This window comes from Urocitellus parryii, chromosome 7, assembly GCF_045843805.1.
Source record: "Urocitellus parryii isolate mUroPar1 chromosome 7, mUroPar1.hap1, whole genome shotgun sequence".
Lineage (NCBI taxonomy): Eukaryota > Metazoa > Chordata > Mammalia > Rodentia > Sciuridae > Urocitellus > Urocitellus parryii.
Genome location: NC_135537.1, coordinates 68396373 through 68468461, shown reverse-complemented (window position 1 = coordinate 68468461; position 72089 = coordinate 68396373). Strand labels below are relative to the sequence as shown.

Genomic DNA, 72089 nt, shown 5'->3' with positions numbered 1-72089 from the left:
GACACAAGCCCTCTACTACTGAGCTACATCCCCAGTCCTAAGTAATGTTAATTTCATTCTTAACTTCCTTAAGCATGAAAGAGGGTTTTGTTACTGTATGTTCACTTATCCAATAAATTTACATTCATGTACAATGTAAGAAGCATTCTTTGCTGGCACTAGGTGGGGCACAATTTTTTTAATATATATATTTTTAGTTGTTGATGGACCTTTATTTTATTTACTTATTTATATGTGATATTGTGAATCGAATCCAGTGCCTCACATGTTGAGGTAAGTGCTCTACTGCTGAGCTAAAACCCCAGCCCCCACATTTTTAGGAATCATCATTCATAAAACTACAATAGTGTTGCAAGAAATGGTAATAATAAATCCATGCAACCTAGTGGTTGAAGAATGTGGAAAATCAAATTCATTATGTGGAGAAGTTGGGTTTACTCTTTGGGAAGAGTAGTAGTAGTAGTAGTAGATATTGTTTCAAATTTATGATGCCTTTGGCCAGATAAAAACAGGTGGGTCAAATATCTTAAGAGAGGTAAAATCATGATATTTACAATATCATCAAAAGTTGGCATGGCAGGAATTTTTTCTCTACTTTTATTAAACTTAGATTAAACTTCTTTTCCTTCTTTTCCTCCTTCTTCTTTTGTACCTGGGATAGAATTCAGGGGCACTTAACCACTGAGCTGTATCACCAGCCCTTTTTATTTTATTTTTTTATGTTGAGACAGAGTCTCACTAAAATGCTTAGGGCCTCACTAAATTGCCAAGGCTGACCTTGAACTTGCAATTCTCCTGCCTTAGACTCCCGAGTCACTGAGATTATAGGCATGTGCCACCAGGTCCAGCAACTTAACCTAAAATTTGAGGTCAATTCTAACACAGAATGGACAATTACTAGACACTTACTTTGAGTATTTAAGGAAATTTGCTTATGTGTATTCAGTTCTCGCCAAGTATTTGAAACATACAGTATACTCTTTTGTTTTTTTATGAGAAAAAGAAAACTAAGCTGGGGTGAACGTCTGTAATCCCAGTGACTCAGGAGAATGAGGCAGGAGGATTATGAGTTCAAAACCAGCCTCAGCAATGGCAAGGCTTGTTAAGCAAACTCTGTGAGACCTTGTCTCTAAATAAAATACAAAATAGTGTTGAGAATGGGGCTCAGTAGTGGAGTGCCTCTGAGTTCAATCCTTGGTACCAAAAAGAAACAAACAACAACAACAACAACAAAAAACCTAAAGATTCAGAGAAATCATGGGAAGTAATTATGATACATTACTACAGTTTAAAATTAGTTAACTAATAACTTGCTCGCTCTCTCAGTCACTCCAATGTTGTATATGGCACATTTTCCTGTTCTGTCACCGCAAATCTGCTTATGAGATGATGCCCAACCTCCGCTTTGGGATCATCTTTCTTATTTACCTTGTAGTTCTCCTCCTCCATTTCTTGCATTGTTTTTATTCATCATCATCATCATCATCATCATCATCACCACCACCATCATCATCATCATCATTATTTTGTGGTACTGGGAATTGAACACAGGGTCTCATATATGCTAGGCAAGCACTCTACCACTGATCTACATCCCCAGACCTTTTTATTGTTATTTTTAAAATTTTGAGGCCAAGACTCTGAGTTGCCCAGGCTGGTCTTGAATTTGCAATTCTCCTGCCTCAGTCTCCAAAGTAACCTGGATTACAAGCAAGTGTCACTTTGCGCAGCTCCTTCTTCCATTATTATGAGGCTAAGACAGGAGGATTGTGGGTTCAAAGCCACCCTCAGCAATGGCAAGGTGCTTAACAATTCAGTGAGACCCTGTCTCTAAATAAAGTACAAAATAGGGCTGGGGATGTGGCTCAGTGGTTGAATGCCCCTGAGTTCAATCTCCAGTACAAAAAAAAAAAAAATCATCAAAATGAGGTAACTTTTTTTTCATAGCCTTATTTTATTTATTTATTTTTTATGTGGTGCTGAGGATTGAACCCAGGGCCTCACATGTGCTAGGCAAGTGCTAGGCAAGTGCCCTACCACTGAGCCACAACCCCAGCCCAAAGTGAGGTAACTTTAAGCTGAGGTTGAAGTCATTTTAACTGCTGAAGTGTTCCCTGCCTCCCCACCTCCAAAAATAAGGCAGGAGTAAAACCAAGGTTCCTTGTTTAAATGGAATAAGACAACCTGGCACAAATCTCTTGTTGGGACATTAGTATCTTTTATAAGCTTGCATATTATTTTTCAGAGTATTAGATATCAAGTAAAATGTAGCCATACAAATGGTCCTTGATGGATCTATTTGTAAATTGTGGAACAGATGATTTAAGAACAATTTTTAGTGGTTACTTTCAGAATTTTTCTAGCTTTTTAGAAAAGTCACCGCACAAAAGATTGTCTTTCTTAGTGAGGGAGCAGTAATAGGAAATGGTTAATAGAAACCTTTGTGGGTTCTTTTAAGATTAAAGGACAGTAGTAGTGTCCCTGTGGCATGAAGGAAAATGTTTATACATTGCCTAAGTGGATTTCCCTGTAATGATTTGTAAAAGCCAAATTATTGAGGGTGGGCAGTCCCTCTGATGATTGTGGGCCACCAGAGAGGCCACCCCAGGGCATGTGCACCTCCAGTGGGGCGTGAAATGCACATCTACAGGCTTTTGTTCCTTGTGCAGACCAGCTTGGGCAGGAAATTCATCAGAGACTGCCGTGAATTAGAAACTAAGAAGTTATGAATGGCCCGTCTGCTCACAGGCCATAACCGTTGAATCTCTTGAGTCCTCTAACCTCTTTTCTAATTGCTTCAATGCATCCACGGACAAAAAATAATAATAATAATAAAATCAGATTTTATTAGGCATGGCATTGTTTTCAGAAGAAATAATCAAATGGAAAAATATGTTGCTCTACTTAACTCTTACTTTGGTCATGAATTGTTAGAGAAAGATTTACAAAAACATACAAAATCTGCTAGTCTACATATTCATTAAATGTGACATAAGAAGAGAAGACATAGATTGTTTGCTGAAAAGTGACGATAATATAATGGAAAGGAAGTGGTCTCTCTAAGGAGCCAGAACACTGCACAACTTTTGCCTCCTGAGCACAGGCATTAGGGGAACAAGAACGGATCTGGGATGCTCTGGGCTTTATAACATTGGTTTCTGCGTGGTTCCCTGTGGTCCTAACTGGAACCTCTCTAGGTGGATGGAATGATTCCATTTTATAGACAAGCAAACTGAAAACCAGAAAAATGATTTGACCTGCCCAAGATCCTACTGGCAGAGGTGAATTTATTATGAAGCAAAATGAACCAGGCATGGTGGTACATACCTGTAATTCCAGGAACTCAGGAGGCTAAAGCAGGAGGAGTACAAATTGGAGGCCATCCTAAGCAATATAAGTGAGGCTCTGTCTCAAAAACTGAAAAGGGCTATAGCTGTAGCTCAGTGGTAGAGTGCCTGGGGTTCAATCCTCAGTAATAAACACACACAAAAAAAAAAAAAAAAAAGAAAGAAAGAAAGAAAAAAAGGAGTGAAGCTTAAGTGTCAGGGCCGCCACTTGCATGGGTCCCTGTGAGTATAAGGAGTCTCACAGTGTAGCATGTAGGAGAAGAAACAAGATTGCAATCAGCAAGAAATATATAAGCATTTCTGGTAAGCTGACTTTCAGAAGATCAAAATCTCAAAATCTCCACAAAAGAGTTGTGATTTGCTTTTTCATTTCAAAACAATATTCAATTCTTCTCTTAATTTTGTGTGTATATATATATATATATATATATATATACATATAAACACACACATATTTAGCATACAACTAAATATATATTTTTAGTTGTATGTGGACCCAATACCTTTATTTTATTTGTTTTTATTTTTATGTGGTACTGGGGATCAAACCCAGTGTCTCACACATACTAGGCAAGTACTCTACCACTAAGTCACAATCCCAGCCCCTTAATTTTGTATTTTTAAATATAAAATTTTCCCCAAATTGTAAAAGCTCTGGGTCCCATTAAGCCTGAATCTTTCTTTGCATAAGTCGTAGAGCTGGGTTTTAAATATGAATTTTCTGATTCCAAGACCTGTTCTATTTTCAGATTATATAGAAACACAGAAAAATATTAACAGGATATCAAATGAAAAAATAAAACCAGGGTATGAGAATATAATTACAATAATGTAAATCTTTATATCTGATAAATGACAGAAGGGAAATGCTTTCAAGGTAAGAGGAGTATGTTAAGATTTGTGGATTAGTGATTTTTTTCTTCCTCTTCTTCCCTTCCAATATTTTCTGAAATGCTGAGTTACTTTGATAGTGTAGACACAACTGGAAATATAGAATAGTTGCCTGATTTAAATATTTTACTGGCTTAACAAATTAGAATACTAATTTTAAGTGTTTCATAAAACAAGAATTAAATTCCCCAAAATTGAACTTACAAATTCAAATAAACTTGTTAAATAATATTTTTTTTTCTCAAGGTATTGATATTTGATTGATATTATTTGGTGGAAGAAGGAAGATAGAACTTTATTTCCAAGTACCACTGGTTGCATTTATTTTGCAACAAGTCTTTGACATTGACTGTGCTTAAACGTGCACGCGCACACGTACACCCTTCTTTTAGAATAGAGGTAATAATGCTCCACATCAAGTTTTACTTGTAAGTTAAATAATTTTTTCTTTTGAAGAAGTGGAAATTGAACCTAAGACCTCACTCATGCTAGGCAAGCACTATACCACTGAGCTATAGCCCAGCCCTTTTAATTTTATTTTGAACACAGTCTCACTAAATTGCAGAGCTTAGCCTCAAATTTACAATCTTGCCTCACCCTCCTTAGAGGCTGGAATTACAAACATGTGCCACCACACCTGGCATTAAAAAAAAAAAAAACAAAACCAAACTTTTAACTAATACATGAAAACCTAAAAGTGGTACTTATTATGGGGTGCCATGCAAGGTTTGATGCCTGTATACATTGCCTAATATTTAAATCAGGTTAAACATATTTATCTCCTCAAACACTTCTCACTTCTTCAAGTTGAAGCATTAAAAATTCTTATAATTTTTGAAATGTACAGTACATTATCATTTTCTGTAAGGTTATATTTGTATATAAAGGAGGTGGTAAAATTAGGTGGGGGCTCAGAAAGGCCAGGTTCCTCATCTTCAATCTGACTCTAGTAAAAATCTATCTTAACCTCTCTGAATTTTTATGAGATGAGAATAGCATCTCTTTACTAACCTCTTAGTTAAAATAAAATGAGTTGATTGTGTATGGGTCCATCAACTACTGAATCATCTACAAAGGTGAAGCATTCTTTTTGGCTGAATGACTGACCATTGTATTATTACATCAAGAAAATGAACCATTGTAAATAGAAATCCTGATTTAAATTCTCAGAATATAGGGCCCAAATAACAGAGGCAAGGATGATTAAGAGGACAAGAAACCATCGTGTATACATTGCCACAGTTCAAGCATGTAGTACAGTGCCTGATGTATAGTTGGTGCTCAATAAATGTTCGTAGAAAAAAACGTATAGATGTATATATGCAAAAACTATTGAATTTTTGTTGGGTGTGGTAGTGTACACCTGTAATAGCAAAGACTCAGGAGGCTGAGACAGGAGGATCACAAGTTCAAAGCCAGCCTCAGTAACTTATCAAGGACCTGTCTCAAAAAAAACAAAAAAATGGTGGGAGTGCTGAGGATGTGGTTCAGTGGCTAAGCACCCCTGGGTTCAAGCCGTGGTACAAAAACAAAAAAACTATTGAATTGTTGCCCTACTTCAATATTGTCCTCCAACATAAGTCTAATTTTGATTAATGGAGAAGAAGGAATTGCATTTTAGGTGCAGAGAATAAGAATGACTAAAGGCTGAAGAGTAAAAAATTGACATATTCAGAGAAGGACAAGTAATGCACTTTGGTTATAAAAACAATACTGTGAAGGGCACACTGGGGCCAAGATGCTACAGGACCTTTAAAATCCTGGTAGAAGATTGAACTTTAATCCTGAAGGCAATTGGGAGCGTATATGCCTCTAAGCATTATCGAAGAATTATTTTTACAAACTAGAGCATAAATGTGAATGTAATACAAATAGGTACTATTCCCACTGAAGAACTAGAGAGTTTGTCCCAACAACAGATGAGGCAGTCCACTGAGGCTATTTACCCCACATTGCAATGAAACTAGTGGTTTAAAGCTTATTCTCATTCAGTCAATCAACAAATATTCACTGGGTTCCTCCTGTGTACAGACCATGTGTAGCAATCACAGAAGCAGAGAATAAAGTGAAGATTCATATTGCCTAAGCTTCCTTAGGGAGATGGCCATACACATGTGAAAAATTAACCCAAAACATATGGTAGTTCCTGTGAGCAAAGGTAGGGATACAGAAAGTGCCTTTTTTTTTTCCAGTATTGGGGGTTGACCCAGGGCCTTACATGTGCTAGGCAAGTGCTCTACTACTGAACTACAACTCCAGACCTTTTTTTATTTTTTATTTTGAGACAGGGTCTGGCTTAGTTGCCCCCATAGTCTGCCCATAGTTCATAATAATTATTTGTTGATGGATTGAATGGAAATAAATCGTAACTACTGCTACTTGCATTGTAATTTGGGGCCAATGGCTTCAGTGGACTGTCTCATTTGTGGCTAGGACAAACTTTCTTGTTTTTATTGGTGGGAAAAATACATACTTGTATTATACTCACACTCATGCTCTAGTTTTACAAAATAAGTCTTTGAAAATGCTGAGAGATGTACAAGCTCCCGAATGCCATCAAGGCTGGTCTTGAATTTGTGCACCTCCTGTCTCAGCCTCCCAAGTAGCTGGGTCTACAGGTGTGTGCCACCACACTTGGCCTTGGATAGAATGTTTTAAAAGTCTGGTGAGGATTGGATTCTGGGCTGGCAGACAAAAAGTGCTATTAAAAACATTATTGGGATGTGGCTTAAGCCGTAACGTGCTCTCCTGGCATGTGTGGGGCGCTGGGTTTGATGCTCAACACCACATAAAAATAAAATAAAGATGTTGTGTCCACCGAAAACTAAAAAATAAATATTAAAAAATTCTCTCTCTCTAAAAAAAAGAAAACAAACAAACAAACAAAAAACATTATTGGGGCCATTAGTGTATTGGACTGCTTGGACTGCCTGAACAGAATACATGATTGGGTGGCTTAAACAACATATATTTCTCACAGTTCTGGAGCTGGAAAGATGAAGGAGCTGGCAACTTTGGTTTCTGGCAAGGGTTGTCTTCCTGGCTTATAAACAGTTATCTTCTTACTGTGTCCTCACTTGCTATTTCTTGTGTGCTGTACAGAAGCTGAAGAACTCTCTGGCATCTCTTCTTAAAAGGACACCTGCTCTATTGGATCAGTGCTCATAAACTCATTTATTCTTAATTACTTTTCTAGAGCCCCTATCTCCAAATACACCATGCTGGATTAGGGCATCAACATACAGATTTTGGAGAAACATATTCTGTCCATATATTTAACAACACTTAAGTAAAATTCATAGGTGAGATCATGGTATTGTATCCATGTTAAATTTATGATTTTGATAGTTGTATATATTCTGGTTACTTAAGTGAATTAACATCTTTGTCCTAGGAAATGCTCACTGAAGTGTTTAGAGATGAAGGAGTGTGTTAGCTTTCCCTTGCTGTGACAAAATACCTGATAAAAACAAAGGAGAAAAGATTTATTTTGGTTCATGGTTTCAGAAGTTTCAGTCCATGTTCAGCTGGCTTTATTGCTGAGGGTCTGTGGTAAGGCAGAACATCATGGTGGAGAATGTGTGGTGGAACAGACCTGCTCACTTCATGGCAACTGGGAAGCAGAGACTAAAGAAGGAAGGGACCAGGGAAAAGATATAATCCCCAAGGGAACACCCCAAGGACCCATTCCTTTCCACTAGGTCCCATCTCCTAAAGTTTCCATGATCTCCTAATAATACCATCAAGTTATGGATTCAGCAATGGATTAATCCACTAATGAAGTTAGAGCCCTTACTTCCCAAAATTCCCACCTTGAACATTATTGTATTGGGGACCAAAAAAAGCCTTCAACACATGGGTCTTTAGGAGAGATTCCAGATCTCGAACATAGAGCAAGAGAAGAAAAACTCTCTTGGATGGTTCAAGGAAGGTGTGTGTGTGTGTGTGTGTGTGTGTGTGTGTGTGTGTGTGTGGAGAAGGAAAAAGGATGCCAAAATGAATATGTCTAAAATGCTAGCAATGGTGAACCTGGATGAAAGGGCTGTTCAGAAATTTCTTGTACTACTCATTACATTTCTCTTAGGTGAAATTATGTCAAAATGAAAAGTTAAGCCAAAAGTATTTGAAGACATGAAAGGCTGCCTTTGTGAAAGAGATGGGAAGACACCCATCTCTTTGAGACTTATAAAAGTTGTGCCTCTGGCCCAGCCCAGCTCCACTTGGTTCTAAAGGCTGCTCTTTGTGTCATGTTTTACCTCCCTTCTTAGAGATCACAGGGCTTGTCTTGCTGATCACCTAGAGACAGCAGTAGACTAGCTGGTAGTTAATAGACCTCTGATGCATACAATCAATTTGAAGTAATAAGTGTAGTTTATATTCATTGTACATTTGGTTTACTGTTTACTTTCCAAAGGAAAAAAATATATATACGATGGCACCAAGGAGCCATAAGTAAATTTGGGGTGTCTAGGCCATGAGAGCATGTCCACTTGTACAGTTTCTGAGCACTTCTGATCTTATTTCTGATCTTATTTCTGTAGTTTGGATACTTTAATCAATTTTTCTCACTATAACTTTTTACACTGTGATTTTAAGGATGAATGTTTTCTCAGGTTTGCTGATATAGAAAGAATGACATAGGAAATTCTTTCCCTAAGTCATAATATAGATTAAGGTGTAAAAGGGGAACAGGAGAGAATGTCTACAATTCATTAGATCATTTAAAAAAATTTTTTTTAGTTGTTAATGGACCTTTATTTTAATCATTTATTTATATGTGGTGCTGAGAATTAACCCAGTGCCTCACACATGAGAGGCAAGCACTCTACCACTGAGCCACAACCCCAGCCTTCATTAGATCATTTTGATACCATGGTTATTGCCTGAATTCTGGAATTCAGTGTTTTTTTTTTTTAAATCAGTCCTTCAATTTGGGTAAAGAATTAGAAACAAATGTTTTTCTTTTTAAAAAAGTAACTTTATATGTCTATTTGAAGTTAAATATGATGGTATGGGATACATATAGATAGTAAAATGGTTAGTATAGTTAAATTTAACAGACCCAGGATCTCACATAATTTTTTTGTGTGTGAAAAGAACAACTTTACTTAACAAAAGTCTCTAACATAATACAATTTCATTAGCTACAATCCTCATGTTGTATTTAAGATCTTTGAACTTATTTGTTCTACATATCTGCTACTTTAAATTCTTGGGCCTACATTTCCCACTTCCCTTAGCCCTGCCCAGGTAATCACTGTTTTATTCTCTGTGTTTGACTTTTTTTAGGTTACAGACAAAGTGAGATTGTAATATTATTCTTTCTGTTTCTGTCTTGTTTTTCTTAGCATAATATTTTCCAGTTTATAAATGTCATCACAAGTGGTAGAAATTTCCTTCCTTTTTAAAAAAATTAAATACTGAATATAAATAAATATTTTTCTAATTTAATTGTTTAGAGTAAAGACAGTTCTGTTTTGGGTAAGGATATATTCTCATCAAGGAAAGTGGATGAGCTTAAGTAATACAAAATGTAATTAACTTGGGTGGAGTTTAAATAATAATATTTTCTTTTAAAGCAATGAGAATAGTTTCCATTTAGCAAAATAGGCCAGACTCTGAATCAATCTCTTCTCTAAACCCCCAGTATTTTTGAAATCATGAAATGAAATCTAAAATTTTGGGTGTTCCTTCTGAGTTTCTTAGATGAGAAAATCCATCCCTATTGCTTTTTATTAGAGGGTCCTAGAAAGATCTCCGACTTTTACTCTCTTCCAGGTTCTTTCTTGTAATGATGTTCTTGAATATTTTCTGTGGTCAGTGAACCAAGACATGAAACTTGGTGAGAAATGAGATTTAGCCCTTGTTACCATTAAGCTTTCTTGGAACATCAATATCAGAAACTCCACTTACATTAGTTAGCAAAGTCCTTGATTATATGATATTAAATACATAAGAACATGATAGTGATAAATTTCAGTTAAATTGGGCATTGTAGCCATGATGATGTTTCATTAAGTTCTGTGATGAAAGAGAAGTTGATCAGCGATTTTAAAACTGGGACCCTGGTACAGAATGTCAATCTGCGGTGAAGACCAAAGAGGCCCATAGGAAAACAAGCAGCTGCATGGATTTTCTTCTCTTATAATCCAGAGAAAATGGCTTTAAATGACAAAGCAGATGCCTACTTAGTTATAGCCACAAAGCACAGGTAGCTTGCTGGGGAGGTATAATGGGTGATAGTGAGGAGAGGAACCCTGGAGGCAGAATGTCTCTGGGCTATTAATTAAATCATCAGATGTCAGCTATCGACTTTCTCCTACATTGTAAGGAGAGAGCTATCTTCTCGTTCATGATTGTCCCCCCACCTTTTCATGAAAACATAAGATGGAGTGTGTTCCAGAAAAATCTTCTAAAGTAATATCATGTTCAATAGTATGTTTATTATTTTGTAATTCCCATTTATTTTTTTGAGGTTGAAGTCATTTCCTGAGACACATATAAGTTATTACAAAATCAAAGCATTGAGAGAAAAGAGAGAGGAGAGGTACAGAAAGAGAGAGTTAAGAAGTATATGTTTGTGAATGGGGTTATGTGTATTAAATAATTTTTAAAATAAAAAGCTTAAGATACACATGATTTCCATTTTATAAATAAAATTAATTCAATTACTGTGCTGTTTGTTGCACAACTCTGAATATTAAAATTTGTCATACATTTAAATGGGTGAATTTTATGGTGTGTAATAAAATATATCTTAATAAAGCTGTTACAAATTAATTATTTGGGGGTTGGGGATGTACCTCACAGGCAGAACAGTTGCTTAGCATGTGCAAGGCTCCAGCACTGCAAAGGGGGAAGAAATTGTTTTATTTGAGATACACACACACACACACACACACACACACACACACACACGTAAAACCAACAAAATTGTAGCAAAAGAAAATAGGAGCAAAAGGATATAATTGGGTTCACACTCGTGTATTATATTGTAGGGCTATAGTAGAATAGCTAAAAGTGAGAATATGATATGAAACAACATGAAAAATATAGAAAGGTTTTGAATTTTCGGTTTCTAGATTATTCTGAATGCTTGGACTCCTGTAATCACCCCACATCAGTTCAGTAGTTGGTGTGCACTGACAATTCCATCCACATACTGAGGCCCATGGGAACCACATTTTCAGTGAAGGGTGACACAAAGGGTCTCGGCTGACTTGAGAGCAGCTGTAACTGAAGTGACCATATAATTTATCATCTAAATTGGGGACAGTTTGGAGCTTGAAATATGGTGCAATAATAATTACCCTGGGACAAGAAACATAAAGCAATCATGTGCACAGTCTCTCTAGTTCTAATTATGTGTCTGTTGATAAAGCAAATAGTTATACAAAACTCTTGGTTGTATTTGTTTATTTTTGTAGTACTGGGAATCAAACTCAGGGGCTCTCTACCACTAAGCTACACCTTCAGCTCTTTTTATTTTTCATTTTGAGACAAGCTCTTGCAAAGTTGCTGGGCTGCCCTCAAACTTGTGATCCTCCTTCCTCAGCCTCCCAAACTGCTGGGATTACAGAAGTGTGCCATTGTACCTGGTTTCTTGGCTGTTTTTATAAGTAGGATTTAGAATCAGCAGCCATATTTACTGTTCTGTAGCTTTGATTTCTTTCCTCAATTCTTTTTTTTTAAAATTTTTAGTTGTAGATTGACAGACTATCTCTATTTTATTTACTTAATTTTGTGTGGTGTTAAGGTTTGAACCCAGTGCCTCTCACATGCTAGGCAAGCTCTCTGCCACTGAGCTACAACCCCAGCCAAGATTTCCTCAATTCTAAAGAAATTTATTCCCTTCTTACCTTCTTCCTTCTGTCCTGCTTTTCTTCCTTAACACATATTTATTGTGCCATATTTTAGGCAAGATCCTACTATTTTTAAAATTCTGTACTAGAAATCCAAAAGATAAAGGTAACCCATTCCTAGCCCTCAAGAAACTTCTGGTCTAATTTTAGAAACAGATTCACAGACATAATTATTCTTCATGTTTGTTGCAGTACTTTTCTTGGTTTTATTCAGGGTGTGATCACTAAATGAAGTTTTAAAGTCAGAATAGATTTCAGGCAGGGGTGAGAGAAGCTATTTCCAGCAAGATGCTGAAGAACATCAGGACCCAAACTTTTGATGCCAAAAAAAAAAAAATGCTCTGCTGGGATCTCCCCCTGACATTTTCGGCATCACCCTGGACAAGTCTGAAGCACCTGTTGCAAAAGGAAAGCACACAAGAAAGCCAACTGACCTGTGAAATGCATGATGCCCACAAATCTCAAGTAATCCCTTAAAGGATCTGGGGCTCAATTTTACCCTGTGCATCTGGGTGAGCAACTCTTCCCCTCTCTTGGGGATCTCTCTCACCTTCTTCACCATGGATCCCCATTCACTCTCAACTTGCACCATATTTTAGGCAAGATTGTGACAACCAGCCAGAAATACCTCACCTCCTCCCCCACCTACTAAGAGATAATGCCCACCCTTCCTCTGCTTTCTCTCCCTTGGCAGAGGATGGACTGCTGGGGTCTCTGTGGGCCACCTTCCCTGGGACCTGAACCCTATCCTTTCTCATCTATCCAACCTTGTTACCCTTGAAGTGTCTTCTCTCTCCAACATCCCTCAAGACCTGCTCGTTCTGCTCTCTGATCACTCTCATCATCTAAAACAGTGTGGAGTTGTTCCCCTCCTTGAAATCACCACCTTCTCTTGACCCACACCCTCTCCACACTTCCCACTTCTCTGCAGCTCTTCCTGTCAAACCTCTACTTCCTCACTTTCCCTCTCATTCTGATAAAATCCCCTCTGGCCAATCCAATGCTCATTTGCAGTCCATCCCTTAATATCTGACTTTTTCCTCTTAGGGCCGTTGACAGAATCCTTTCTCTCTTCTGCCTGGATCCGTTCCTTCACATGACCTCTGGGATCCTTTTGATTTTTCTCCTTTCCTCCTGTTTCCCCCTTCTTGATTTCCTTTCCTGTCTCCTTCTGTGTCCAACTTCTATATATCAGAGTTCCCGGGACTGTGGACAACGACTTGAATCGCTGATTGACAGCCATACACACTCTAGCACACATTGGCAACTCTGGATGGGGTCCTGGGCTCCTACATCGCCTTTCTCTTGCTGAAGTCCAGTCCACCGACATCAACTGTCAGTCCTTTGGCTGACCAGATAACTTCTGTGAAAGCCCAGGAGCGCAGAGGGGCGTCCCCCTGGGCCAACAGCCTTTGTGTGCCCCGGGACCCGAGAGCGCCCCGCAGAGTCGCAGCGGTCTGAGCCGGCCGCGTGTGGCCTCTTGGCCCAGTGCCTGCCCAAAGTGTGTCGCGTCGGGGGCCGGCCGCAGCCCGAGCTGCACAAATGCACAACCGACTGAGCGGATCGAGCGCCCCGACCGCGGCCCGGGCGGGCGCCGGGCTTTGTGCTTGCCAGACGCCAGATGGGGCGCAATTAGGGACGGCACCAGCAGGTCAGATGGCAGGTTCCCCGTGGACCTGCTGCTGTGGCTGTTGCGGCTGCTGCAGACATTTTGGCGGGAAGAGAAACCGAAAAATAAATAAATAAAAGAACTTTCTCTGTGATGGGCCCTTGGGACAAATGTCTTTTTGACTTTGGGTATGCGTAGGGGCGGGGTTGCCACTCGGAACTGGGCTCTTTCCTTGTAGGATAAAAGCCATTTATTTGCTCTGTCAGATCTGGGCCAACAAATGAGGGGGAGTTTCCATCTGGCTTTTGAGGGCAGAGACCAGAGCGATGTTTGCACTTGGGTGAGCACCGGCTGGCCATTGTTAGAAGGACTTTTTGAATGAAAAGAGTGTGGGGGGTGGGGTGGGGATGGATTATGGATTTGTGCTCTCTGCCGGGCCTGCCCCCAGGAGCGCCTAGCGGGTGGGCACGTGCAGACGGATTTCAGTGAGGAGTGAGGCTCCAGGATCCAAAGAGAGAATTCCCCCAATACATCTTGGCTCAGCGTTCTTGACCCGAGTGGAAGATGAGAGCAGAGCTCTTCCAGGTGTGGATTTATGGTCCCTGTAGGAGAGGCAGGGAGCATGGCAGAACCCTGCCCTACCTGTAGCCGCATGCCCTGACCTCTATCCTCTGGGCTGGCCCTTTCTCTGGATCCAGCAGAACACGTGCAGCTTGACCACTGTTTAGACAGAGTGGTAAATGCTGTTTGAATTTGAACAGAGTGTTCAGTTCTAGAACTTTACTGTCCTGGGCCAGCAGACCCAAGGAGAGAGTATATAAAAGCCCCCTCTGTCTTCTAAACGGGGGATCCACTGACTTGGTCTCCTGAGGTCTGGGTGTTCTCTCTAGAAGGTCCTCATCACCTCTACCATGGTGGCCTGAGTCTAACGCATGAGCACACTTCATCATGGATGCAGGGAGCATCGTGGGTAGGTCATACTCAAAAGTTCTCTGGGGCATGAGAGCTGGGAGAAGTCAGTATGAGAAAGAGGACATGCAGACCAAGATGGAAACACAGCAGAGGGTCTCTAGTGAGGGAATGTGGCAAAGAGAAGGGAACTCTAAAAGCTACCTCTGACATGTTTGACCATGGCCAGTCTGCTTGGCTCTCGCCTTCCCCTCTAACCCTGCAATTCTAAGACACCACCCAGGATATACATAGATGTCCATCTGCCTTTAGGTGGTATGCCATTGATCTTCTGAAAGGGTGAAATCTGTGTGGGTTGAGATAGAACAACACCACAGAGACACTTTTGGAGTTTCAGGGATCGTCTCCTGACATAACACAGACAGTGTGAGGAGTCAGGAGCTCTGGGCTCAAATCCTGCATTCACTTCTCCTTCATGGTGTGACCTTGGACAAGTGTTAATCAACTGACTCTGTTTCTTTATTTCTTTTTTTTAAAAAAATATTTATTTATTTATTTTTAGTTGTAATTAGACACAATACTTTTGTTTTATTTATTTTTATGTGGTGCTGAGAATTGAACCCAGGGCCTTGCACATGCTAGGCGAGCGCTCTACCTCTGAGCCACAACCTCAGCCCCTGTTTCTTTATTTTTAATCAAGAGAGACTAATATCCAGTCCATAGGGTCAGGGTAAAGATGGAATGAACTCTTTGAAGATCATGGTGGTGTTAGTTAGAATGATAATAATAAAGATGGTAATGAAGATGGTGACAATGAAGGATCTTTCAGTGCTTCTAGTGGCCTCTTCCTAGAGGGCTAGCCACTCGCCCCCCACTTACTTTACTATAATAGACAGGCATTTCCCCCCAGATTATTAGTATCCTTAGATTATCTTTTCCACTTTGTTTTCTTTTTTTGCTTCTCTAACTCTGAGAGATGCAATGCAATAACTATCAACAACACATTGCTATCTGTCCCTTGAAATGTGGCTCATTTGAATTGGGATGTACGCTAAGTATAGAATACACACCAGATTTCCAAGACTTAGTATGAAAAAGAATGTTTAAACAACTCACATATTGATTATATGTTGAAATGATCATAGTTTGTATACACTGGGCTAAATAAAAATGTTAAAATTATTTTCTCTTTTTCTTTTTAATGTGGCTTCCAAAAAAGTAAGAATTGTGTTTGTGGAATTCATCGCCATGGGAGGTCTGGGAGCAGAGTTTTCATCTTGGGGACCCTCCAGTCCTTTTACCAATGGCTGCTCTGAGGCTGGGGAAGGCAGGAGTCAGAAGCTGCATCTGTCTCACCATCTTGCCTTAGGCATCCAGAAGAACACACAGGCCCTGCAGCACATGCTGAAGCACCCCGTCCTCGGCCACCCCTCCAAGCCCAAGCTGGATACTATTCAGAAACACTATGTCCCCAAGGAGAAGCAAACATCCAGCCCACTGAATATGTGCATGACCCTGAAGGAGACCCACAGGCACAGATGTGGCTGTCACTTGGGATCCTCTGAGGCCCCAGGACCCCCTGCCTGGTGCTGTGATAGCTTGAGGTGAGGCTAGGAAAGCTTGCGCCTGAACCTGAGATAAGCTTCCTTCCTACCTTCTGGCAGGTTCCACCTTCACAGAAGACTCAAGCCCAGGTGCTGGATATTAATCTCTAGCGAGCACTGCCTACTGGGCACCCATCAAGAATGGGGCAACCCACAGGCTGCCTTGCCTTGCTTTACTTTACCAGGAGCCCAGGGATTACACAGCCCTGGGGTGTGTTTTGGAGCCATAGTTCCGTGTGTTTGCATTCATGCTTTCAACTGTGCCCTGGATTATAGAGCCTTGGGAAACTCCATGTAAACCCTCCCCTCGCTCATTCCACCTCTTCGAACCATGGCCATTTGATAAGGGAACACAATCTTTTCTACCCTGCCCCTGCACAATGGAAAAGGCTACCCAACAGAAAAAACACAGAACCTGGCTTTCGAGACTTGGTTTTGGTCCCTCTGCCTTGTACTGGCTATGGGCAGAAGAGTTAACTTCTGAGCCTTACGTTCTGTGTTGCTGTTCTATTCTAACACCTGCACATTCCATCCTAGCACCTGTCACAGTAGCTGTATGTATGTGACTCGGGTGGGTTTCCCAGAGGATCCTTGGGATGCATGCACCCATGGGGATTTCTTTCAGTGTGACCAGACTGTTGTGATCCTGGGCTGGCTTCCAAGGAAGAGTGCCTGGCACCCACTGGATTGCTCTCTGTCCCCACTCTTTATTGCTGCTGAGCTAGGCATCAGGTCCTGCCTGGCCCAAGGCAGAGAGGTTCTGATGAGCTCCCCACTCTGAGACGGGTGAGACCATCAAGGGCAAGTCAAGCTCTCAGACTTGCACCCTACCCAGCCATTTCACGGTGCAGTCAGGAGCACAGAGCCCTTGGACACTACTTTGTAAGTGTCGTAAGTGTAAGTGTCCTGTTTTTTTCCCAAAAAAAGACTACTTTCCTAATGTCCAGCCTTATGTGCTCTCAGAAGGCTTGTTTGGATTGGTGACAGAATCCTCTCATCTGTCTTTATCTTACCCTGGGGAAGCCCAATCCTGGCCTCATTGTTTTCTGACACAGGTGTGAGCCCTGCCTTGTTCTCATAGATGAAGAGCCAAAGCCAGGCTCTTCCCTCAGGTTGACCAAAACTGTTCTGAAAATGGAATTTCTGCCTCACCTCTTAGCGTAGGTGATTAGAGAAAGCCCAAGTCAAAAGGAATATCTGCCAATGACTTTTAATGTTTGAAAATGCTTTGACCCCTTCTTTAATAGGCATTCTCTTTTCTCCTTTATAAACTTGAATCAAAGCACAAGACAGTTAAAGCCTTAGAGGATATTTTGACCTGGGGAGAACTGTGGGCACCATTTGGAGAAGGAGGTGTCCTTATTTCTCTTTTTGAAAGGAGATAAGCCCTGCATACTTCCTTCAGGAAGGACCTTACCTCCTCCACACACTGATTCTCCACAGGGATTGCAAAAGAAAAAGAATAACTCCTTCTCACCTCCACTGGGAAGCAACTGAGCGTGCCTCACTTAGTTCCTTTTGAGGAAGTGATTTCACACCAGTCTCTGTACTTTGGTCTAGGCCAAGCAGGATAAGTTAGATTTTCTTGAATTAAAATTCTCTTCTAAACAGTTTAAGATCCTGTTGCATTTTTGTTTTTACAAGTAAAAACAGAACACTGAGATGGAGTGAGAGCACAGGTGGGTGTGTCCAGCTGGGTTGTGTAGGTGGGCTGCCCGGTTCTGTGGTCAAAGGTGCTATCCACGTTGGCATCCTGTGTGAGGGTTCTCATCAACTGGCCTCCACCCCAGGATGAGGCTAGAACTGACCCTTTCTGGAAACATAACCACCTTGTGGACATGGGTGACATAGAAGCCCCCACTTTCAAGGGTGGGAGCATGCCAGGGACCCTTCTCCAGCTTTATATTTGATATATTTTCACAAAGGCTGTATTCTAGGCCTGGCTGACGGCAGTTGGACAGGTATGTTCATCTTCTCCATGAACAGAGTTGAGAGAAGTGTCCTGTGGTTCTACCTAGTTCCAAAGTTCTTGACACTAATGTTAGAAAGAAGAAATAGCAGGATTAGGGGAATCAGATTTACAGAGAAGGGGACTGGAGGTTTCTTCTTAGAACCACAATACCCAGAAATGAGCACAGGTGAAAGGAGATTACTATCAAATGAGGTTTTCTTTTTTCTTTTTTTTTTTTTAATCTGATATTCCTCACCTTTTGGATGATGCAGCATGCCCAGTGGTAATCACAAAAACCCCGACTTTGATAAAGCGGTGTGGCTTTGATACTTACTGTCACAGCACCCCTTGCGTAGTAACTGTCTTCCTGGGAACAAGGCTCAGGCTACTTTCCAACCTCAGACAAGGCTTCAGTAGGGGCTGGATTCAACTTCAGATGCTGAGTGTCTATTGATTGCATAGTTGGCAGGAAGTGGGGGTGGATTGGTAGTGGGCTAGAAAGACATTATGGAAGAGAATAATAACTATGTCTTCTACTGGAAATTGAGGGAAGCTCTAGGAAGAGTCTCATAATTCTTACCCTTCCTCTTACTCCCTTTGCAGCCAAGCATACATTGTGTATGTATAAGAAAACTCCACAGCCCAGACATGATCATGTCATTCCTGAATTTAAAAATCTTTGGTGACCCACTGCGGCTCACATTTAGACATTTGGGACTACCTGAGACCTAATCTCAAGCATTCCCTTCCACTGTTCTCTCTCACACACCAAACAGATTCTCTCATCTCCTCTGAAAACCCTGTCATCTCCTCACCAGTGTTGTTTTTCAGGGCTAGAGGCCCTTTATACTTTCAATCTGTCTACCTATCTACCTATATTTATATATTTATTTTTGTGGAGTTTGGGATCAAACCCTGGGCCTTGAACATGCTAGGCAAGTGCTCTGCCACAGAGTTACTCCTCCAGCCTTTAATAAATGTTCTAGCCTCATCTCTACCACTTAAATTTCTCTTCATCTGTGGAAGGCCCAACTGCTTCTGCTACTTCATTCATGAAACTTACCTGGGTCTCCTGAGCCAGGAATTTTCTTTTCCTTAGCTGAACATTTAGTGTTTGGTTTGCATTTCTTTTTGATATCACTTGCTTTCTACCTGTTCCTATAATTATTTAGGTACATCTTTGACCATGTCTTTATGTACCTGATAGCATATAGCTCATGCAATGCACTTAGTAGGTGCTCAGATGTTTCTTGATTGACATGTGAAATAAAATTCACAAAACTGCATTCACCGGTGCTGATGTGGTGACACAGCAGGTCAGCTGCAAAGCAGGTGAAATGGAGATCTAAGAGCAAATGACTCCTGACCACCTCAAAGCACACAGGCTTTATTCCCTTGAATTGAATCTGCTGGTAGCTTGCCAGTCTGGTCTACTTTCCAATGAGGGCCTATTTTTTTTCCCCCTTCTCTTTTCATCTTTCAGTCCCACACACCTGCCTGCATCCCTCTCAGGAGGAATAATGAAAGAATTGGAAATACAAGATGCATTTAAGGAAAAGAAGTACTAATTTTGAAAGATTATGTTGTGGTTAGACTAATCTTAAAATACAGGGAGTTTAGTTTTGATCGCTATCTGCTTATTGCTTACTTTTTTTTAGACTATATTTAAAGCAAACTTTAGTATCTCAGGGGCTCTAAAGCAGTGCTTCTCAAGCTAGGATGGGCATACACGCAGCTAAAAGAACTTATTGAAATGCAGATCCTGATTCAAAAGGTCTAGGTAGAGGCTTTAATTCTGTATTTCTGATAAGCTCCCAGGTGGTGCTGCCTTTGCTCTGTTTCCATGGACCACACCTAAAGAAGCAAAGATTTATAGATAATTTTTTAATTGTTGGCACCACCTAAGTTTCTCAAATCACCTTTCTCATTTTGAATTTTCATAATATCTTGTTTAGCCTGTGCTTGAAGCCCATGTAGCAGATTTCATTTTGTTATAGGTATGCCATACAATGGAAGTAAAGTCCATGAGACCAAAGTCATCTCCTCCTTTTATTTCTCTTATAAACTTCATATTGCTAGGAGAGAATAGGTCTTCATAAATGTTTGGTAAAATTAATTAATGAATGAACAAGTGGGCAAGCATAATTTAAGACTATATTCCTGGGCATGACTGTGCCCTTCAGAGAAAACTTGAGTCCAGCAAAGGAAAGCAAGGTGGAAAAGAAAGGTGAGGGATGGAGCTGACCTCAGATCTAAAAGAGGCGCCATTTTGAATTGACTGGACCATATGTCCTTTTGGATGCTGTGGGTTCCCAATCACACTTTGGGATGTGTCACCGGAAAGGACAGGCTGCTTAGCATATGGCAATCACCATGTATAAAATTTTAGTATTATGCACCTCTGGGGGACTTTTCCCTGTAATCCCTGTGATGACTAAAATGCTAATTAGAGAAACCATGGAGTATCCAGGATATTAGCCTTTAATTCTTATTTTTTCATCCTTGTTTCTTTTTGCTCATTTTCTAACATTTTGGCACTACCCATCATCTCTCATTCATAGAACTGCCTGTCATCCAGAGAGCTTTCTATACGAGATCTCTTCAGAGCATTCCACTCTTCCTGTGAGCTTCCTATGACTCCCTACTGCTAACCAGAGTCACAAATAAATGCTTAGCATGACATTCTGGGTCCTTCCCCTCTTCTCAGTCTTGTCTTCCACTTCTCCTCTATACATTTTACTGCTGTTAAATTAACCATTTTCCAATCTTGCAGCACATCCTCTGTCCTCCCCAGTTTTTTTTGTTGCTTTGGCTAAAACCCTCTTTTGTTCACCTCTTGCTCCTGCTCCTGCACAATCCCAGTTTGCCCCAGTCCTTCTGATGCCCCAGTCAGAATGAGTATGTCAGACCCTCTCTGGGGCTTCTACCTCTGCAACCCCTGTGTTTCTGCATTTCTCACACTTCATCTCAGTTAGAGCTCTACCAAGATCTTACCTGCCTTCTTCCTTTTTTCTTCAGCACCCAGTGGGCACTCAAATCACAAGTACTTATTATCCACTATTCATCACAACACATTTTCCTTTCTTCTGACAATCCAGAAGGAATTTGCATCAATCCAGCACTCACTGTGTGCCAATCATCACCTCCCTATCTTATTTATGCTTTACAACTTCTCCATGCAGTAGGTTAGTTATCACATTCATCATATACATGAAAACATCAAAGACCAGGGTAGTTAAATCACTTGCTTCATGACCTTCTGTAGGTTTGGGGCCCAGGATGTAGCCATCAGCTGAAAGTTGGAGCTCTGAAAGCCTAAGTTCTGCTAAGCATGTGCTGACTGCATGAGTCTTCTTAATAAGGATGATAGGCTAGTCATGGAGGCTGTTAGCGGCATCTGAGTCACTCATTCCTGAGTCAAGACTTCAGATAGTTAGTGGATTTCCCCTTTTTCCTGTCCCTGTACACTGATATGACTCAACTGGAGGCTACAGCAAGTAAGGAGCTCACTGACTTAGTAGGTATGACATTGAGGGTGGGACAACATTTCTAAACCACAAGTAGCCAAATTATTTCCTTTTTCAAGAGGGGTTGCTGCTGGTCATGCTTATGCAGCCATCAAGTGAAAAACAATTTCAAAAGCTTTTTGTTTTTTCTTCTTTAATGACATCTAAAGATAAGTGATTTCATGCTTACTTGCCTAGTGTTTGAGATGCACTGCAGCTGTTGGGTAAGAGGCCAATCTAGGATCAGAGTGGACCCAAACACACTTAGTATCTCTGTGACCTTGAGGAAGTTATTGAACCTTTCTGAGCCTTTGATTTCTCATTTAGAGAATGTGGTTGCTGGGAGAATGACCTGAGAGTATTTGTGAAAACAAATGCTGAGCCCATAGCAGCCACTCACATGTTCGCTAAATGTGAGGTCCCAGATCTAGTCTTCCCTAACATTCATCTCTTTTGGCAATCCTGCTCAAGCATGGAAGTGCGTAAGCAATTCTAGAAATGGGTAGGCTATAAATTACAAGTAAATATTCAATGATGTATCTGAATACTTAAATAAGGGTGCCTTTTGGGATTCTATTTCTTCTTCTGAAAAACATGAACTGTGGGGGAAATGAAGTAAGAGTAAAAGGAAAGAGTGAAAGTCTTTTATTTATTTATTATCCTAAATCAGCATACCAGAATAATTAGGCCACTATCATCTGAATCCCCTGGATATTTTTTATTGTTGTTTTTTTTTAAATTTTAGTTTTTATGTTTTCCTACCCTAACCTATCATAATTGCTGAGTGTGAAACCCAGGAATATGCATTTATGTGAACTCATCAGGAGAATTCCTGTGAAGATATAGACTTTAGGGTGGCTCAGCTGCTTTTCTTAACCCTGTAAAACTTGCCAATAAAAGGTACTTTATTGGGGCTGACTCAATGGTAGAAGCACTTGCCTGGCACATGTGAGGCACTGGGTCTGATCCTCAGCACCACATAAAAATGAATGAACGAATAAATAAAGTATGTGTCCATCTACAACAACAACCACAAAAAGGTGCTTTACTAGAGCTGGTCTGCCCGCTCTGGTCACCACACCCAGTCCCTACTCCCTGCTTTCAGAAGATCCCAGGCCCACATTTGGCATTTGTTGATTGCTGCAACGCTTCAGGGCTGGAGGTGGTTCAGCATGATTTGTTTTGGCAGGAAAACTGAAGACAATAGACGTAAGCTGTCATTCCTGTGTTGTTTACAGCACTAGGATTTTAAATCATAGCTTATGATTCAGAGCAAACAAGAAGATTGATTTAGATAACTGTGGTATTGATATCTAACATTGATTCTTTTTTCTTGGGGGGGGGTGGGGGCATCAGGGATTGAACTCAGGGGCATTCAACCACTGAGCCACATCTCTAGCCCTATTTTTTATTTTATAGAGACAGGGTCTCACTGAGTTGCTTAGTGCCTCGATAAATTGCTGAGGCTGGCTTTGAACTTGTGATCCTCCTGCCTCTGCCACCCAAGCTTCTGGGATTTCAATCATGTACCACTTTGCCCGTCCTTCTAGCATTAATTTTGATAATTCAGAAATTCTGATGGTCTCTACAGGTAAAGTGAAATGCATGAACCTGCTCTGTTGTGGTGGAGAGCATTAATTCAGGGAAACCCAGGTGTGTGCTTGGTAGGGGCACAGCCTCTCTGGAGGTTGGGTGCCTTCTGCCTCACACTGCTTGGAAGCTCCAATGATCTTTCTACCTGTGCCTGTCTGTTTTCTATCTTTGGAGCAGGAGCTAAAGTCTGGGAGGGAATATGGTATTTTGCACCATTGTTTTGCACAAGCACATTGATACAAACTTTAAAAGAAGCCTAAGATAAAGCTTAAAAAACTTACATAACTCTAAAATTTTTAGATGATTTTGTTACCAAATGAAGAGCTTCACTGGTCCCAACTGGAGGGCACAGGATGTAAGGAGCTCATTCTGTTCCCAGTACTCACCTCCACAGTGATGCTTCAGAAGGCCTCTGAGGTAGGGATGGTAGGATGGTGGTGGTCAGGAATATGTAAACCAGCAGCTGATGGAAAACCACAAGTAACAATATGGTGGTGGTGAGTTTCCCCCACATGTGTCCTCAGGAAGCATATTGTCATCCTTGGGGAATTTTACTTCTTTTTTAGGAGTTCACTAGAGTCTTGAGAGTTCTACATCTCACATCCTCTGATTTCCCTTTTTAAATTACAACACCCAGATTCTGTGACTTTTGGTTAATGACAAATTTGCAAATACCTCAGTTTTTTTCTAAGTTTCTTGATTATGTCAGTTGAATTAGTTTTCCAACACCAGAAGGGGCAAGGGAAGATGGAAAGGGGAAATATCTGAAATAACAATAGGCTGTCCTCAGCAACAAGCTGTCCAGAAAGGCTTAACCATATTTCTAATAATTATCTTAACATATTTTACATCAGTGTTAGTTGGTATTGCTAAATTCCTTTATGATATGGGTTGGAGATGGTGCCCTGGAAAGCTAACTTAGTTTGAACAGACATTTCAAAAATATTTTTAGGTGGGTGTGGTGGAACATGACTGTAATCCCAATGGCTTAGGAAGCTGAGGCAGGAGGATCACAAGTTCAAAGCCAGCCTCAGCAACTTAGCAACTCAGTGAGACCCTGTCTCTAAATAAAGTATAAAAAAGGGCTGGGATGTGGCTCAGTGGTTTAGAACCCCTGGGTTCAATCTTCAATGTGTGTGTATATACACACATGTGTATGTGTGTGTGTGTGTGTATGTATTTAAGTTAAATTAAAAAAATAAGTGAAGAGATACATAGTTAAAAGAAAAAAATCAAAGGGAAAACTAGAGCCAATACAAAGGAGAGTTGTTGACAGGGATTTGGGGGTGGCAGGGAAGAATAAATAGGAGAGCATTGAAGGTACTTAGGGCAGAGAAACTATTCTGTCTGATATGATAATGGTAGATACATATCATTACACATTTGTCAAAACCCGAAGCATATACAATGAGAACATGTAAATTGTGATCATTCATTAATGGTGCACCAATATTTAGTCATCCATCGTAACAAATATACCCCACTAATATAAGATGTTAATAGTAAAATTGGAAGGGTGAAGGAATATATGGGAGCTCTCTGTACTCCGCCCATTTTTTTCTGTAAATATATAAAAACTAAAATATAAATTTAAAAGCAAGATAAAAATTAAGATGCATTTGGTAAAAAAAAAAAAATTCAGAAGCATGTATTGTGAAGAGTGTGGTTCTCCCCACTCCTGCTCCCCAGTCCCCAAGATTCTACCCTGAGGCAATGATCATTGCCAGTTTCTAAAATATCCCTCCAGAGAGATTCTCTCCAAGTACAAATATATATCTGTGTGATAGCCTGCCTTTTTTTCCATACAAATATTGGACATATGTATGCATTTCATTAAAAAGAAATAAATTATAAGACTAATACAGAACAGAGAGTAACATAGGAAGCAAAGTCTCCTATAAACGGTGGCAGCAAACTTCAGGGGAGCACATGGTGTTTGGTTATACCAGAGAGTTGGCAGCCAGGAGGCTATTCATCCGGTGACATCACCTCCTAAACGTCTTTGGAACTTCTCTTTTGTAATGGCCCTTCAGAGTCTGCAGGACAATTTGCTTTCCTGAATCTTTTTTTAAGAACACAGCCTTGAGGCCCTGAGAGTTGCCTGTGCACCTGAATTTACTAATGTGCTCACCCTGTTGTCTGCTTTATATATATTTTAGTTGTGGATGGACAAAGTACCTTTATTTATTTTTATGTGGTGCTGAGGATCGAACCCAGTGCTTCACACGTGCTAGGCAAGTGCTTCACCACCGAGCTACAAACTCAGCCCCTGTTGTCTGCTTTTTATATAACAAACAGCAAACCAAGCCATGACCCTCACCTACTCCCACTACATGCAGGGTGGGATGTAGTGAATGTGGATTCACACGCTCCTTTGCATCTGAGAAAATGAATACAAATATGGCAGCTTGATTTGTTGCTGACACTTTTCCAGATTAAATTAAACAAACTCCAGGAAATGAAGACACTCAATCTGTATTGTTCAGTTCAATAGCTACTGGCCGCATGAGGTTGTTGAATACTTACCACTTAATTATAGACTATTTACAATTTACTTATTTGTTAATTTTTTGACCTACTTTCTTTCAATCCTCACCTTTCCACCAGACTCCACTAAGATATAAGCTCCATGAAGTTAGAGATCTTTGTTTTGATTACTATGTATCTAGATCAGCATTTGCACAGAGTAGGCTCTCCATATATTTGTTGAATGAATGAATGAATGAATGAATGACCTCACTTCTTGGCTGGAAGAGTTTTCACTGTGGTTAGAGAGGGAATAAATGTACATCCATGAAATGTGTAGGGAAGAATTTAGGGATACATAAAATTGAATTTTAAATTGTTTGTTATAGGTTATAAATGCTATTAGAAACCACAAGAAGGAAATATCAATGAGGTTGGAGACAGATGTGAGTTGAAATTCAAAGGAAAAAAATGCTCAGTTCTGGAATTTGTGTGGGTCTCAAGAAAGATGTAACTTTAGTTAGATGGATGGTAGGTAATGCTACAAGAGTAAATTCTCCCAGAAGGTAATTATGAAGCAAGAGAAATAAAGAGCTGGGACCTCCATTTCAAGGGACATCTACAGTTACAACATGCGAGTAGGAAGAAAACCCAGCCAAGAATCCAGGAAAGAGAAGGCCAGGGAGACAATGTTCTCTGCAGCCAGAAACCTAGGGAGATGGTAAAAAAAAAAAGGGGGGGGGGAGTTACCATTTGTTATTACTTAATAGATTTTAAATAGCCATGCTGTTGCTTGGTGTAGTTACTGCACCAAGTTATTAACTAGGAATTAAACACAGAGGCACTTTACCTCAGAGTTACATTTCTAATCCTTCTTTATTTTTTATTTTGAGACAAAGTCTTGCCAAGTTACTGAGAGTCTCATTAAGTTGTGGAGGCTAACCTTTCACCCGCAACCCTCCTGAGTCTCTGGCATTATAGGCATGCACCACCATGCCCAGCATTATTGCAGTTTGGGTAGTTGCCAAAGTAGGAGCTCTCTTATTTAGGCTTAATTGATGAAAAACAGAGATTTAAATTATTCTACAATTTAACCTCTTCATATTTTTCTAAAGACATGTCTCCTTTAAAATAAGATATTATTAATTTCTAATTATAAAGAAAGTGATACATAATTTAGAGCAACTGAATATGGGTTACATTACATTGTAATTGTTATTAGTCATGGCTTTACTAAATCTTGGCACCCTAATTTAAAGGAAATGTTAAAATCTGTTTCACTTATTTGGGTGAAACTATAGGTTCTGGTTAAATTACATTGTAATTGTTATTAGTCATGACTTTGCTAAATCTTGGCACTCTAATTTAAAGGAAATGTTAAAATCTGTTTCACTTATTTGAGTGAAACTATAGGTTCTGGTTTGCTATGGATGGTCCCTGCTAGTTTATTCTGGCACCCTGCCTGGATTAACATTTGTCCCAGAATTACTTAAAGGAGGTATTATTATTTCTGGTACAGAGAAGCAGGTGTAGGTATGGTAGACTTCTACTTCCAGTTTCTGCTCCTGGCAAGTAGCAGGTGAGACACAGTGTGGTGGACAGAGTTCTTCCTTCATCACCTGGTTACATCTGAAAGGCAGCCAGGTATACCTGTCTCATCTCCTCAAGTTTTCCAGACGCAGCAGTGCTGGTGCTCCATTTTCAAGGACAGCATTCAGGCTGTTTGCTAACAAAGTGAAATGCTCCTGGACAGGAGCAGTAGAGACATTTGATTTCCTCTGGCCTAGGCAGCGATAGTTGATGCTGCTGTACTAGCTGTTGATTGCTGTCAGTAACTGGGTATAACAGCTAGGTGCAGTGATCCATGTTTTGGCCTATGACATGTCAGGCTACCAGTCAATGTAAAATATAGAGAAAATCCAGGGTAGATGTGTTTTGAAAATACAGGCTAAGCAGTTATACTTTAAGGAATATAGGGAGTAGTTGGAAAGATCTTGCTGCATTTTTATATCATTTATTGTATTGTATAATTCTACATTTAGTTTTTAATATTTCTTAATGTAGTAGAATGAATAAATCCCCCTCCTGTCTCCTCCAGTGTCCAAAGATATCCATGTCCCCTAATCCCAGGAACCTGTGAATATCTTACTTCACATGGAAAAATAAAAAATAAAAAATTGCTAATGTGACTAATTTAAGTATCTTGAGATTATTCTGATTTATCCACCACATGGCTTGATGCAATCAAGGTTTGTATTAGCTTTCCATCACCGTGATGAAATACCAGATAAAAATAAATTGAAGGAAGAAAGACTTATTTTGGCTCACAGTTTCAGAGGTCTCACTCCCAGGTCTTCTTGAAGGGAGTCAGAACAATCATGACATACAGGCTTGATGGAGCACAGCTGCTTACCTCAAGGTGTCAGGGAAGGGGATGGGGGCAGAGGTGGAGGACAAGATACAGTCCCCAAGGGACTTTTTGTATAACGAAAGGACTCAATTCCTTCAACTAGGTCTCATCTCCTAGTTTCCACCTTCTCCCAATAGTCTATTCAAATTATGAATCCATAAAGGAATTAATCTGCTGACGAAGTTAGAGCCCTCATGGTCCACCCCCATTTCCTAAAGCCCCACCTCTGAACATTGCTGCATTGGGGACCAAGCCTTCAACATGTGAAAGAAACTTCGGAGAACTTTTCAAATCTGAATCATAAACATAAGGGCCCTTCTATGAGTGAGACAAGAGTGGAGTTAGCAGTGGAGGCGGCAATCAAAGAAAGAGGGTGGGATGATATGAGCCAAGGAATGCAACTGGACTTTGGAGTATGAACAAGGCAAAGAAACATGCTTCCCTCAAAGTCTTCAAGAGGAACCCAGAGAAACCAGGTTGGCTAACACTTTGAATTTAGTCCAGTAAGTCTGATTTTAGCTTTCTGACCTCCAAAGCTATAAGATAATAATCTCATGTAGTTTTAAGTCACTAACTTTGTGGTGATTAGTTATAACAGTAATGGGAAACGAATATACTTAGTAATGCCTTTTAAATTTTGCAATAAATTTCTCTGCCACTGATCAATTAAAAATGTGTTTAATGATAAAATTTGTGTTTAATGACAAAAGTTGGGGTAAGGCTTAGAGTTATACAGTACTTGCTTAGGATGTTTGAGATTCTGGGTTTGGAAAAGAAAAATTAGATATCAGATTTCCGTGTCTCAGATCATCCATAATTAATACACATATTGCAGAAAGTTTTGTCAACATTTATGACCCACAATAGAGTGGGGTTGGCAACATATTATTCAGGAGAAGCAGAAGGCACCCATTGGCTTCTACTTCAAAAATTCATTGTATTTTTTGAGGAGACTGAGCAGAAAAATGGTCAGCTGTGTAACAGGGCCTCCTTGAAATTAAAAGTTGCTTCCCAACTTCCTGATAATTGCTTTTCTGCACCTGAATTTCCAAAACCTCCCAAAACCTGAAAGTGATATATATACATATTTTTTTTTTTTTTACTACCACAGTGTGGCTAAACCTACTTACGTATACCTTCTGCCTTGTGTCCTATTATACTCCTGAGCCCTCTGAAGATAGACATTTGAGACAGAAAAGGTCTCCTCTATCTTGGTCAGGCTAGCTTTGAATAAACCTGTTTCCCTTTACCAACCTCTGAGAGCCAAGAAGAGCAGTAAAAACTTCCTTCCTGCTAACAGGTGCAGGAGGAATATTTACATATCACTCAGCATAACATGCCTTTTCATTTAGATCAAATGCTATTTCTTCTAAATTAATTTCCTTCACTTTCTCTGCCAAGTTTCCTTGTATACATACAGAAGTGAAGCAATGGATATAAATTTGAGGGCCTTTTTGTTGTTAACAAATCATCTGGCTGCATTTAGATGAAAATCAATTGCAAGTGTTTCATCAAATTGTTCAATGAGTGAAGAGCCAAAAAATTTTAGTATTGGAAATTTTTTTTAAATAAATTGTAGCTATCTGGAAACAAAATCTCAAACAGGAAGATATTAGAATTTATATCTAGAAAAGCAAAAGAGAATTTGAACAACTAAATATTGGGATTCCTTAAAATTGGTTCTGGATTATCCAGATAATAAAATCATCTTGTTACTGAAGTAACAGCCATTTCTTTCAGGTCCTGGATTGTGTCTGTACTTACACTGGCACAGGTGTCAAGTAGGTGAGAATTCCTCTAATTGTTCCAGGCTAATAGGAAAAGAATGGAGGAGGACATAAGTGAATGATGAGTTGGAGCCCAGAGAAGTTCATGTGATGAGACAGTGCCTGGTACAAAGAAGCTTCCTGGTACTTAAATAGAACTGGGGGTGGGTGGTGGGGTGGACTGTATGCTTGCATTTCTCCCACTAGCTAGCTTTGTGTACAGTGGGTTAGATTCTGCAAAACAATTCAAGATGTTACGTTTAAGTCATCATGTAATTTGGATTTTGTTTCTTCCTATCCAAGAGGTCTATCACTCATGTTTGAGAAAAACTATTGTCGATACTGTTCAATTTCTACCTTGTATCAAAATACACCAGGCCTGGGGCTGGGATTGAGGCTCAGCAGTAGAGTGCTCGCCTCACCTGTGCGAGACCCTGAGTTCTATCCCCAGCACCACATAAAAATAAATAAGTGAGATAAAGGTATTGTGTCCAACTACAACTAAAAAATACACAAGTCCTGTAGCTTGTGACTGAATGGGAGACGGTGGGATGAAAGCCCCAGGGAGAGCTTCATGCGCAGGGACCCCAGAGAACTCATATACAGAGAGAAAGGGGATCTGAGGAAAATGCAGGGCCATGATGGTATTCAGAAAGGGAAGAGTAGCCTCGTTACTGGAGTACCAAGAAGGAAACTCCAGGTTGGGCCTTGGAGAGAAGAGACACTCAGTGCAAGGGAAGCTCCCCATCCAATGAGAGGTGGGACTGGCCAATCCTAGAAAGGAAGTCCAGAGTCCTGCGTGGACAGGGGAGGACAGGCAACAGTTGTGGTTTGGTTATTGAAGTACCCGGATAAAGAAAGCAGATTTGGTCTTCCAGGTAGAAGGAAGCCATCGCTGTTCTGTGTCAGAAAGAATAATGGGTGGCTAAAATGCAAAATTGTGTGCCTAGTATTACTGTCTACTCTTCAGTTTTTGCCAAAAACATTAAGTAATAATCTCATTTTTATAGTCACTTGAAATTACATGAGTGTATCTATCACAATTAAGTGATTTTGTGAATTTTTACTTTATTTAAAAAATTTTTTTAGATGTTTAGGGTAACTGATGTGATACAGCAATTTGTATACGGGGTAAAAGCGGGAGTTCATAATCCACTTGAATCAAACAGTGTAATATGATGTATTAAGAACTATGTAATGTTATGAACGACCAATAAAAAAAAAATAAAAAAAAAATAGATGTTGATGAACCTTTATTTAATTCATTTATTTATATGCGGTGCTGAGAATCAAACCCAGTGCCTCACACATGTTAGGCAACTGCTCTACCCCAGCTCAAATTTTGTTAAATTTGAAAAAAAAATTAAAATAAAATTGAAAAGTTGAAAAAAAAAATACACAAGGCCTGTCTCTCAAATCCCTTGAGACTCTGTTTTTGCTGATGTGCTGATGAGTTAATGTGCTGTTACCCTTGGATCCTTCTGGCAGTGGGGATGTGAGGCCTTCTTGTCCCATACAGTAAGAGGTCATTTGGGCTGGAGGGTCTTAGTATCCTTTAGTTCCACAGTGGATGCTGAATTTGCCCAAGATTGAGCTGTGTTTTGTGCAAAACTCTGGCGTACTTTGTAAAAGCAGAGTAACTATGGCCTTGGGAAGCTCCCTGAGTAGACATGGGCCTCACTTCTCTGGCCCATCCAACATACTTGTCTGGAAGACTCTTCTGTTGCCACCAGCATAGGTACCACTCTGGCCTTTGGGTAAAATTCCTGCTGCCTCACGGCCTGCTGGTAACCCCTTTCTGGGTACTGGGCCTTCTTCTACATTGCAGGACGCAGCACTGACAAGATGATTCTTTGACATGAGAACCTATTATCCCTTGGACTCTGAGAGACAGGTTACTGTAGGTCTTCCCCAGGGCCTGATTTTTCTACAGGTATGATCAGTAAAGGAGTGAGCTTAAATTCTAGTCTCAGCATCTCAGTGACTACCACCTCTGGATATTCAAACACAACAAACAAGTTAGAACAAAATATTCCTCTCTTGTTTTTATCTTATTATAATACACATTTATTATAAGAAATAAAGAAATCCCTGCTATAAAAATAACAAAAAAATCTCACATAATCCTACTTTCAAAGGTAATCTCTATAAATGTTTTGATGTATAGTGTTTATGCATTTCTAAATATAAAATTACATCACCTTCTCTTGCTACTTTTCTATCGTATATCTAGCAAATACTTATTGAGAGAACCCTATATGCTCTATCTCACAGCAAAGTGCAGCACAGTCCTGGCCTCTAAGGAACTACAATTTGGTAGAAAGAATAAGATATTTCCTTGGGCTGGGATTGTGGCTCAGCAGTAGAGTGCTTGTCTAGCATGAGCGAGGCCCTGGGTTCAATCCTCCACACCACATATAAAAAAATAAAATAAAATAAAGGTATTGTATCCAACTATTTCTAAAAAAATAAATGCTTACTAAAATATGTTAAAAATAAGATATTTCCACAAATATCCAATCCTGATTTCAACATCTACTGAAGCAGCCAGTGTGTTGCTCTCTGCTGGGTCCCAGACATCCACTGGACCATGAAGAAATAGTATATGGTGGGGTGCTGGCCTGGAGAGAGGAAATCTATGCACAGGGTGTTCAGAATTATTTTAAATTGTCTACTTATTTATCTATTCCTTTATTTTCCTAAACCAAGTGTGTAAATCTGCTAGGAAGTAGACACAATTTTGGTTAAAAAAAGCATAACAAAGTTTATCATATTAACTGTTTTTTAGGGGTACAATTCAATTATGTTAAGTATTTTCATATCATTGTGCAACAAATCTCTAGAACTTTTTCATCTTGTAAAACTGAAAGTCTGTACATGTTGAACAACGAATTCCCTATTTATCTTTTTCTCCAGCCCCTGGCAACCACCATTCTATTTTCTGTTTCTATGAATTGGACCACTTTGGATAACTCGGCCATATGTATATTCTTACCCTAACTTTGCAGAGGAGTAAATTTTGACTCCATTTTATAGGTAAGCAATCTGGGATGACAGCCTATATGCAAAGTACAGTCAGAACTATTCTCTTCCTCCTCCTCCTCTTTCTTTCTCCTTCTCTCTTTTTCTTCTCCTGCTCATATCCCCTTGATTCAGGCTGACTTGTGATGCCATTAAAGTGTTCAAACATCTTGCCTAGAAATGCTTCCTGCTCTCACAGTAGAGAAACTTCCCCAAATGAGTTTTTTGACACCTTTCCTTCAGGTCCTGTCTAACTGACTCCCCTTGGAAAAGCTGGTGGGCCTCTATCCTTTCTTTTCTTGGCAAAACAGTGCTCACCTTTCAATACCCAGCTCAAGTGTCACTGACTCTTCCTGTGAGATGCTTGCTCTTTTATTTTCTTTAAGCAACATACAAATGCCTAACACAGGCTATATGGTTATGTAATTTGTTTATGTTGACAAATTAAACCAGTGCACTGTCCAAGAGCAAGAGCATTTTATTTTGCAATCCCAGTGTCCAACACTGTTTACTGAATTGTGAGTTGCTCCTGTCTGAAATTACTCTTTCTCTTTTCTCTTTTTCTTATTTTCTGTTACCTCAAATTCCCACAAACTAATTTCTGTCTCACTTCTTCTACAACATATTTCCTTACCTCTTCTTGCCTGCCTAATAGTTCCAACTTAGGTACTTTAAAAATTTTTTAATTTTAATTTTTAGTACTGGGTAATGAACCCAGAGGCAGGGAGTTGCTAAGTTGCTTAGGGCCTTGCTAAGTTGCTGAGGCTGGCCTCAAACTTGTGATCCTCTTACCTTGGCTTCCTAAATTGCTGGAATTATAGGAGTGCACTAACCATACTGGGCCCAAGTTAGGTACTGTTAATTCTGTGTTTCCTTAGGATGACTTTTGCTTTCTGTTGTTTTGCAGGGAAAGCAAGTGTACTTTTCAAAACTCAACATTAAATTGTGGTGGAGGGTGTGTTTCTGAAATCCTTGTCACAGATTCAGGTTTTGTGCCAGAGGAGGATCTCTTCTTCTGGAGGTCCCCAGCCCTAAAAGAAGCTTGTGGGTGGGAATTAGGCCTGTGGTTTTATTTATTGCATTGCAGGCAGAGTAAGGAGACTAGAAACATCTCCAGGCTGGAGAAATGTTCTCACATCAAAAATCCTGTTTTTCCTGTGCCTTGCCCCCTCCCACTACACATGCCACAGGGGATTTTACATGAGGGAGGCCAGGGCATTGACCTGTGTGGCTGCACACTGTTTGTGCTGTTGCCCTGGACACTGGGAAGACAACTGAGCCGCTGTCTTTCGCAATCAGCTCACCTGCTGAGTAATGGGCTGGCTGAGGGCCTGCTTTGGCCTCCTGCCTCCCTGGAGCCACAGGCAATATTTTGTCTCTGAAATTGAGCTGTGGTTCTGGTCAGGAACACGGAAGAAGTTCCCACCCTTCCAATCATCAGTAAGGGAAATGGAAGAACCAATCTCATGGTGGTGTTCAGAGGTTTTTATAAGCTAGTGCATTTGAGGCACTTAGCACGGTGCCTGGCACATCAAAAAATGAATGTAAATCCCTGTTAACACAGTTGCATGCGTCTTAAAGTATAGCAGGCTTCCACACGCCAACTGTCGGGCCCAGGAAGACATGTAGGGTTAAGCTGAGAGTTCAGGCAGACCCTGGCACCCAGCCCTGGATGCCTGGGGGGGAAGGGGGTCAATCTATCCATTCAGAGCCTGGGGATGGCTTTCTACCCTCCTGCTTCTTGGGCTAGAAAGACAAGGAATAAATAGGCAGAACATTCAGGCATCTGTTCTCCTCCCTACTTCCTACTTCCTTCCTAATCTCCAGCTTCCACCACATCCTGAGGAAGAACAAGAGCAGATGGGGAAATGTGGTTCTGTGGCAGCACCCAACTCCCAGGGCTGTGAGGCAGTCTGCTGGAACGAGAGCCTGGTCAGGCTCTGGAGAGCCCAGATAACAAACAGTTCTGCTTTTGTTCTGGTTTCTTTATGTGGTGGCAGAGGGCAGATCCCTGAGGCTGAAAGCCCCTCCACCTCCTATCCCTCACTCCTGGGAGGGTGTTCTTTCTAGACTGCAGGGGGTAGGGAGCTCTGTGCCTGCTACCAGTCTGCTTCTACTTTGGCACCTGCTCCTCCTGTAGGGAAGTGCTTCCTGGGGATTTTTTTTTTTTTCTTCATGATACATGACTTCTCCTGGGTTATTTGGGGATATGGGACTTGGGTATGAGACTGCAAAGCCTGCTTTCCTGGTGAGGTCACTGTTCCTTGAGTTATTACCTTGCTTTCCTTGGCCTGAGAAAGCAACAAGAATGCCTTGGAGGAGTGTTTGTTTGTGAAACAGCCGATATCTGCCTAGTTACCCAAGCAGACAGGTCTCCACCAGACCCCATCCCTCAGCAGTGCTTCAGTCCTGTGGGTACCTGGCTCTGTCACCTGCCTTGGAATGGAGGGGCTAGAGCATGGGTGAGGCAAGAGGGCCAGGAGCTGGCCTCCTTCTTTTGGGATGGGAGCATGCAGGCAGGGCTTCTGGTCTCCTGGGCTAATGTGCTTTGTCGGTTTCATCTGAGGGCTAATTTTGCCAGTAGGGAATGCGGGCAAGATGCCAAGGGCAGTCCTTGGCAGCAAGCAGGCAGCTCCTGGAGAGAGAGTTTTTTGAATTCAAACGAGCAGTTACCACCCTCCACTTGATGCTTGTGAGCTGAGGGCCACTGACCTGAACCAACCTGGCAGGGCATGTGGCCACCTCAGGCTTCAGGCATCAGCTCCACATGCCACACCAGTAGCCTGGAGGCTCTGCCTGACAGTCACTGAGGAGACTGGTCCCTGAGCTCTGAAGACGATTCTATTTTCAGTTCCTGACTAGCTCTTCAGCCCTCACTCCTGACTTGAGCTGCCTGAGTCACTTCTCCCCACGCCCAGTTCTGCTTCTTTCTGAATGGAGTGGGTAATCATAACACCATATGTTAGAAGAGCAATTCACAATTTACAAAGCCCTGTTATGTACTAGCTCTCCTGTGATCTTTCATCAGCTTGTGAGGTTGACTGGGCAGGTCATTTAATTCGTGTTCACAGATGAGGCAAAATAGAGGCTCAAAGAACTTCAAGCAGATTGACCAATGAAACTCTCTGTACAATAAATGTGGGGCTGGGTCTCTGTCCCAGGCTTCCCCCCCTATACTCTCCAGGGGGCTCATAGTTATTGGGCTGAGGAGTGCAGACACCTGTAGGACCACCTGTCAGGGCTATTTTCTATCTTCTTTACAGAGGACATTTGCTTCTGGGAGTGTTGTACTTTGAATCCAAAGAATTTAAATGCTGGGGAGAAGTCAATCTCTAGACTAAGTGGAGGAAGTAGGCTGCCGTGTCCTACCAGGGGGTCTTTCACCCTACCTTCCAACACATGAGGAAACCTCATTTCCATTCTCCATCTACTTCCACTCAGGTATAAATGACTGATAATCCGGCCACCTTACATTCATGTGCTCTCTACTTCAGCTTACATGACAGGCACGTTCAAACATGTCTTCAAGAGGACAGTCGAGATTTTTTTTTTTTTTTTTTGTGTTTTGGAAAAATATTTTATTTTTTTTTTTTATTGTTGGTCATTCAAAACATTACATAGTTCTTAATACATCATATTTCACAGTTTGATTCAAGTGGGTTATGAACTCCCAATTTTACCCCGTATACAGATTGCTGTATCACATCAGTTACCCTTCCATTGATTGACATATTGCCTTTCTCTTGTCTGATGTATTCTGCTGTCTGTCCTATTCTCTACTATCCCCCCTCCCCTCCCCTCCCCTCCCCTCCCCTCCCTTCCCCTTTTCTCTCTCTACCCCTTCTACTGTAGATCATTTCTTCCATTTGTATTATCTTGTCTTACCCCTCCTTTCCTCTTATATGTCATTTTTGTATAACCCTGAGGATCGCCTTCCATTACCATGCGATTTCCCTTCTCACTCCCTTTCCCTCCCACCTCTCATCCCTGTTTAATGTAAATCTTCTTCTCAAGCTCTTCGTCCCTACCCTGTCCTTGTTTACTCCCCTTATATCAAAGGAGTCATTTGGTATTTGTTTTTTAAAGATTGACTAGCTTCACTTAGCATAATCTGCTCTAATGCCATCCATTTCCCTCCAAATTCTATGATTTTGTCATTTTTTAATGCAGAATAATACTCCATAGTATATAAATGCCACATTTTTTTTATCCATTCATCTATTGAAGGGCATCTAGGCTGGTTCCACAGTCTTGCTATCGTGAATTGAGCTGCTATGAACATCGATGTTGCAGTGTCCCTGTAGCATGCTCTTGTTAGGGCTTTAGGGAATAGACCGAGAAGGGGAATAGCTGGGTCGAATGGTGGTTCCATTCCCAGCTTTCCGAGAAATCTCCATACTGCTTTCCAAATTGGCTGCACTAATTTGCAGTCCCACCAGCAATGAACAAGAGTGCCCTTTTCCCCGCATCCTCTCCAGCACTTATTGTTGTTTGACTTCCTAATGGCTGCCAGTCTTACTGGAGTGAGATGGTATCTTAGGGTAGTTTTGATTTGCATTTCTCTGACTGCTAGCGATGGTGAGCATTTTTTCATGTACTTGTTGATTGATTGTATGTCCTCCTCTGAGAAGTGTCTGTTCAGGTCCTTGGCCCATTTATTGATTGGGTTATTTGTTATCTTATTGTCTAATTTTTTGAGTTCTTTGTATATTCTGGTTATTAGACAGTCGAGATTTTTAACAACTGGCAGAGCATAGGCCAAGGACCAGTGAGGATAATTGCGGGCCATCACGTGGAGCAGGTCCTGGCCCCCCTCCCTTCCACTGTGCCAGGCATTACCCACAACTGCTGGTCCATGGGGAGGTTGGTGAGAGGATCAAGGGAGGGGTGGGGCAACCAGGGCCAACAGGGATGAAGTGGGGGGAGGATGTGCTTCAAGGTGCTCCGGGCATTGGCCATTACCCACCAGTGTGGAATACCCCTGCGCTTTCATAACTGTGCAGCCACACTGGTGCCTATCAGCTACATGTCAGCTGACATCTTCAATCTTCTCTACGATTTTGGAGGAAGGTATGATGTTTTCTTTTTCAAGTGCTGAGGAAACTAAGTCTCTGTGAGGTTCCACAGCATCTCAAGCCCTCACAGCCAGTGTTTCTGGCAATCAGGGCTTTAGATCATGGTGCACCCAAGACAAAAGGCCCTAAGTGGAGGGAGGATGTGGGATTCCTGGTGGCCAGAGGACAGTGTGAGGGCTTAGGTCCCACCAGAGTTCAAGGTACAGCGTGTGGGGAAAAATAGAAAAAGGAACAGAAGAGGTAGGGATGTGTGTATGTGTGTGTGACTAGGAAGATGGTGAGTGGGTGGGGGGATTGGCAGAGGGGCACTGAGAAACTGAGGGCAAGCTGGCCCTCACCCACAGTTTTGCTGTGGCCAGAACTAGTGTCCTGAATGACACCAAGAGATGATTTTTGTAGTTCTCATTGCCTCTTGCCCTTTATCTGAACATTGTTACCCTTGGAGGACTCCATGTGGCATCTGTGATTTTCGAAATGACTGTGCTTACTCATCAGGAGCTGCTGCTGAACTGTTGTTCCCCCACCCTCCTGCCAATCACTCAGTTGCCTGGCTAGGTAGAATCCTTAGCTCAGTAGAGTCTGACATCAGCAAAGTGGGTTGACATTGAAGTGGGGTCTTTTCCTGAAGAACACCAGGGGTTCCTGGTGCTAAATAGGAATTTCAGTTTGCTTTTGTGTGGATGGAACCCCAAATGTTGGCCAGCATTTGCTCCTAACTTTGGGTACCCCTGCCTAATAGAGGCCAGGCAAGATCCACATCACCTGTCCTTCTGGGAAAGCCCAGGCCCCTCAAGTTCACAAATAAAACTCTGATCACTTGGGAAAGGAGGATTAGACTCATGGCACCTGTTCTTCTCTGGGTCAGCCCAGAACTGGAGACATAGCATTTGGGTCTCCAGGAGGGTTATGGGGAGTGTCTGTGATGTGGGACTCTACAAGCCTCTCAGCTTGGCTTCTCTACAGATCCCCCAAAGGGAACAGGAATGAGGCTGGCACAGGCTCAGCTACCATGTCCATGATAGCACCAAGTGTCAGGTTTCTTCGGCTGCCATTACCCAATCTTTGTGCTTCCTCCCAACAAAGGGAAATAATAGGCTTGAGCCTTGTCCCAGGTCCAATGTGACAAAATGAAAAATTAAGTGTTGAGGCAAGTGGCCTGGCCTGCAGAGCAAGATCTTTTTCCCTGTGCATCATAGTGATGCATTTGCCACAAACCTCACGGAGCAGGCTGACTTTGTGATAAGAAATTAAAAAACAAAATGCAAATTCTGATCCTTTGGAGAGTCATCTTTGCCTGTATTTTTCCTTGCTTGTCCTTCGGTCTCTGCCAATTTAGTGTCAGAGACAACGTGTCACAAGATTCCTTTTAAAATTGGGCTCTGGCTGGTGCTGCTTTTCCTACCCACTGCCCATCTGCTGGTTCTACAGGCAACCTTGGTGCTGGGTAGGGTGGGGGAAATCGGCAGAGAGCTCTTAAGTAAGAACTGAAATATTTGACTGGCCCTGATCCTAACAGAGGCAATGTTATTACCCTAAATGTCCTGGAAACCCTGTTGCCTCTGGCATGAGAAGACTCCAGGCTTGGTCATTCCCGGACAGCCGTCTGCAGCAAGCCTTGGCGTCCTTCTGCAAGTGGCTGTGATATGAGTCATGGGGGTAGTCTCCAGTGAGGCTGAACATGGTGGGCACACAGTATCTTCCCTGATCAGGGGTGAGGCCAGTAGGCTGGGGATAGCCACTGGATCCCCTAATGTTTGTGATGGGAACTGAGGGATCATATTTGCAGGAAGGACAGAGAGACCCCAAGAGTTTAGGTCATCTAGTTAGGGTCTCATCAATAGAGGCCCTGGTGTTAATTGCTGGGCATGGCCTGTAATATCAAAACCAGACATTGCTTTAGGATGGAAAGAACATGCTAGATTCTTTCTTACCATCCCTTTCATTTATTTGTATTTTATATAAAAAAATGATCCCTCTCATTTCAAAGAGCCCGTGAAGTCTAGATATATAATTCTTTTCCTTTGTGAAAAATCTTCCTCCTGTTCAATGAGGGAGCCTCAGACACACTCTTCTGGTGGTTTATTAATGTCACAAAGCACACTTTATTTTTATTTGAACTTGCCAAATGTTCTATACAAGGCAAACACTTCACCATGAAATATTTAAATTAAAAATAAATAAGTTAATTCCATCCTACATAGATCTTCAGCTGCCACATACAAATAAAAGACATCAGTTATAAATTAAATAAGTTAAAATAAATAGTCATAAGAAACTCTATGTGGTCCAGCAAGATCACCTGTTTGTTCCCTAATTTTGTTCTGGACCCCAATTTCTACACTGTGTAAGACATTGGACAGTTCATTGAGATTAGCCCCTTGATGAAAAAGCCCTTGAGCACAAGTTTCCAAATCATGTTTGGGTGCCAGGATCAGATACTGGGAGTCTAGCACAATGGCTGAAGGCAGAGATCAACAAGGTGAAAGCCCAGAAGCCCAGGCCTCTTACCCACCACCACACCTCTGGGAATTTACCTGGAGATACAGAAACAGGAAATTCAAAGAGCACAAAGCAAGATGTTACCACAGTGCAACAGTCAGAAATATCCTTTGAGTCTGAGATGTAGAATGGTCACACTCTAGTTTGTACAAAAGACATAGCAATTTCCAACACAGTCATAGGCTAAATTTTACTACAGAATTTCTGATTTCATTAAATAGGTTGAGCTTTAAACCTCTTAATTAGAAAACAAGCCTTCTGGAGGCAGAGTTCAGGTCACAGATGAGGACTATTCAAGGCCTGTCACTAATCCCCTCCACCGGCAAGGCATCACTCATCCATCACTGACTCTTTCAATTCAGATCCCTTCTCCACACACTCTAGGCAGCCTCTACCAATCCGTTAGCTTTAATGATTGAGACAAAAACTCATTACTAACCCTAGTCCTTCTCTATGTTCTGAACTCTTTCATGTGAAGGAGTATGTATAACACAGGCTTTGAAGCTGGACACCCATGTATGTTAGGTGCCTTCAGAATAATCATTTAACATTTTTGAACTGGCATCTACATATGAAATGGATAAAGCCACCTAATTCGGTTGTTAGAAAGTTTAGGATAATTTCTATAAAGTGCTCAGTATCATGCCTGGCACATAGTAGGTATTTAATAAATGATAATTATTATTACCATTACTATTATGTGATCATTTTAAGGCTACTGATGTTAAAAATGGAATTGGTGATGACATTTCCATTGACATAATATTATATATTAGGTTAAACCATATGGATATTCAATTGTTTTTGACCAATAGAAATGGCAATGTCCCCTGGTTCAGTCCAATATGCAGTGGTCTAATTCATTCAGATCCCTTACATGTTCTAACTTTATCAGACTCTTTGCTTCATGGTTGTCCCCAGAGACACGTGCCTATCATTTAAAAAGTTCCTCGAATCAGTTGCTAGAGTAAGCACAGCAGAGAAACTGCTGAGAGAATTGGAGGATCTGGTGAAAGATCCCACCACCTCATATGTCTATTCACATAACCTGGGGAGGCCTTGATTTCCCCATCTGTAGAGTGGGAATCGTTTTTTTCCCCCCCAACTGGGGCTTTGTGATAAGAAGAGATAACGGATGGGAAAGCACTTTCAAAAGTTACAATCATTGGACCAAAGCAAAGTATTATTAATTCTACTAGATTATGCCACTTAAGAAAACATTAACATTTAATTTTACTATTTTTTCTATAGAAAAAAACTGCACATAAAAGAACAGAGAAGTCATGCAATCATGCCAAATGACCATCAGAAATGATTTTGATGATACTGTCAGGTAGATATTAGAAGTATTAAGTAGATACATACATAGTGCTTTGTCCTTAGAATTTGTACCTCATCAAGGTGAAATAAACATGAAATGGGAAGAGTGAGAACCATGGGGTTTACAAACCCCTCAAAGGTCAAGCTTTTACATTCATGCCAGAAATTATACATTTTGGAAAAACCCACGAGGAAGACAGAGGGATTGCCTTTGTTCTCCCCTGTAGATTTTTAAAATGGGCTGGCAAAGTTTGCTTTTGGTATAGTTATGCCTAAAGATAGGGATATAAACTTTATGACCTCCCAAAGTAACTTTCAGACCCACAGTTTGATTTTGCCTTCAAGGGACCGTTCCTTTCCCACACCAAGCTGGGTGATTGGCCAGTGAGGGAGGATGATGTTTGGACCAGCTACTAGCACAGGTGAGTGTGGCTCAGTCCCAATCCTCAAGTTTTCTTCTCTGTCCTGTGAACCTCGGCCAATGCAAGGCACCTGGGAAGGGTCACCTCTAGTCAGCCTCGAAGGCGCTGTTGGTGGCTCCCACGTATTCAGACTTCTTCTTGTGCCTGGTCCACATTTTCCGGAGGATGCCAGGGACACCGCAGGAGGCACTGCCTGTCAGTGGCAGGGAAGCCTCTGCACCCTGGGGGAGAGTTGGATACTCTTCCATCATCTTCTTGAGATGTCTGGATCTAAAGAAAAGCCAGGGGTGGGTAAGGTAATCACTTCACTGAACCAGACACTCTCCTCCTCTGCTTCTCCATCCTGTGATTAGGCTCTGCAGAGCTGAAGGGTTTTGGGGGGGAGACCCACAAGAAAATATCCCCTATGGGGAGGCTCCTATAGGGTATGGGGAGGACATGACTCTGGCACAGTGAGTCATGGGATCTCATGTTCTGCTCCTGTCCCCATCTTTGGGGCCTGACCTTGTAAAACCTCCATTTTCCCATCCTTCCCACCTCCACATGAGAAATCTTGAGAAAAGGGCAAATTCCCCAAAGCATCAGCCACTGAAAGAGTGTTTGCCTCGGGGTTGAATCCTACTTTCCACTTACTAGGGGACTCAGGCAAGTGACTTAACCTTTATCAGCCTGCTTCCTCCTATGCAAAGTGGGGATAATTTCACCTAATTCCTAGGGCATTTGTGGAGAGGAAAATGAGGTAATTAAGCATCCCTGTGCATGCATGTTGTAGACCTTCAATAAATGTGCATCTCCTGAGGTGTTCCTTTTAGGCAAAAAATAGAAGTCTTTTCAACACTGAGGTCCAGGAATGAGAATAACTGAGTTGACAGAAAGAGTCATTTGAGAACCCTTTGTATGCAGCTATGTGGACCTGAAAATTGACCTCTGTTAAGGCACAGTGAAGTTTGTGCTGGTCTACTCTAACTTAGCTGTCAATAACAGCTATCACCACTTAGAAGGATTTGTAAACAAGAATGTAATACAAGCCAAATGATGATTTTTTTAAACTTTTCTCCAGTTAAGACCCAATACATTGAATGACACATAGCTTTCATTTTTTTTTTTTAAACTAAGGATTGAATCCATGGTACTCTACCACTGAGTCACACCCTCAGCCCTTTTTATTTATTTATTTATTTTTATTTTGAGACAGGGTCTCACAAAATTGTGGGGGCTGGCCTCAAACTTGTGATCTTTCTGCCTCATCCTCCCAACTTGCTGGGATTACAGGCGTGTACCTGGCTATGATTTGGCTTTTATAATTTATATTTAAATATGGGTTGTTTCCTCCCAAAAATCATGTTAAAATTTAATCCCCATTATTAGACATTAAGACACTTCTCAGAAGAGGATATACAATCAATCAACAAGCATATGAAAAAATGTTCAACATCTCTAGCAATTAGAGAAATGCAAACCAAAACTACTCTAACATTTCATCTCACTCCAGTCAGAATGGCAGCTATTATGAAGACAAACAACAAGTGTTGGCGAGGATGTGTGGGGGAAAAGGCACTCTCATACACTGCTGGTGGGACTGCAAATTGGTGCAGCCAATCTGGAAAACAGTATGGAGATTCCTTGGAAACCCTGGAATGGAACTATCATTTGACCCGGCTAGCCAATTCCTCAGTTTATACCCAAAGGACTTAATAACAGCATACTACAGGGACACAGCCACATCAATGTTTATAGCAGCCCAATTCACAATAGCTAAATTGTGGAACCAACCCAGATGCCCTTCAGTAGATGAATGGATAGGGAAACTTCGAATAGTGTGAAAATACTTGGTGTACAACCAGTGACTTGAAAAATTGTGCTCTATATGTGTAATATGAAATGAATTACATTCTACCATCATGTATAACAAACTAGAATAAATAATTTAATAAAAAAAGCACAAGGAATAAAAGACATTAAGAGATGGGGTAGGCAATACTTTTTTTTTGTATTTTATTTTATTTTATTTTTTTTTATTTACCCCGTATACAGCTTGCAGAATCACATCAGTTACACTTCATTGCTTTACATATTGATAAACTCATGTCTGTTGTATTCTGCTGCCTTTCCTATCCTTTACTATCCCCCCTCCCCTCCCCTCCCCTCCCCTCTTCTCTCTTGGGGTAGGCAATACTTTAAAGAGGTAATTAGGGCTCTGCCTTCAGGATTAATTCACTCGTGCAATTAATGGGTTATCTCTGGATTAGGTGTGCCAGAAAAACAATTTGATGGGCTGGGGTTGTAGCTCAGTGGAAAAGCGCTTGCCTAGTATTTGTGAGGCACTGGGTTCAATTCTCAGCACCACATACAAATAAGTAAAATAAAGGTCCATCAGCAACTAAAAAAATATTAAAAAAAAAATTTGGCTAGGTCTCTTCTACATTCCCTATCTCTAGCCATATGATATCTTATTGCCAGGGTCTCTGCCAGCCAAAAGGCCATCAGAGGCAGCCCCTTGACCTTGGCTAGTGCCATGAACCAAATGGCTATTTTCTTTATAACTTAACCAGTCTGCAATATTGTGTTATTAGTAGCAATAATAATAATAATAATTAATGGACTAAGACAATATTTTCACACGTGGTCTTTTGGATGTGTGCTGAACACTTTCCCAAGAACATGGCTTCCCAACTACTGGTTGAACTTTCTTGAACAATGTTAACAGCAGTTTGAGCTAAACTCTCAGCACATGATTTCATTCAGCTCTCACAATAAGCACTCTGGATGGGTATTCCTGTCTTTCCTGTTTTTCTGCTTGTTTTTAAATAGATGAGGGTGTACAGGGCAGAATAACTTGCCTGAAGTTGGAGTGGGTGGAACTGCTAGGCTAGAAAGCAGATGAATTGCAGATTCTTGCTGTCTTCATGCATTGAAGGCAGTGAGGAGGCATTGAGGAATAGCCACTCCTATTACCCTAGCTGCTGGCTCTGGATTAGAGTTAACAGGAGCACTGGGGTTATAGTTTGGTTTGAAACCACAGTATTTTATACATTTCTTTACCTGTGGGCAGGGGCCCCTAAATGAATTCATGAGGCATTTCTGACATCATTGGGTAAACAGGAGGTTCTGAGTATGGCTTGCAATTACATTCATCTAATTAACCAAAAACCCTCCCAAGTGACAATTCTTTAAGCCTAAAGACTGGTGTTAATGAAGTGGAAACCATGAAAAACATTTCGGCTTAATCTCAGGGAAACAGTTGATGAGGCGCTACCCAGACCCAGGATTATGTCCCTCATTACAAGGTAATCTACAGCTGGCATGGGTTTTGTTTTAGTATTTTGAGAGTCTGAAAACCAGGCCACCTGTTACTCTCCTGCACAAGACCAAGACTGGGTGGGGAGCCCTGCACCTGGCAGGGCTGGAAGGCACCGTACTTACCCTCTCCCCAGAACAGCTCCGTTCTCTGAGCCTGTGGCTGCCACCTCTGCTGCAGCCGGAGATTTCACTGAGATCCGGGCCACTGGAGGAATCTGTGTTGTGAGGAAAGGAGAGGGAATTGAGTAGTATCCATGTTCCACCCTGGGAACTACCACCTACCTGGGCAATAGCTGTCTTTTTACCCTTGTCCAGTATTAGCCCTAAAAAGCCTTGTGATAACTGAGCTGGGCTCTACCTCTAAAGTCTGATTCAGCAGATCTGATGGGTGCCTGAGCATCAGCATTGCAAACAGTCTCCCAGATGCTACTGGTCCTGGGATCCCACTTTCAGAACCACTGGCCTAGAGATACTTGAGTGTCTCTCAATTGAGTGCCGCTCAGTCTTACACGAGAGCTGTCACCCTCCCACCAACATCATCTGTGTCGGTTGTCAAGTCCTTCAGATTCTGGCTTGGAACAAGCTGCCTACACTACAGTCAGCCTCTCCAATTGCTCTGCTACAGCCTCCAAGGGACAGTTACCTCAGATCTCCTGGTTTGTGGATCAGACCTTCCCTACATCCTGGAATTGCCATGACTTTCCACAGCAGGGCAGACTGAGGCCAACTCTGAAGCCGTTTCTGGAAGGTTCCACAACACTGGATTCAACCCTATCTATGGCAGCTCAGCCTTCTGCTATTCCCCATGTGTCATTAGATCCACTTCCTGTTCCAGCAGGAGTGGACCTGCATTCCTTAACGCTATTCACAGCTCTGTATCTTTTCCTTCACTCTCTGGATCAAGGTCTCATCTCTGCCTGTCCTTCAAGGCAACTTTTCCCAGGAAGCCTTCCTTCAGCCTGGTGGACCAAGCAGCTCTTTCTCTGTCTCCAACTCTCCAGAGCACTATCTGTGTGACACACTATGGCATCCCACCCACTCTGGTTTTAAGATTCTCTATTTGCTTCATATATTTGTCCAGTCTCTTAGTCTATAGAAAGATTGACAGGTGAGTGGCAGAGTCTGGGACTTAACCTATTTGGTTAGCCCCTCTCAGCCCTTCTACAGGAGGTGGTAAGGACTCAAGGAGCATGTACTGAATTGAAAATTAACTGATGGCCTAACCAGAGCTAAGTCCAGAGGTTGCTTGTCAAAGGACACACATTATGCTTTGTTCTTCCACCCCAAGCCAGATCAAAGGCTTCAAGTCATCACATTCCTGAAATCACTGGGAAATTCCAGGTCAAGGGCACTGCTGTTTGCCACCTCCTTCTCGCCTGAGCTGGCCAAAGGTTGTAGGCAGAGTTACTGTGCCACCTTGTGGTCCCTCCCAAGCACATCCTCCGCTTGGTGCCAGTGGCCCTGCGAATGTTCACCCACCGCTCCTTAGCTTTGGAGGAAAGGCCCTCGTTCACACTCCTTTCCCCCTCTTTCCTTGTCCCATCTCACCCAGTGCATGTCTATATTGAATCAGATTGAATTGTGTGGGTTCTGGATTGCTCTCCTGCCCTAGGGTAATGAACTGTGGGACTCAGCCTCACTGTTTCCAGGCCTGTAGGAAATGCTGCCTCTTCCTCCTCTTCATCACTATCACCTCATACCTATCACTACCCTATACCACCCCGGCTCCCTCTGGCCAGTTATTGCAGCTGCTTCTCTGCCAAGGGTGCTGTCTGAGCCTACCCGAAGGCCTGGGGGCAGGTAATCCAAGGTCATGAGCTACTCACTTTTCCCTTAACCTTGATCCAGCTCAGCCAAGGGTAGCTGTTCTGTCACAACCTAAGGCATCAACTGCCTGGTCACCCCACTTTCCCCTGAGTTTAAGTTTGGAGAAGCCCTCCAGCAACCTGACAACAACTTTCCCCTCCTCTCCTTTGTGTGGTTTTCCTAGTACACTGATGACTTAAATCAGATCCCTGGATTAGGTATCCTGCCCAGACCAAGAGCCGTGTACCCACATCTCTGTCCAATTTGTTCCATAGAGAGGAGGGGCTGGCCAGACAACCTCTGGGGTCTCTTTCTCACATTGTACCATCTATACATCTTGGGAGCTGACACTGAAAGGGCCTGGGGTGCCAGATCTGACCTCAACTCCAGTCACTGCTGACCCTGCAAAACCAGAGGGAACCCAACATTCAAGCCCAGAAGGTGACATAGGAGAAGAGATAGATGTGGAGATGTACCACCTGATTCCCGTTCAAGGAAGGACAGAGGGTGAATATGAAGGCTCTTGGCTTCTTTAAGTGTGCCTCAGCTGCAAAGGGTCACCTTGCCCAAGGGGCAACCCACATGCTATGCTGAGGTGGAGGGAAGAGGGGCCATAAAAGCTTGACCATTTTGGCTCAATTCAGATTGACCTGGTTGGGGAATACTTATCCTAGAGTTCCCGGACAGGAGATGTTGGATTTGCATCATGGTTCAGCCACTCCCTCCACTAAACCCTGCCTCCTTACACCTGTTACTCATTCCTAATATGCATCTTGCACTTCAAACTCCAAATCCCAGAGTGTGCTTTGAGAGAACTTGACCTTTAGCAGATGCCTCAGAAGTCTCTATACTGAGATGGCTGGTTGTTGTGGGCTGTTTCTTTCACACTGAAGCCTAAACCCCAATGGGATGATATGGGAAGGTGGAGAGTATGAGGGGTGATCAGGCTTACATGAAATCATCAGGGTAGAGTGCTGTCGGAGGGATTAGAACCCTTATAAGAAGAAAAGGAGATTCCAGAGATCTGTCTCCAAACACAGAGGAAAGGCTGTGTGAGCACATAGCCAGAAGGCAGCCATCTTTACTCTGGGAAGAGAGCCCTCACCACAACCTGAATCTGCTGACACCTGATCTTGGATTTCCCAGCCTCCAGAAATGTGAGGAAGAGTTGTTTCAGCCCCCAAGTCCATGCTATTTTGTTATAGCAATGCAAACTGACTAAGACACTAAGGTTTTGTGTTTTTTGTGGTGTTTGAGAATCTTACATCTCTTTACCCCTCTTGCTGCACCTGCCACTTAGCTATGTTCATCTGGTGGGGCTTATGCTAAAAACCAGTTTCCGTCCCCCCACCCCCATATAAGAGCTGTCTGCTGGGTCACAGCTTCTGATTCCCTAAGAACTGAATTTCTTGATGAAAAGAGAAGCAGTCAGTGATGTGCCACAGGCACACAAACCAAAGTCAATTAATAGCCTTTAGGAGCAAAGACCGAAATTCCGCTTTTCTAATAATCCTCAGGCCTGGGCAAAGGACACTCAGTCTCTCTTCATGGCTCAGGAGAAACAGAGATAGTGATAAGTTTAAAGCACAGCAACTCTAACTAACCAGGCTTATTTTTTACTTACCAGCGATTTTCCATATGCTCGATTCCCACACAGATTGGATGCTTTGGGTTCAGAAATCCCCACTGCAAAGATGAACAGAGAAGATATTACTCAGTGGTACTCAAAGTTCTGCCTCCCCCTGGTTCTGCATCAATTATTTTTTTTTAGCCAATCAATCACAGAAGGGAATTTCTCAAGCAGCAAAACCAGAGAATAAGGTCGGGTTATGATCCCTGCATCCCTGATACTCTTCTGGAGGTGGGGGACATGGGCTGGAACTAAGATCTACATACCATCCAGGTGTCAATGAAGGCCCATCAATTGTAACAATCATATCACTTGGTGGGGGATGCTGGTAGCTGGGGGAGGGGTGCATGTGTGGAGGGGGGAGGGGTGCATGTGTGGAGGCGGGAGGGGGACATATGGGAAATCTGTCACCTTCCGCTGAATTTTGCTATGAACCTAAAACTGTTCTAAAAAAAAATAGTCAGTTTCTGAAAACCACACATGTGGAAGCACTTGGCACTATGTCTGACTGCAGAAAGTGGTCAGAAAATGTGCCCTCAGCTCCTCCTTCTTTTCTAAGGCCTCACCTCAGGTCACAAGAGGGTAGAGATGATCAGGTCTGTATACCTGGGATCAATTTGGTAACCTGGAACTTCTGGACACCTCTCTAGAAATGAGCAAGAGAAGTTGCATCTGCAGTAGGAAGTTCAGCCCATTTGGTGGAAGAACTGGAGTTCACTGGTTCAGAATTCTGAGATATTGGCTACATAAGATGAATGTGCAGAGAATCTTCTAATACGCTTATTCTAGATGCCCTAATCTACTTGTAATTTCTACCAAGCCTGCAACAGCTGCTTCTTTTTTCCTCTTTCTTCTTCTTTTGCATTATTGGGGATTAACCTGGTGGCACTTACTATTCTACTAAGCTACATTCCCCAGCCTTTTAAATTTTATTTTGAGAGAGGGTCACCAAGTTGCTGAGGACCTTGCTAAGTTGCCGAGGCTGGCCGCAACATAGCAATCCTCCTTCCTGAGCTTCCTGAGTAACTATAAATTTTAGATGATCATGTTGTTGCTTGGAATTCTCAGAACGACCAATTCTTTAATTATTTTTATTTCATTTTGCCTAAACAAACTCTACAGAATTCTTATTTATTTATTTTGCTGTTCTAGAGATCAAACCAGGCCTTATGTACCTAAGCAATCACTCTATCACTAAGCTACACCCCCAGCCCCAACTCTACGAAACTTAATTGATCTAAGGGGGTTACCTTTTAACATTACTGATATCAAACTTAACGAATGGTGCATGTCTATTAATAACAGGAGCTCATAGCTTTGTCTCTGTATGCCAGGCACTGTGCTGAGCATAAATCATGAATACAATGAGCCCTCCATAGTCACAGGTTCTTCATCTGTGGATTCAAACACCTATAGATTGAAAACACTTTTTTTTTCTGTACTGACTATAAATAGATCCCCCCCCCTTTCTTTCAGGGATTGAAGGGACGCTTAACTATTGAGCTACATCCTCAGCCCATTTTATTTATTTATTTATTTTTTGAAACAGAATCTTGCTAAGTTGCTTAGGGCCTTACTAAGTTGCTGAGGCTGACTTCAAACTTGTGATCCTCCTGCCTCAGCCTCCTGAACTGCTGGGATTACAGTGGCCAGCAGAGTAGACTTAATTTCTTGTCATTCCCTATAACATATAGTAAAGCAACTTACATAGCACTTATATTATTAAAAGTAATCTAGAGATGATTTAAAGTATGCTGGAGGAGTATAGGTTATCTGCAAATATGACACCACTTTATATAAGTGGCTTGAGCATCTGTGGATGTTGGCATCCAAGGTGAATGGACCTCAAAATTGATGCCTCATGGATACCAAGGGACAACTGTATCTCATTTAATCCTTACTGCAACACTAAGACACAAATATGATAGTTTGCATTTTCTAGTTGAGCAAACTGAAACTAGAGAGATCCATAACCATTCTAAGGAAGTCATTATGGAGTAGTCAAGAGATCTCTTTGGTGGTCCTGCAGGCCTAGGGGAGGCTTGGCCAAAGGGCCCAGCCTGGTAGGAGGAGATGGCATTTTTTTGTTTTGTTTTGTTTTAGGTGCACACAATATTTTTATTTTATTTTTATGTGGTGCTGAGGGTTGAACCCAGTGCCTCCCATGTGCTAGGCGAGTGCTCTGCCTGGAGCTACAACCCCCACCCAGAGATGGCATTTTCCAGGTGGGGAGAGACAGGAAAGGTAAGCCATAGAGCGAGAAGTGCCAGTGAAAGTCCAGAGAGGCGGAATATGAGAAGTGTCACAGAATTACACTGCGGCTCAGTCTATCTACCTAACTGATAGAAAGGTGGGGACAGGAGTGTCACTAGAGGTGGACTGGGAGAGGCCAGGTTGGTCTAGAGGGAAGGAGGGAGGTGCTTAAAGCACAAGGATGATGAGGGCAGATTTCTGCTCCAGGAGGACCACGCTGGTAGCCTTGTAGAGGGAGGGGGACGATATTTTGAGGCCCCTCACGGACAGTGTTCTCCACATACTTGAGATTCAGGGAATCTCATCCTGCACCTTGAGGTAAGTACAACAGGGCAAGATGAGACCTACCTAGTAGTTGACAGGGTTTGTGTTCAGCGTATAAAGGAGTGGGGCAGAACAAGAGGGTGTTAAGGACCTCTCTGGCTCCAGACTTGCTGGCATGATGAATAGCAGCTCCTGCTGAGAAAGCAGCTTTCCACTTGTCTAAACAAGTTGGTTCTGAGATACTCTGGATTATCTCATTCAGTCCCACAGACAGCTGATTTTTCCAGTCCTGGGAGGTGAGAACTATCTCTTTTCCAAGCACCTGAGGTCTCAAGCTGAGAGCTCCCTGCCTAGTCTTCTGACTTCAGAGTCCTTGAGGTTCCCAAGCCTCCTCAAAGCATCTCTCTCCCAAGTAAAAAGGCCACAGCATCTAAGAGCCTTCTCCTATGGCTCAGACAAAAAAGCAAGTCCCTAGATCCAAGATCCTCAGAGATATACAGCTAAGTCCCTAGATCCAAGATCCTCAGAGATATACAGCTAAGTCCCTAGATCCAAGATCCTCAGAGATATACAGCTAAGTCCCTAGATCCAAGATCCTCAGAGATATACAGCTTTCTGAGAGGAGGGAGTGAGACTCAACACCTATGGATTGGGGTCTAGCCTTTATTTGAAGGGCATCAGGATATGGCTTTGTCTCAAAAAAGCTCCCTCCTTTCCATCCTTTCTGGAATCTATCAGACTGGGGGCTGAAGGAATTGAATCAATGCCCAGTTCAATCTCCTTTTTTTTTTTTTACATCTGACTAGCACATCCCTGCATGAGCTGACTGTCACGTGCTGGGCAGATTCTTTCCATTCCATCACGGGGTGCTCTTGTCTTTCAAGACTGACTCGGACAGTCCAAGCTGATACAAATTACTTAGAAAGGTATTGAAAGTGACTAAAACTAGATGGTGGGGGAGACATTATTCCCTGAGGGAAGGGACACTAGCTAGGGAATCCAGAGACCTGAGATTTCACCTTGGCTATGGCAAATAAGCAGTGTGACCTTGGGTAAGTCAAACAACTTCTATGGTTTCAGTTTCTTCTTCTATAAATTGGTAGAGGGGCAGCTGCAGTAAATCAGAGGTTCTCTGCCTCTAGCATGCACAAGAATCGTGTGTGCACATGTGTGCGCACACGCATTAAAACACAGATTGATGTGTCATAACCTGGAGGTTTCTGATTCCATAAAATTTTCATTTCCAACAAACTTCCAGCTCCTGCTCTTGCTCCCAGGGCCCACTTGGAAAACCATTGCATTAGATCATCTCTAAATCCTTGCTATTCAATCTGTTGTCTCTGGAGCAGCACCATCAACATTATAGAGAGTGTTAGAAACATAAAATCTCTGAGCCCACCTAGTTCTCCTAAATTAGAATCCTGCATAAAAACAAGACTCCCAGGTGATTCTTTTGCACACTAATTTTTGAGAAGCATGGCTCTTGAATTTCACTTCAATTTGGTAGCAAATAGAAATATTCTGCCTCTTTTTCTCTTTCCACACACATGCATCCACCCACTCACCTATACATAGACACAGAGAAAAATTTTATCATCTCCTCTTAATTTGCAAGGCAGATTGTGGTTTTCCTAATGCCTTCACTTCACATACATATACATATATACAATCACTTAACGGGAGCTCAATTTGAGTGTTTTTATACATAGAGTTATAAGGGCAGGATCAGGTTCTTAGTGACCAAAGAAACTTTAGAGGTCTAGCCTAGCACCCAACCAGGGAAAATAAAACAAAACAACAAGACAAAACAAGAGGGGCAGCATGAGTGGATGGGAAGAGAAGATGGGTGAAGGGACACTTTCAAGGGAGTCTTATTGAAGTTCTTATAAAATATAACATTGTTAATGCACAAAAGTTTTGAGAAGGACCCCCTGAACTTTCTACTTAGAATTTTTGGAATTAAAATATGAATAACTTCAAGTTGTAGGCATAACAGAAATATCCTAAACCTGCTAAAAATTAAAGGCTAAATGTCATCATAGACTTGAGTGGGCCACAGGCAGAATCCTATTTCACTGTTTGGGTGTAAGATATTTAAAAAAAAAAAAAAAAAAAAAAAAAAACCAACCCACCAAGGTAAGATTGTTAAGTTTCCAGTTTCCAAAACAGATTTGCCCCTAAATTCTTTTTATAGATTAAGTCAAATTTGGTAAATTGGCAAACACACACACACACACACGGGTTAAGTAAATAATGTGAGCTTCCTTCACTTCTTCACGCTTCATGGGTCAAGATTTTCATGTCCCTGAGCGTAATGATTTGCATCCCCTGCGTATAGCACTGCTCCCTGGGGAGCAAGATGGTAGACAAGAGCAACTTCATTAGGTGCACACGCAGAAGCCAGTGTTTTATAGGCAGGTGTTATGAAGGGCAGCTGTGGGTGAGGCCTGAGAGCAGGTGCTTTCCTAGTGGAAACAGCATTTGTGTGGGAAAGGAGCAGGTGTTGGCTCACCTGGCGCCCCACGCCCAAGGTGCTCTGCTCACCTGGCCTGCCTGAGGCTGCCAGAGGAACACATGGTCCTTTGGAAAACACCAGGCAGGACGCATAGGCGTGCAACCTGCTCTATGGAGGTCACTGCGCGAAGCGCGGTTTAGGAACAGGGCTGGGACTCACTTACCAGGTCTGGCGGGAGTTTTGGTGGGATGCGCCCCTGGAGGCCTAGTGTTCTGCAGCCGGCCGAACCTGCGGCCATCAACTGCATCCCGACGGTCGCTGCGGTGAGGCAGCAGCTCCAGTGGCCGGGGAGTGTAGAGGTCCGACTCGATCACCACCTGCCGGGCGGAAAAGGGACAGTCAGCTTATTCCTCTCTGGGCTCAAGACCTGCAGCCCTAGCACTGGAGCTTTGCAAGATGGACCCTGTATGGAAAAGGATTTTTGCAGACTTCCTCATTCCAGTGCATGCTAGGAGCAGCAAGAAAGATTGGGTACAAAACTTGACTTCAGACTGTCAAATAGTGTCATGGTGCAAGAAAGTGAGGGTTCTCCAGGTCCCTCTACAGTTGCGTGCCTGGGCCATCAGGACAGCTGCTCCACAGCCAGAGGTGTTTTGATAATAGGACAGGCTATTTGAAGGGAAGATGGTCTGGAAACCAGGGTCTTATGGTCTTTGTAGCTAAGTGGCCAACATCCTTGTTTATGCAGAGGAAAGGTTTTTGGATGCTCTAGAGGAAGGAAGAACTAGGAAGAGACTTGAGGCCCAACTGATTCTCAGGTTTTAAAAAAGAAAACAAGCAAGCAAACAAAAATTGCTGGCAAAACAGGAGCGTTAACATAAGCCTGTAATCCCAAAGACTCTGGAGGCTAAGGAAGGAGGATCACAAGTTTAAGGCCAGCCTTAGCAATTTATTAAGGCACTATCTCAAAATAAAAAGGGCTGTGGGATGTAGCTCAGCGGTAGAGTGCCCCTGGGTTCCATCCAAGAAAAAAAAATTGTGTCATTACTGAACATATACAGTCTTTTTTTCTTGTTATTCCCTAAATAATAAGTAGAACGACTTTTTACGTAGCATTTCATTGTTTTATGTGACAAGTAATTTACAGATGCTTTAGAGTATAGGGAGCTTATGGAGCATGAAAATACTACATCATTTCACATAAGGAACTTGAATATTGTAAATTTTGGGTACCCCAGGGGGTACCCATACTGAGGATACCAAAGGACAAATATAGTTAAGACATTGAAATAATTTACTTGTAAAAACCAGAGACAAATAATAGCAGCCATTTTATCTTAATATGGAGAGTCATGAAGGGAGTCTTAGAGTCTGGGCTCAGATCCTGCATATTTTATCCATATCCAGGACACTGGGGTCATTCATTCTGAATGTCCTCACTCCTTGAACCTCATTAGAACCTCCAATATTCTGCAGCTTTGCTGAGGTCTGCATTCACCCATTCACTTGCTTCTTCCATCCACAGCTGTCCTGCAAGGGCACGGTCTGTACCAGATCTTGGACTCACTGTGCATTTGTGAGTAAGGCAGACAGTTTCATCTCTTTATAGTCTAGCCTCTGGCAGATCCCCTTCGGTTGTCCACACATAAACAATTCTGTTGCTTTTGGGGGATGCTGAAGCAAAAATGAATAGCTTTTTAAAAATATGAGAATAGGGTAACATTTAAACTCAGTGGAGAAAAATTAAATCTTTAATATTATTGGAATAAATATCAGACCTTTAGGGAAAATAGATCTCTGTTCATTTCTGGAAATGAATACCAGCAGATCAAAACCATATATTAAACAGCAACTAACACTAGGGTAGAATATAGCTCAATATAACATTTGTTACATATAATGGAGAATTACCTCTATGTTCATAGAAGTCCTAAAAATCAATTAGATTTGGAAGATATAGAAAAATGAGGCAAAGGTATGATCTGGTAATTGAAAGTAGAAATATAAATGGTCAATAAGCATGAAAAGATACAGAACACCATTAATAATTAAATGTAAATTAAGACAATAATTATTTTTCCCCTGCTATCAGATTATTAATGAAGATTAAAAACTCCATTTGGGGTCAGGCCAACCTGAGTTCATACTTCAATTCTGACACTTTATAATTATGTGGAAAGGGGATATTAGTGCTGACCCTTGCTGAACTGAGGCATAGTAAAAGCCCATCATTAGTAGGATTTTTAGTAGCACATTTTGCTCTTTTTTTCATGCCATATATTTATCAACAGCACTGAGAGTGGTTTTAAGTCTTCTGAAGGCCAGATTTTTATGTCACCCACAGAGGAAAATAAGAGAAGCTGTCACTCTTTGCTTTACTTTACCACAAATAGTCTTTTGCTTAAAAAAAAAAAAAATGGACGTAGCTCACATTTGGTCTTAAATGGGTTATTCAATCATCTTGGGTCCATTTTGGGACCCAGACTCTCTCATTCTGTGCCTTGGAAAAAGCTGAAGAAAATTCAGGAGCATTTAGGATTCTTCCCTGGCATTGAAAATCCCTTTTATTTTTCCCTTGAGGCAGTGCAGAAAGTGGTGATCGCGTTGGGTTTCCAGCAAGCCTGCAGTGCAGCTGAGGGTGGCACTAGTTCCCTGGGCCAGCTCATGTGTGTGTGTGTCAGTGCAGTGGTGAGTGCACCACACTCACATTCTGTGTGAGCTGCTCATCTCCACTCTCCTTCCTTCCTTGTAGCACTGATCTCTGCCATGATGTTACCCAGGATCTGGAATTTCCTGGATTAATGGTGGTGGTTCTGAGCCCTATCCCCTGGACACGTGTACTGTGTGGCATCAGGAACCCCTGGAAATGTAAATCTCCAGGACAGAATGAGGATCAGTTGTCCACACGCAAACAGTGCTGTTGCTTTTACGGGATGATGAAGCAAAAATGAATGAATTAAAAAAAAAAAAAATATGAGAACAAGGTAGCATTTCAATGCAGTGGAGAAAAATTAAATCTTTAATATTATTGTAATACGTTGGCACTGTCAGGGCTCTTCACTGTCAACCATTCATGACAGGGGTGCCTGATTTTATTTCCACACGCCCAGCATTCCTCTGGGAGGAGGAGTGAGGACCTGGGTGGTGTTTTCACACCCATCCTGTAGAAGGAGAAAGTGAGGCAGGATGGGAAAGCCTGGGGAGTCTATGAGAAGACTTTCCACTGCTTTCCGTTATTTCCTCCTTTGAAGGGGAGGCAAATGTTCCCTTGCAGGAACAAGAAATACCACTTTCCCATCCCTTTCCTGCACAGTGAGGTGGGAGAACAGGAGGAGAGAGAGAAAAGGAGCATAAGCTGCTCACCCAGCAGCATTGAGGAAGTTTCCTGGGGTGGAGGTGAGACCAGCAACTTCCCAGGTCAGCACTTAGGGCCAAGCGCCTCTTTAAGGTATCTTCTCCAGCCCCTCCCCCAAGTGCCAATAGCAATCTCCTGACAGCCTGGTTCATGTTCTGGTCTATAGCACTTAGTCTGGGCTTGTTACTGGTGATCTTAGAACAAAGTGGCCTGAGAGCAGGCTCTTTAGTACCCTGAGAATAAGGGTAAGATTGGAGAGGTAGGGTGGGATTGACAGATATCAATGGGGAAGAAAGAGAAGGGGAAAGGGCTTAATGCTAGAATTTTCCTTTCCTAGGTCATTAAAATGCTTACTGAAATTTAGGGGAATATATTGGAGCCACAAGCATTACTATAATAAACGGATGCCTCCCTGCTGATCTTGGAGAGGTCAGAAATAGAAAGAGCAAAGATGCAGGCTAACCCAGAAGCCTCAGGATTCATTTCCTCCTCTGACATCTGAGATGGACACTTCTGCTTATCTGCCAGCCTGGAGAGCCGGTATGGAGTTAGAAAGACAGTCAATACCTAGATAGTGGAGATTCATCATGATTTGGGGTTGAAAAGATCCACAGAAATGTTCTAATCCAATTCTCTGATTTTATACAGAGGAAAAATGAGGCCAAGATGGGTTATGTGCCTTACCAAGGTCACAGGGCTGTAAGGAAACAGAGCCAATGTGAACCATGGTTTCATGCCTCCTAAGTGAATGCTCTGCCTAAACCCACACAAGTGCCTACATCCAGATAAGAATTTTCAAGTGTAATTGATTACTCAGTGCATTTAAAAAAAATCAGGAGCTCACCGCACAAGTCCCTCCCCCACAAGCTTGAAATCTGGGGACAATGTAACATTTGCAATCTCCTTTTTCCATCTTTCCTGATGACAGCCATTCTGCTCACTGTGAAGAGGCTGTGAATCACAGAGGAAGTGGCTCCATCATGCCAAAAGGCTTAACTGAACCATTCCTTTGTATAAGCCTATTCCCTGGAGCTACTCCTGAGACATCCCTGGACATCAGTATGATAAAGTAGCCAAAGAATCAAAAAGAGGAAGAACGGAGGAAGGAAGGTAGGAGGGAGGAATAAAAGAAGACAGATATACAGGCAGACAAACAGACACAGATCAGACTGTCTTCCTAGACATGTGACTGTGCCCTAGATTTAGGGAAAGATGTAACTCAAGAAGAGTCAGAGAAGAAGGAAGCCCTGGCGTTAAGATAAGTCAGAGAGGAAATAGATATTTGCCCAAGGGGTGGGAGGAGATACAAACAAGAATTCCCAGCCAAAGAAAGTTGTAGATATTGATTGGTAGGGTTGCAAAATAAGATGAATTTTCCCAGGCAAGATAATCAATCAGAATTGCTCCCAGACCACCAAATTGGAGCAGACAAAAAGGACTCAAGAGGAAAAATAGGACCAAGAGCCAGTTGGTTGGGGAAATGAGACCAGAGACAGTTCTTTCCTCTTGGGACTCACTATCCCCACCTGTAAAAGATGGAGGTGGAGGTGGAATAAGAGGCCTGTTTCTTTTAATTTGCCTGTGCTGTGTGACTGGGGATTGGATTTTAAAAGCAGAGGAGGGATTGGGCAACTGTTAGGGGGAAATTAGAGATTCAGAGGAGAACTCAGAGGCAGAGGGCATCACTGAGCCGCCTGCCCTGAGGGAGAATGAATATTTGAAAACAAGAAGCTTCTCCATCCAAAGACCAAAAGATCTGTGAAATTGCCTTAAGGTCTAAATTACCTTCAAACATTTCTTTCCCTTTCCATTTTGGGCAGTACCTCACCCACTGTTTCTAGAAGATCAGAAGAACTTTCCTTCTAGACTTTGGGAGCATGAAATAGATAGAATCTTGTGCCCTACAGTCAAATTTTCTACCTGTTAAAAGCCCTTCTTTTTCTTTCTTAAAAAACAAAAAACATTTATTTTTTAGTTTTTAGGTGGACACAATATATTTTTCTTTTGGACAAAGTATCTTATTTTTATTTTTATGTGTTGATGAAGATCGACCCCAATGCCTCATGCATGTTAGGCAAGCGCTCTACCCCTGAGCCACAACCCCAGCCCTCTCTTTCTTAATGTGTAAAATATTTTCAAAGTCTTTACAAAAAGGCATGCAATTGACCTGAAAAATAAAAAGTTGTTAGGCACTCGGCAACGGCTATAATTTGTTTTCAACATTCATACTCTCTGGCCCAGCATTTCCATAGCTATAAATTTGTCTTAAAAACATTTTGAAGAAAAAACACTTAACAGAAGAAGAAATACAAATGGTCAACAAATATATGAAAAAATGTTCAACATCACTAGCAATTAGAGAAATGCAAATTAGAACTACACTGAGATTTCATCTCACTCTAATCAGAATGGCAATCATCAAGAATACAAGTGGTGGGAGTGCTGGGGTTTGTGGCTCAGAGGTAGAGCGCTCGCCTAGCACGTGTGAGACCCTGGGTTCCATCCTCAGCACCACATAAAAATAAAGAAATAAATAAAGGTATGTGTACAACCAAAAAATAATTTTTTTAGAAAAAGAATACAAGTAGCAATAAATGTTGGTGAGGATGTAGGGGAAAAGATAACACTCATACATTGCTGGTGGGACTTCATATTGGTGCAATTATTCTGGAAAGCAGTACGGATATTACTTAGAAAACTTGGAATGGAACCACCATTTGACCCAGTTATCTCACTCCTCTGCATATACCCAAAGGACTTAAAATTGAAAAACCAGCCTCTACCTCAGAGCAAAGCCTGTCCAAGGAAGGGACATGACCTTAGTCCTTGGAAAAACCCACAGAGCACTCCTAGGCACATTCCCACCCTGCTAAGTTGTTTATCTACAGGAGAGATCTGCTGCCCAGGTGTCCCTGACTCAGTCAGGCTAGGTGGGGATCCATAGCAGCCCCCTAGCAGCCACCAATCAGCATGAGACAGGGAAATACCTGGGATGCCAGATGACCCTCCCAGTATTTTATGGTGGTTGATAACAAGTTGGGAAACCATGTAGTTCACACCCCTCTTGGCTTAAACCAATCAATTCAAATGAATACCCCTTTTGTACTGACCAATCACCCCTACCCAACTTGTTCCCGCCAGTGAATGTGCTAATCATGTTTTAGAGTTGTTATTTGATTTTCTCGCGGTGTGTGATGATTTGCTAAGAGATGCTATGATGTATGTGAAGTCCCTGCCCTCTCCAAAGAATGTATAAAACTGCTGCAAACCCTGGGCTCGGGGCCTCTCAGTGTCACCAGTTGCTGTGTGTGCGTGCAGAGGACCGAGCTAGTTCGAAATAAACACCTCTTTGCTGCTTACATCGATCTTGGGTCTCTGGTAGTCTTTGGGGGTCCTGAATTCCAGCATAACAAAATCAGCATGTAACAGGGGTTCACTTGATGCTTTGAGTATATCCCTTGTGGCTTTGAAACTTACATGTCTTTTTTTTTTTCCTCCCAACCTTCTTCTCCCTGATCTTCTTTTCCCTAATCTTCTCCTCCCTGATCTTCTTTACCCTAACCTTCTCCTTCCTGATCTCTCCTCCCTAATCTCATTTTCTCTGAATTACCTCTTTAAAAAAAAAAAAAAAACAACCCTATTCCTGTTGATGGACAGAATCATAGCCTTTGGGACAGGAATCCCTTGTGTTTCTCCTTTGCTAGCAAAGCAATAAACTATCTTTTTCCTTTTTCTCAAAACTTGTGTCCTCATGATTGGATTGGCATCGGGGACAAGGACCGAGCTTTCAGCAACAAGCATACTATAGTGAAACAGCCACAGCAATGTTCTTAGCAGCTCAATTCACAATAACTAAGCTGTGGAATCAATCCAGGTGCCCTTCAACAAGGCAATGGATAAAGAAAATGTGATACCTATACACAATGGAATATTATTCAGCCACAAAGAAGAATGAAATTATGGCATTTGCCAGTAAATGGATGAAAGTGGAGACTACCATGCTAAGTGAAATAAGCCAATCTCAAAAAACCAAAGACCAAATGTTTTCTCTGACATACAGATGCTGATTCACAAAGTGGGAGGGGAAGAGTGGAGGTCACTGGATTGGACAGGGGGAATGGGGGAGAAGGGAAGGTGCATGGGAATAGGAAAGACAGTAGAATGAACCAGACATAACTTTCCTATGTTCATGTATGAATACACGACCAGTGTAACTCCACATCATGTAGAACCACAAGAATGGGAAGTTATACTCCATGTATGTATGTGTATATATATATATATATATCAAAATGCATTCTACTGTCATGTATAACTAAAAAGAACAAATAAAAATTTTTTAAAAAACATTTTGAAGATAAATAAATAAAAAAATTTCCAGTAATATTTCTTGTGGCATTTTCTTTTTTTTACAACATTTTTTTTAGTTGTCAATGGACCTTTTATTTATTTATATGTGGTGCTGAGACTTGAACCCAGTGCCTCACACATGCTAGGTAAGTGCTCTGCCACTGAGCCACCACCCCAGCCCCTTGTGGCATTTTCTTAATAGAAAAAATGGAGGAATGCTATTTATGGATGACATGGTCAAATAATGAAACTAAAAGCATCCAGATTTGGTTTGGTAAATTCATTTTATACATTGGAATACTCTGTAGTCACTAAGAATGGGTAGATCTGCTTTTTTTGTTGTTGTTGTTTTTGGTACTGGGGCGCTAAACCACTGAGCCACATCCCCAGCCTTTTTTTTTTTGTATTTTATTTAGAGACTTAGCACCTTGCTAAGTTGCTGAGGCTAGCTTTGGACTCCTGATCCTCCTGCCTCAACCTCCTGAGCCACTGGGATTACAGACATGTGCCACAGGACCTGGTTGATCTGCAGGTTATTAATTGGCATGGAAAGATGTTCAAGATCGCTTGTTAAATGAAATAAAAAATCAATTTGCAAAACAATATATTATCAGATGATAAAGTATAATTATAATATATGGGAAAATGTCCCTTAAAAAACGACCAATGCTTACTGAATGTGTCAGTCTCCGAACTCAACATTTTATACATATTAAGTCACTTGCTCCTTTCCATGGTTCTTGAGATATGTATGCTTATTATCCCCACTTTAATGCTAGCAACTTGTTCAAGGTCACATAACTAGAGATTGATAGAACTGGGATATATATTTTTTTTAACCCAGGGAATGAACCCAGAGGCGCTTAACCACTAAGTCACATCCCCAGCCCTTTTTATTTTTATTTTTTAAAATTTTGAGATAAGGTATCACAAAGTTGCTGAGGGCCTCACCAAGTTGCTGAGGCTAGCTTTGAAATTTCAATCTTCCTGCTTCAGCCTCCAAGCCTTTGGGATTACAGGCATGCACTACCACGCCTGTTTTAGAACTGGGATTTAAAACTGGGCAATCTGACTCTAAAGTTCACATATCTAACCATTATGTTCTATAGCGTCTCAGGATTTTGTGATCCTATATTTTATATCTTTGTAATGTTTGACATTTTATAATGGTCACATACTGCTTTTTAAAATTAAAAGCATTATATTTAAAGTAAGACCTGATATCATTCCCAGTACTTAATTTTTTTTTTCTGAATAGAGAATAGGCTTTGAAAATTTGACATACTTAATAAACCAAAATAGTATTTTATGAAAAATTCTGATAGAAATAGAAACTCTAGAATAACTAAGTAGCAATTAGTTTCCCTCTTAAAGTACAAAGGTATATGGATAGTTTTTACACAAAGAAATGGATATAAAAATGAAAAACACATAACATTATTGGGCTCTAAAGAGGTGTAAACTAATTTCAAGTTACTACATATACATATTAGAGAAGCAAGGCATTATAAAAAATGAAAGCCAATGGTGGTGAAGTTGGAGGTAAATGGAAAGCGTTGCTAGAAGCCCAAAAGTTGTTCAGGATTTCTGGAAGGATGTGGCAAAACTATAAGCAGAAGTCATATTTCAAAAACACAAATCCCTGCATCTAGTGCAATATCTTTCACATTGTAGAAATGCAAATTTTTGATGAACGTGTGCAGGTATATTTGTATGCATGTTCTTGGGATGGAACTTTACTCGTTAATGCTACTTTGAGATCTATGCACCAAGGAATTAATCCAAAAGAATCGTATGTTTCACAGGTAAGTTCATTGCTGTGCTATTTCTAATAGTGATAAATGGAACTGTAATGCCAGCAATAGGAGAACCCTTAGGTCAGGGATGCTATGTCCGTGCCATGGACTCGTTTTTTAACCAAGAACAAAATGTGCATGTAAAGCAGGGTTTACACTTTGTGTCTGGAGAAAACAGAGCAGGGGAGTCCACTTCAGGGCTGTTTAGTGTCTGATTGACATTTGTCAGTTACTCAGCTAAGTGGAGGACAGAATGCAGCACACGGGACATAGAACACTCCTGTTGTTGACAGCAGAGGGGTAAAGAAGCCGGCATTGCTTTTGTAATGAAAGGCAGCCAAAGAGGATCAAAACTAAAGTTTCCTTACATTCTTGGTCAAGAGGTGTTGAGAGCTTTTGACTCTTCTCCTGGATGGACTGGTCACTGCAAAGAGAGATTTAAAAAAAAGTTTTAGAGCATGACCCTAAAAACATTGAGGCGGTTTGGATTCAGAACAGGGTTATAGAGGAGGGGATGGGAAAAGGCAAGGTTCCATTCAATTTAAGATATTACTTGGCTTGACTACACCAAAGTTTACTGTAGCATTGTTCACAACAGCTAAAAGTTGGAACTCAACTCAAATGCTCAGCTAGCTCATCAACAGATGAATGGATAAACAATTTGTGGTATAGCCATACAATGGAATATTATTCAGCCTTGAAAAGGAATGAAATTCTGAAATGTGCTACATATGACTCTTGAAAAGTGCTGGGTGAAATGAATGAGACACAAAAGGATAAATACTGTTATTGTTCCCTTACACAAGGTACCTAGAGTAGTCTAATTCACAGAGGTATAAAGTAGAATGGAAGTTACAAGGAACTGGGAGAATGGGGAAAATGATGAGTTATGTTTAGTGAGAACATGGTTTTCAGTTTAGGACAATGAAAATTTTCTGAAGATAGATGGCAATGAAGGTCATACAACACTGAATGTATATAATGCTACTGAACAACACCCTTAGAATGGTTAAAGTGATAAATTCTGTGACATGTATATTTTACCACAATTTTTAAAAAAAGTTTAAAGAAATCAATTAACCATAAAAATTTATGTTAATTTGTTGGGAAAAAAGTGTGAATTTTATTGGAAATGGAGACATCGAGGCATCTATTTTCTACATTACTGCTAGGGCAATTTACTGGAACTGAAATCCTACCACGTCCCTATCTTGCTTAGAACTGAAACGACTTGGACTTCTTATCACATATCCGTTAAGTGACATATGAGTGCTATCCTTGTTATCTTCTGCAAAGCCCTTACAGCCTGCAGCCTGCAGGACAGTGTGCTGGTTAATGGCCCAGGCTCCAGATTCCCTCCACTTGGGTGTGAATTTGAACTTGGCCACTTGCCAGTTGTGTGATAGGCAAATTACTCACCCTCTGGAAGCCTCACTATTCTCATGTGTAAGATAGGAAATAATCATGTCAGGAATAACAATGGCATCTAATTCAGAATGTTCTGTCAAGGATTGAACTGAACTTCATAAACCCTTGCCCAGACCTGGCAAAGAGCAAGTTCCCACAAATTAGTGGTGATTATTAGGACTTTGTCACCATGATAAGGACAGGTGGTAGGTCAATGTCTGGAGAGTGTAGCATTCTGCTAGACATTAAGCTTCTCCCAAAACTTCCCCATTTCCCCCTGCTCTTTCCTGATTCCCCTCACCTCTCCCTCCCTATTGTTGCTTATCCCCAAAATAATTGTTTTTGAAGCCACAGTACTGTCCCACCCAGAAATGAATCCACTCTGGTGTAGCTCAGGAAGTAACTTCTGGTGCAACTTCTTAGTAAAACCACAACCTTTATCTTTTGTATTTACTGTGAATTGTGTCTGTAAAAAATCTTTTCCTTAAAGGGCTCTCTTTTTTGTCTACAAAGTGATCATACACACATGCTCTCAGTTACAGATCTGGCCCATGTCCTGTGTCTTTAAAATACTTTAGAAACACCACAGCATTTTCTAGTGCTGTATTTTGTGAGGTATCAAGACGGATCAGTTTTTGAATATGTAGATATTAGACCAAGCCCAACATGTGTGTCTTGGAAAAAGGAATGTAATACGTGGTAGAAGTAATATTGGCTCACATGGAGATGATTCGTACTCTTCAATAACTCCACTGTAGGGATGGGGATCCTGAGGGCACTGAGGGGCCACTCGGTTAATGGTGGAACAAAGCCCACCTTTGTAACCACTAGGCTGCACTGCCCAACTTATGCCTGGCAAGTTTGGGTTATTGCACATTGATAATCATGGCTGATCCATGGCCTTTGCGAAAGGGCCCATCTGGGAGGGCGACTCCTGTTAGGTAAAGTCAAGACAACTTTCATTTCTGCAGTTAGGACAGGTTGTGAGGAAGGGTCACAACCTCTCTCATCAGCAGTGACTCAAGGTCGTTGGTACCAGCTTCCTTCACCCAGAGCCTTCTGCTTGAAGGCATTGAGAAGCCACAGGAGGCAGAGAAGTGGAAGGGGGGTGGGGAGGGACTCCCATTTATGATCCCAGTGGAAAACTGCAAATATACTCCTTTTCTAGAGAGGAGCTTTCTGAGCTGTGAAATGTCTGTGAATACGGATGAGTACTGGGTTTAGTACTGGGAAGCGGTCATGAATGAAAAGGCAAGGAAGGAATACAGCACTAAATATTTATCTTTGAATACATTCATTGCTCCACTTACAGTAAAAATAGAAATCACTTTGTAAGTGATGTATTCACCGGTACTTAGTACATGTCAGTTACTGTTCTAGACACTTGATATATTAACTCATTTATTCCCCATGCTAATAATCCTGGGAGCTAGAGCTCTGTTGCTCACTTTTACAGAAGTGGAAACTCAGAGAGGTCAAGTAGCTTAGTCAAGATCACATAGCACAGAAGTGGCAGCAGTCTCTTAACCACTCTGTCACTGACTTTTTCTCCCTTTTAACAATTTTTAATTACATTATTTAAAACATTTTCATCTTTGCTTCCAATTTGCTTTCTCCTCATAAAAAAAAGTAAAATTTAGAGGAAAATTTAGGTTCCCTTTCTAAACATCTCACGATTCTACTTCTCCCTTTCCTCATGGCTACAGAGATCACCAATTTTATCTATATCTTTCAGGTTTGTTTTCATACTTTTCTCCAGATATGTATCCAGAAACAATATTTTGTATTTCCAAATTTACAGAAATGCTCTCATTCATGTATAATTTCTCAACCTGCTTCTTTCACCTCCTTACTCAACATGCATTTATGGGGCTAGTGGCAGAGCTCAGTGACAGAATGCTTGCCTAGCGGGCTGCCTCCCCAGCGTCACAAAAGATAAAATAAAATTATTCATTTATGTCCATCCCTACGTAAATCTATTTCTTTTTCTTTCTTTTTTTTTTTTTTTTTGTGGACCACTGTGGAGAATTCCATATTTTGATGGCACCACGTTATCCATTCCCCTTTTCATGGACATTTAGGTTATTCTCCATTTTTATCCTCTTAGTTCGGATGCCACTGTGAGCATTCACAAGTGAGAGTACCCCTGGGCTTTTTACCCTAAAATGGAACTGCTGGGTCAGAGGGTCAGCTTTGACTTTCAGAATCTGCGGAGAAAATTTCAACTCCTACACGTGGGCAGATTCCCAGATCTTTATTCCTGTCTCTCAGTCTCTGTCTCTCTGGAAGTAGATATCTCAGGCTTGATTTGTTCTGTGGGCTGTCTCTTTGTGGCCAGGCTGAGGCTCGCCCTTCCCCCCACCCCTGAGCCCTGGCCCTGTCGGAGGCTGATACAGGAGGAAGAAGAGGAAGAAAGGAATAGTTTGAATGAGGTCTCACACTACCAGCAAACATCCAGCCCTCTTCATTCACGTCTGACAATGAGACCGGGGCTGAGCCTGAGCCAGGGGCTCTCTGGGGCAGATCAGGGTCTGCAGGGACAGAGCAGAGGCGATAGGACAGTGGGCCTCCTGCTTTGGAGGGGTGAGGGAGCTGCCTAGGAGGGACCTTCTGGATCCACTGAGCTCACACAAAGCCCTTCCCGGGACTTAATGCTGATAAAGGGCCCATAAGGCCATGCACCTTTGGGCATGCAGGGCCAGGTCGGGTTAGGCAGGGTGACCCCGGGGGTTCTGCGGGAGGCCAGCATGGGGTCCGGGCACTATTCAACTGCTTGGCTGGACTTCAGATCGCCGCTGCTGGGAGCCTTTGATGGCATAGTTAGAAATCGTACTTTTGAGCCAGCTGGGTTCTCTTTTCGGAAGCCAGTTGCTCCCTGGAGAAGATGAACCTGTCTAACTGTCCTGGGAATTTGGTTTTCGTACCTGTTTCCTTCACAATGACTGGCTGTCACTTCCACCCCGCCTGTTGGGGTGCCGGCACTGAGTGCCTGCGAAACGGGTATGGAACAGCCCTCCTGTCCCTCCCCCTTGATAGAGGATTGTTTGTCAATGATTGATGTTTATCCTTGTGTCTCCTTTTAACAAGGAAAAAGAAAAAAAAAAAAAAACCCAATACCATCCAAACCGAGGACCCGTCATCCGACCTCAGGGCCCCGAGGGTCCCCCGTAGTGAAACAGCACGTGAGGGTCCTCACCCTCCCGCATCAGACGCCACGCTGAGCGAGGGACAGTCAAGGGCAATTGTACTCACCCTTGGAAGGAATCACGGTGGTGAAAACTTCTATATTTTCATCGCTGCAGCTGTAGATCTGATGCATCCTTTCAGCCTTCTCGCCCCCAAGTGTCTGGGAACCGACCGGCAGCCTGTCTCTGGTCCCCTAGTCGCGAGGTTTCCTAATCCAGTCTGGCTCTCGGATCATTGTGTAGGTCCACAAAAGACAGGCTGGGGCTGTGAGCTCATCTCATTCCCGTCTTCACTGCAACATTTTCTAATCCCATCTGTCTTTTTTTTTTTTTTTTTAATGAATCCTATTATTGCAAACCTTTGATTGAGCGTGGAGGCTTCCGTCTCCTCCCAGCTAGGATGTACTTAACGTGTTTTTTTTTTTTTTAATATATATATTTTGCGGTGTCTGCCGCAGTGAATTTGGAAGTCTTTTGTGAAGTGACGGTGAAGTGAAAATCGCCTACTCGGTCGGTGCCTGGCTTGGCTGGAGAATTTGTCTCCACCAAAAAAGAAATGTGGCTTTTTTGGATACCTGTAATTCCCCTTCTCATTTCCAGAAATGAAGGGACTCGTTTCCCACCACTCCCACCCCAGGGGAACCAGACATGTTGTCATGGGTTAAGTTGGCTCCCTTCAAAGTTTCTATTTTAAACAAAAGGACTGTTTCTCCAGGGTATTTTCTCCTCATGCCATTACATGACAAGGCTGACATTTCTATGAATCATGTGTTTAGTGTCTCCTTGGGCAATGCTTCAGGTGCTTACAGAGATGTGGAACAGGCCTTGTCCCCCTCCCACTCAAGGAACCCAGTTACAGGAAGGGCATATTTTTATTATCCTATATATCCTGTTATATTTATCCTACATATTTATTTTTATATTGTATTATCACATATATGCTATATATGTGTCCTATATATCCTATGCATACTCTACATGTTCCCTATACATTCCCTAATATCTGTATCTGTACACATGAAAAATAAGCTTATGGTTAATAAATGTATCATGCCAAACCAAAGCCATTTATTACATCCTTACAACTTTACTTCTTAATAATGCTGATGGTGATATAATGATATTAATAATGAGAGTTACCATTTAACGAAATGCTTTCTTTGAGCTAGATAGCCTGATATAGAATCTCATTTAATATCTAAAGCTACCCCATAAACTAACCTATTATTTTTGCCATACTATAGGTGAGAAAACTGAGGCATAAAGAGATTAACTTTCCTGAGATTAAAAGAGCTAGTTTGAAGGCTGGGCAAGGTGGCACAAGCCTGTAACTCCAATGGCTTGGGAGGCTGAGACAGGAGGACTGAGAGTTCAAAGCCAACCTCAGCAAAAGTGAGGCACTAAGCAACTCAGTGAGACCCTGTCTCTAAATAAAATACAAAAAGGGCTGGGGATGTGGCTCAGTGGTTGAGTGCCCCTGAGTTCAATCTCGGGTACCAAAAAATAAAAATTAAAAATTAAAAAATAAAAGCTGGTTTGTGCAGAATTAGGAATACATAACTGGCTTGACTCTAAAGTTAATATGCTTAACCACTAAATTATACTCTGTCCTGTACCTCTGAAGCCTTGCCCTTATTTAGAATTTAAATGGACCTCGTACACATCTTAGACATGGAGTTAATGTCCACTGATATTTCTATAGTTAACAAATTTGGGCCATTTACTGTTCACCAGGGGGTTATCAATATTACATCTCTTTCTCTGAGGAATACAGCCAGCCACAGAGGATAGTCTGGGAAGCCATGTTTATTCTGCTTGGACTTGTCCCCTTGGATTCGATTGGCCCAGAGTGGACATCAAACTCCATGTACTGCTTTCTGGAAACCGACCCTGGGGCCCAAGGAAAGGTGTGAACTCTGAATATCAGGGTGGGTGATATTTCTGGCTAATGGGGGTAAAGTCGAGGAGAAGCCAGTAGAAATACTGTGCCTGGGATTGGTGATCAGGAAGGCACCTGGGTCCTGAATAAAAATTCAGGGTAAAGAGTTTTAGCTACACCAAGGCCCACACTTGGTGGGTCTGTAGTCCTGCAGACATTCAAGCAGAGACCAGTGGGAGGGGGTGGGGGTGGGGGTGAGAGAAGTATTGGGAGGAATGAGAGGTAGGTGTGGGGGGACTGAGACAGAGATAAGATGGAGAAAGTATGGCCTGTTTCCTGTGTTGCTTCTCCCAGGCTAAGCTTCATTCCCATCTTGGGGCTAGTGAGATATCTGTCTCCATCAGACAAATTTCCTTTGGGTTAAATTTAAGTAGGTTTCTACTGTCTAAAAGATTTCTTTGTGTCTGTTGTCTGAATATTTTATGTTCACAATGGTTAAAATTTTAGGCCATGTAATACTTGGGGAGTATCTAGTGTAATAAAAGTGAAGACCCAAAATTATGTTAACAGATCAGAATGGAGTACTGAAATCTACAGGGTGAAATTTAGCAAAATGAAATGTGAACATCTGTCTGTACATTTATAAAAATATACAATCAGGTACAGAATCTGGGAGACCTGGTTAGTGACAATTTATTTAAAAGGAATCTATTTTTTTTAAACATGATTCTCTAGAAGAGGCAATATTAAAGTGCAGGGGTTAAAAGACACAAATAGAGTTCCCAGGACCTGGTACTAAACTGAAACTACGAATGCTTTGGGAAATCCAAAAGCCAATTGGATTAACCTGGATTTATTTTCAAGGAGTCCAGATTGGTTTAGATTTTATCTAACAAAACTGAAACCTAAGGCGGGTGTGGTGGTGCACGCCTTTAATCCCAGCAGTTTGGGAGGCTGAGGCAGGAGGATCACTGAGTTCAAAGCCAGCCTCAGCAAAAGCGAAGCGCTAAGCAACTCAGTGAGACCCTGTCTCTAAAGAAAATACAAAATAGGACTAGGAATGTAGCTCAGTGGTTGAGTGCCCCTGAGTTCAATCCCTGGTACCAAAAAAAAAAAAAAAAAAAGAAAGAAAGAAAGAAAGAAAGAAAGGTAGAGTGCTTGCCTCTCATGTGTGCAACTGGGTTCAATCCTCAGCACCACATAAAAAAAACAAAAAACAAAAAATTGAAACCTAATCAATGATAGCATATTATGTTATGTCTAATTAATGAGCCTGAAATATATAATTAAATGGGTTGATGTAAGGAAACACTTGGAGAAAAATAGTCTTTTAAGAAATAATTTTTATCTGTTTGAAATATTTTTTAAATAATAAAATTAATACCAATTATACCAAATTCAAAAATTGTAGAAAGATATACTGAAAGAGTGAAGCTTACTTCCCTCAATATAGTCCCGCTCCCTAAAAGCAACTACTGTTGGAGGTTGGAGGGTCTATTTGCAGTTTTTTTCATGCTTATTCGTAAATATATATATAGATATATGCATACGTCATTTTTGGAAATCAGAAATGGAGTTGTACTACACATACATGTGTACAACATATATAATTGTCATTCTTTTAATAAAGTAGGAGACCTCTGAATTAAAGGAACTTATGCACTCCTTTATTGTTAGATCTAGTTTATTTCCATTTCAAAAATTTTGAAACAATGCTGCAAAGTGCATCTTTGAGTATGTGTCTTTACACACATCTCCTAACAGTCCTGAAGGCTACATTTTGACATGCAGGTCGTAACTTATACACGTTTAAGTTATGAGGGATTTCCCTAAATTTCCTTCTAAAAATTCTGTATCAGTTAACCTACCTGCCTCCCTTCCTCCCTTCCTTCCTTCAGAGTTTCAAACCTGGGGCCTCGTGCATGCTAGGTGAGTGATCTACCCTTGAGCTATGTCCTCAACTCTCAGTGAACACTTTCACCAACTAGAATATGAGATGCTTACTCCCCTCACTCTTGGCAATACTTTATATTAATTCATTTTTATATTTGCCAAAATAATACTGTTTGGCTTTTGTGCCATGTTAGATAGCTCCCTCCTTGCCCTGGTACTTGATAATCCTTGGAGGGGTAAAGGCTGAATCCTCATTTAGAATGCA

General features: G+C 41.6%; 1 protein-coding gene across 1 annotated transcript; it reads right to left on the bottom strand.

Moving 5' to 3' along the window:
• Nucleotides 1-42337: 42337 nt before the first annotated feature.
• Vxn (vexin) lies at nucleotides 42338-68186 on the bottom strand. Its single transcript, XM_026410006.2, has 6 exons — nucleotides 68120-68186; nucleotides 63829-63884; nucleotides 54183-54336; nucleotides 48982-49043; nucleotides 45675-45766; nucleotides 42338-42521 (listed from the first exon to the last, which is right to left on the bottom strand). Exons 1-6 carry the CDS (start codon nucleotides 68184-68186, stop codon nucleotides 42338-42340), a joined length of 615 nt encoding a protein of 204 aa, XP_026265791.1.
• Nucleotides 68187-72089: the final 3903 nt, after the last annotated feature.

Excerpts from the sequence above, each read along its gene's own strand:
- Vxn (XM_026410006.2), bottom strand. The coding sequence starts at position 68,186 with ATGCATCAGATCTACAGCTGCAGCGATGAAAATATAGAAGTTTTCACC. Across the intron at positions 45,767-48,981 it reads GAGCATATGGAAAATCGCTG|ATTCCTCCAGTGGCCCGGAT; the intron begins GTAAGTAAAAAA and ends CTCACAACACAG. Across the intron at positions 42,522-45,674 it reads GGAGCTGTTCTGGGGAGAGG|ATCCAGACATCTCAAGAAGA; the intron begins GTAAGTACGGTG and ends GCTTTTCTTTAG.